At 40.9% G+C, this 72,089-nt stretch overlaps 1 long non-coding RNA gene across 1 annotated transcript; it reads right to left on the bottom strand.

Moving 5' to 3' along the window:
* Positions 1-49,431: 49,431 nt before the first annotated feature.
* On the bottom strand, positions 49,432-56,319 carry LOC114026541. The gene is made up of 4 exons (XR_003567132.1): positions 56,177-56,319; positions 52,967-53,216; positions 51,262-51,371; positions 49,432-49,634 (listed from the first exon to the last, which is right to left on the bottom strand). It is a non-coding gene; the product is annotated as an uncharacterized LOC114026541 (long non-coding RNA).
* Positions 56,320-72,089: the final 15,770 nt, after the last annotated feature.

The following is a 72,089-nucleotide window of genomic DNA, read 5'->3' as shown; positions in this document are numbered from 1 at the left end:
GTAGGAATTTCGTTCCTTTTTATATTTTTGCACCTCCCCACTCTTGACCCCCCAGCACTCTGGTGCAGTGCCTGGTACATAGTCCTCAATGAATGTTTTTAATTCATTCATTTATTCATTCTAGTTTCATCTTCAGTGTCCAGCATTATTTCAGATTTCTCCCATTCATGCATTCCATGTTCTACCCCAACTGAAGCTCTGCCCAATCTCTTTCTGCCCTTTCTTAACTTTTCCTTCCTCTCTGCATCCCAAATAACCATCACCCACAGTTAGGATGTACTCCCTCCACATCCCTGCCCATTGAACTCCTCCTCTTCCCTCAGGACCGGACTCAGGCATGACCTTCCATACAACCTTCCCTGATGCTTCTTTCCCCATTTTCCCCTACCCCGCAGCTGAAAGGGATTTCTGTCTCCTTAAATTTGCGTAGTACTTCTCACACAAAACCTTGTGCCATATTTATGTCTGTATATTTTGTATTCATCTCTCTTCCCTCCCCATTAGAGTTTAGACTCCTTAAGAGAAGGAATAGTGTCAATTTTTGTGGTTTTTTTTTATTTTTGTATCCTTAGCTCCTAGCACTATGTCTGATATATAGTAAGTATTCCATAACTATTTATTTAGTTAAATACATGGTTCACTTGTCAAGAAGCTCTGTGATTTTCAATTTGTTCATTTTCACAATGACCCTGAAAACTAGATTGGCCTTGCTCCCATTTTACGTGTGAGAAAACTGAAATTTTAATTCAGGGAACTAGTTGATCCTTCAGCAAAATGCACTCCTCCTCAGTTGGATGAATTCCTGACTTGGTGTCCCCAGTTAGCACTCATTCATTCAGTCAATTAATAAACAGTTATCAAGTCCCTACTGTGTGTAAGACATTGTGCTAGATCCTGGGAATGCAAGAAGAAAAAGAGAACTGCCCTCAGAGAGCTTATATTCTCTTAGGGGATGTGACCTGTGGACAGAGAAGGTGATTTGAGGGTGGAGAAACATTAACACCCATGAATATCAGAGAAAGCTTCCTGGAGGAGGTGGTACCTGAGATGAGCCTTGGAGCAAGGAAGTACTACTAGAGGTGGACTGAGGAAAGAATGCAATCCAGGCATAGGGATAGTAGCCCTTACTGGTCATTTCTGCCACCGTTTTCCTCTTTTATCTTGCTATAGTGACTAAATTCCAAGATGGGGAAGGCCCAGATACGTCTTCCAAATCCTTCTCTGCCATCTGGCTGTTTACTAAAATTCAGAGCTTCAGCCTTTGGGCTTAAGGCTCCCTTCCCAATTAAAGGTTAAATGTTTGTTGAATTTAATTGAATTGGAAACATAAAATCTTAAGGTACTGCCAGTCATTCACAACTTAGAGTGAATTAGTTTATTAGTTCTTGGCAGTGGGGGATGGGAAGGAGGGGGGTCAGATTCCATCAGGGAAACGGAGGAGAGAGAATGAGGGTTCAAAATGGAGAGGCTGGAGGTTTTAAACAGGTTCACAGTTTCACCTCATGTGGAAATGAGGGTGTTCAACAAAATGACTCTATCTCCATGATTCTGGCTCTATTCCAGAAGTAACAAAAGTTCATCAGTCTTTGTCACTATAAGCAAGGTAGCTAACACCCAAGACAGCCCCAGTAAGTCTTCGGGAACCAGAGACTGAAGGAGTATCAAGGTATCAGCCTGTGGATGACAGGCTAGAGAAGTACTCCACCCCACCCCCAGCGGAAAAATGCTGTCATTGGAACAAAGATCTACAACCTAAGGTTCTCCAGGTGCCATACAAGGTATCTCAAAAGGCTTAGTGCCACTTTAAGATTTAATAGTTTAAAATTAATGTTATTGACTGACTGGCTACACTAAGGGAAGATCCATTTAAAAGCTCTGCTCTAGGATGTACTCAGGGTTTTAGCAGGGGTGTCCTGGTAACTGTTTAACAACTTGCTCTCAAGAAATGGCATGACACACTTTTATACCTCATTTTCTCCATCACTCTATTAAGTCTAGACAATCAACAAAACAATTCAATAATTCAAGCCCTGATTTATAATATTTGTCAGTTTCAAAGACATAGATGCTCACACTGAAAATTTGAAAACCAGCTCTTAATAGCAGGTATTAATCAACTTCAACACACCTTTGGTTTCTGGTTTACAATCCCAGCCAGAAAAAGAGATAAATACAGAAAACAAATAATCCCAGGGGAAAAAAAAACAAAAACAAAACAAAACCCAATAGCAATTTAAGAACTCATTAGCCTAAGGAACAATTAGTCAGTGAAGCTGGAAGGCTTCTAAAGTCCCTTCAAGCTCCAAAACTATGATGCTGCCCTCACTTTACGGGTGAAGAAATTGAAACTTGGAGATGTTAAGCAATTGTTCAGTCACACATCCGGACAGTATCAAAGCAAACACCCAAGCCAGGGTCTCTTGACTCCTAGCCTAAGATTCTTCAGGGCTTAAAAATTAATTTGGACACAAATTTATTCCTATTGTAGGGACTGAATCCTAGGCTGTGCAGCTTACTTCAGAATGGAAGCCTCCGCTAAAGCTCTGCATAGTTTTCTAAAAGTCTTCACTGGCCCCATCCACATTTACCAATGATGCTTCTGACACTCTTGACTTTCCATTAAATAAAAATAATAATAACAATAATAGTAATGATATTTATATAGCACTTTAAAGTTTCCAGTGTACTTTATAAGCATCATGCCATTTCAGCCTTCTAATAACTACGTTAAGTCAATCTTGGAGATATTATTATCCCCATTTAACAAAGGAGAAAATAGAGGCTTGAAGAGATTAGATGCTTGCTCAGAGGGCCACCTAGCTATTTGAGCTAGGGGCAAGAATTGTACTTCCTGTCTCCAGTGGTATCTATCATGCCACACTGCCTCTTCCCTACTAAACGAGCTTAATAACAAAAATCCAGTCTGAGCACCAACAGAATTGTCTGTGAAAACCAAACCAAAATGGACTAAAAAAGAGAGGCAGTGTTTCTCCAATGCTGTTTAGATGCCTGAATGATTCTCATTCCACTCTTGATTTCTTCTAGGCCCTGAAATAATGGAGCAATGCTTATTTTGTGATTCTGTTAAGAACAGCTATTCTCTCTCACTTGTCCTCCTCAACATACACATACGTAGGAAACATACTGCCCTTAATAAAAGAAGATATTGTGTGAATTAATAGGGCAACTGCTTTGAGTTGTTGTTGGTTTTCCAGTAGTGGTGCTGGGTTTCACAGAGCCATCCCTATGCTTTAGTCTGGTTCCTTCTAGAGCCACAAGCAGATAATAATGAAACAGCTAGTTGGAACTAGGCATTCAGTGATTGCTCAGAGAATAGCTTTTTTTACTTTGTGAAGCAAATGATTCAAAGTAGTAACAGAGCCCAGAAACTTGGTTTCATAAGCATTTGATTGTAGCCTGTTGAGCTAACTGGTTACACAAAGACTCATACCTATCCCCTCATACACGTAAGACATAGTTACAGTTACTCAACAAAGTAGGTGACTAGATGCATCCATCAGTATGGGCAAGAGCTTTCAACCAATCCCTTAGCATAGGGGAAACTCCCTTTACCAACAGATGGCAACCCCAGTTATGATCTTAGATCTAGAGTTGGAAAGAATTCCAGGAACCATTTTGTCTAACCCCCTCATTTTTTAGGAAAGGAAACAGAGCCAGTGCGTTTCAGTGATGTGCCCAAGATCACATAGGAAGCAAGTGTCAGAGCTGGGACTTCAACCTAGGTCCTATGAATGAATCCAAAGTAAATGTTCTTTCCACCTGACTGTGATGACTTAAGAGATGGGTCCAAGGTTGGTGCCCAAGGTACAGAGAAGAGACTTGCTGAGACAGGTGGAGATTTGAACCTTGGTCTTCCAAATTCCAAGTTGACAATTTGCTTGGCTATCTAGTAATAATAATTCATGACTTCATAGCATTTAATATAGTTTCTTAATTACTTGCCTCAGAACCCAAGTCGGGTAGAACAAATTTTATTCCTTTTCCTCATTTTACAGATGAAGAAACCAGGACCAAGAAGGGGTAATGTGGCTTGTCCATAGTCACACAGTTGACAGGTGGGTCTTTTAACTCCAGGGCCAGAACTCTATTTCCACTATCTCTACTTTCTGCCTCTGATAGCTGGGATAGTTAACTGGGAGAAGGAGAGAGAGAGAGAGAGAGAGAGAGAGAGAGAGAGAGAGAGAGAGGAGCTATAGAGGCCTTAGGATGCTAGTACACACAAAATCACAGGCACAGGCAAGACTAAGCATGCTTCCAGCCATCAGGGCTATTATTGGTTCCTGTTGATTTCTGCCTCTGCCAATTTACTTGTGAATTCATCCTTTCCAGGACACCAGAGTCAACACTCAAAGCTTGAGTCCCTGGCCAGGCTAGCCTCTTGCAGGCATGGGGAGAGCTGGCATCTATAGCCAGGCAGGAAGTTTCAGAAGGGACAAATATCCAGACCGGACTGGGCTTATCTGCTGGATCCCTTGTTATTTCCTGAGTGGCCAGCCATTATAAAGCTTAGCTCTTTATTTTTTTATTCCCCATCTTGGCAACCTCAGCCCTCCTGAAAGTGAACAGCCATCCCAGTGCCAACAGAAAATTGTTCCATTCCTCCTAAAGCATCTTAGGGAGGACTGAGGGTACTGGAGACTGGGGCTCAGACAGGGGCTGTAAGATTCTAGCCCTGGTGAAAGGGAACTGAGCATATTTCCTCTGCCTCTCCTTACCCACAAACTTGGCCTCAACCTGAACTTGATGGTTTGGTCTCAGTGAAAGAAAAGGGGCCTCAAATAATATATACAGTAATAGATGACTCATAGAAGACTCATTTCCAGGGTTTTCTCAGCAACCCTCTGAAGTAGTCAGGGCAGGTATTATCACCCTGATTTTATAGATGAGAAAACTGAGCAAGGTTAATTGATTTATCCAAGGTCAAGTAACCCGTAAGTGACAGAAGTGGGACTGGAATCCCAATGTCTTGAATTTAATTCAATGTTACTTACTGCTATTCTAGGTTGTCAGAATATGGCCTCTTATACTTAGATCTGTATTTCATAAATTTTTCTCTCTCCCTGCCCTGCTCTGTACCACAAAGATGCCCTATGATTCCTCTCATCCCTTGTCTTCTCTATTTTCAACCTTATTTTTATTAATAACTTTTTACGTCACTTTCATTGCAGAATATATCCCTTCCCCTAACCAACCCAGTGAGTCATCCTTTTTAATAAGGATTAAAAGAAAAAAAAAAGAGAATAACAAGAGTTCAGTAAAGCCAACCAGAATATCATCTAGATCTGAAAGCATATACAACATCCCACACCCATAGTTCTGCATCTCCACAAAGAAAAAAAATAAATTTGGCCATATTTTTGTTTTCTAAATCTCTTTTTTAATCACCGGGCTGCCACCACCAGCTGATAACTGTTCAGAATGCCACAGCTTCACTTGGGGTCACAATAGATCTCAAAGGAGCAAGGGGGAAGGTCAACAAGATAAAGAAAGTTGGCTCAGTCTGTTCTTGGAATGCTCCCAGCCACCATCATACCTTGTCTTTGGAATTCCTGCCTGGTCCCCTTTATGACTGAGTACAAATGTTTTCTTCTCCATGAAACCTCCTTCAATTTCCTTCCTCACACTACACATAAGAAACTCCCAATCTTTTCTTAGGCTCTTACCATGCTCTATTTTGGTTTCGAGTTACTTGTGTTTCTTTCTACTCCTGCTTTTTTCCTTCCTTCTACTAGAGGGTTAACTCAGTGGAGAAAGATACCTGTTTATCTCTCTGCCATCATTACCACCACCCAGTGCTGAGCACAGTGCTCTCTCCGCGTGTATTTTTATACACTTCTTCATCCATACAAGTGGTTCTTCCTCGATACAAATCACATATCCCCTTCCCAGCCCAACTCCTCTGCCTCCACTCTATAGCTCGGTATAATAAGTAGATAGACCCCGAGCTAGAGTCAGAAAGACCTAAGTCCAAATCTTACCTCAGACACTTAATAACTGCGAAACCCTAGACAAGTCTCTTAACCTTTCTCAGGCTCAATTTTCTCATCTGTTAAATGAAGAAGATGGACTTTATGCCAAGATGGCTATCCAAACAGTGGCAAACTGACTATCTCCCACATACCTACTCCCCCCAAATCCCTGAAGTTTACACCAACCCAAATAATAATAAATGCAATGAGAAATTACAGTAAGTTTCTTCTTGCCCCAGAATTGTTTCCTAAGTCAGCAAAGAAGTTCATAGGAAATAGGAAATGAAGCCCCTTCCAGCAAAGGGAACACCAGAATGATCAGATGTAGCACTCCTGTATAATCTGTAACTCTCAGTGTCTGGGGGCAGCAAGAATGAAAGAGTCCCCTGAGAAATTCCCAGGGTATTCAGAAAGCCTGAGGGTAGGGACCTTGGAAACCATGGGGAGCAGCAGTTGGCAGCAACCAATGTGGTGCCACAGAGCTCAGATCGTGTCAGGCAAAGGGGATCTGAGGTCCCTAACACTGTATCCTGAGATGCCAGCATAAGCCCTGCTGATCCACTATTCTGAACCTCAGTGATCAAGTGGGACCTAACCCAGGAGGTAGAAATCAATTCAAGAGCCCAGGTCCAAGAGCAAGACCTAAAGTACTGCAGGGGATGAAAACTGGCCCTGGAACAAAGCCCCAGTTCAGGAACTAAAGCTGGAAGGACAAATAAATATAGAAAACACTGACCAGGATCAATTTTTTTTTTCAGATCTAACTCCATAACAACTACAAGCAGAGACTCAAAGAGAAAAAAAAAATGGATTCTCCATAAGGACTACATGAATACCTAAGAAGAAATGAAAAGACAGCTAAAAAAAAAAAGAAAAAAGAATGAATGAAAAAGAAAAAAAAGAAATAAAAGCTTTTGAGGAAAGAATTAGAAGGAAAACGATTTTCATAAGAAAAAGTAGCAAACCTTTCCCAGAAATGGACTGCCTAAAAACTAGAATAGATCAAACACAAATCAATGACTCCATGAGACAGTAAGAACAATCTCATGTTAGAACAAAATCAAAACATTGAAGAAGTAGAAGAAAATGTAAGCTATATGTTATCAAAAACAACTGATCTGCAAAACAAACCAAAGAGAACTAATTTAAGAATAATTGGATCTCCTGAAAAAGCATGATTAAAAGAGGGAAAAAAAGTCTGGACACCACATTTCAAGAAATCAAAAATGAAAACTGAAAGATCTATTAGAACAAGAGGGCAAAGTAAAGATAGAAAGAATCTAATCATCACCTTCTAAAAGGAATCCCAAAAGGAAAAGTCCTAGGAATGTCTTAGTCAAAATCCAGAGCTCCCACATGAAAGAAAAAAATACTACAAGCATCCAGAAAGAAGCAGTTCAAGTGCCAAGAAACTACAGTCAGGAACACACAAGACCTGGCAACTTCCACTAAAAATGAAAGGAGATCTTGTAATATTCTCTTTTAGAAACATCTCAATATTTTAAAACTAGATAGGCCTCTCCTCTGTGTACGAAAAGAAGCATGTAGTCAGATGAAGGTTTAATTGTTGAAAGAAAAATCAAATAGAGTGAATGTTTTACAGGGACCTACAATAAAAACCTACTTATACGAAAAAATAAAATAAAATGAGAGAGTTGGACTTGATGGGCTCTACGTTCCCTCTTAACTCTAAGTCTATCTACACACACACACACACACACACAGACACGCACGCGCGCACACACGCACACAACCTGTTCTAGGCTGTTCTTATCCATTCCATTTAAAAATTCCTTCATAGACAGCAATGGTATAACAGATAGATGTTGTACTCAGAGCCAAGAGAGATCCTGCCTGAAATGTCTATTTCCTATGTGATTATGGAAAAGTAACTTAGAAGCAGTGTGGACAGGATACCTGATTTCGTGTCAGGAAGACCTGGGGGTTAGAATCTGACTTCAGACATTTACTGTGTGACCCTGTGCAAGTCTCTTAATGTCTCTGGCCTCAATTTTCTCATCTGTAAAAAAGCCAGTGTAAAATGAGGGGGCATGGACTTCATGATATCCAACTTCCCTTCCAGCCTCAGTTTCTTCATTTGCAAAATTGAAATAGTAATATCTATACTACTTATTTCACTCTGTGGTTGTGAGGAAAAGTACTTTATAAACCATAAAATGCTTTATAAATGTATTAGAACAGTGGTGTCAAAAATACCACCCACAACCCTCCAGAGTATGGCCTAAACCAGATCAAAATATAATGGGGAAATATTTAACAAAATAAATCAAAATACAACAGAATATAGATAATGTTAGTATGTGGTTTTCTAAGTCAACATGAAGACTACCTAATCCTCATGTATGGTTTAGTGGTTCTGTTTCTATTTAGTGTGACACCAATTTCATTAGAGGATCAATACAACAAACTAGTTCCTTCCTCTAGTCCTTTTACTAATTCTATGCGGATAGAGAGGAATATGGGTCTTGAAATATTTCATACAATAGTAAACATGGCTAATTTGTTGGTTAGCTTTGTTGAACTGTTGGTTAGTTTGTTGAATTCTTTCTTTTTAAATCTTTATTACAAGGCATGACTTGTGGGTAGGGGAAAAGAGAGAGATTTATTTGGATTTGAAGGCGATATAAAAGATATCAATAACAATAAATAAAAAATGGCAGAAAGGTGGGGCTACTAATGTACCTGGACTATCTTGTTTTATTGTCAATGCATCTTTAATGATGTCTTTAATACTGCTTAATTTAATTCAACAAACTGCTTAAGTGCTTACTATGTGAAAGGTCATGGGGATACAAAAACAATTCCCATCCTCAAATAGTTTATTTTTTACTTTATTTCTTATACACAAATGGTGATTGGTAATATGCCTCAGACTATTTATACCCACTATAATAATAATTATTATTATAGTTGACATTTATATAGAGTTCTATGATTTTCAAAACACTTTACATGTATTATCTCATTTGACATATTTCATTTGCCATTTCGGTCACCTGTAATTTTGATTCTTCCAAGATTGTAGTGTTCAATAATTCATAACCACATACCATTTCTAGGAAAATTTTGTTGTTAAAGAGACAGGCTTTTATGAAGGGATAATTGAAAGCACTACACAAAAACAATTCAGCCTGATGTTCTCCTACTACTCATTTCTGGCACCAGCTCATGGTCCATGTGCTATGTCTGAGCAAGATATCTGTACCTCATGGACTAACTCAAGCAGCCACCCATCGAACTGCACATCATAGTCTGGATAATGTATATTTTTGATCCACTTTGTTTTTCTACAATAGATAGTACAATCTCTTTTGCATTGCTGTGGATTATACAGAAGAGACTTTGTATATAGTATCCTGAGGCTCAATGTAGTAGTACAATGTCAATTGTAAACAGGGGAATGTGCTAAACCTTTCCATAAATAAAGAATCCTTCTTGTGGGCCTTCTCTAGGCCCAGTTCTATACCACTAACAAACACCTTAGTCCAGCATTCGCCTCTACGGCTATACCTCACCTGATGCTAACACTCAGCACATTGTTGAACAAAGTTATCTCTATAGTCAGATCAGTTACAGAGTCAGAGTCTGGCACAACTTTAATGTGTGAGTGGGAAACATTTGTCCAAGGAGAGCCTTCAAAGCAGCAGTTAGTTCTATTGAGCCAAATGTTCCTTAAAAACTCAACAAGAAAAGACACATTGGGATCTCACATTCCCTATCCTCAGCCAGTTGTGTGTCCATAAAAATGTGCTTTGTGCATTATAAGAACTTGGCAAATATTTATTGAATTAAATTCCTTTGCTGTTCCCCAGCTGTCACCAATAAATAGCTGTTTGGAACCCTGCATTTGACCTTCAAAATCCCTTCGGAATTCCTCTTTAACTCAATAAAATTCAACAAACACTTACTCTGCTAAGCAGTGGATACCTAGAGACAAAAAAGGGACAAAAATGAAACAGTTCTTCAAGGTGCTTTCCTTTTAATAAGAGGATACAACCTATACAACATAAATAAATACAGATGAATGTCAATCAACAAGTATTTATGGAGCACCTCCCATGTTCCAGGCACTATGCTAAGCACCAAGGATATAAACAAAGGCAACCAAAAAAAAATTCCTCTTCTCAAGGAGCTCACAGTCTAATAGGAGAGGTAACACGCAAACAAGTATACATATACAAGATGCATGCAGGATAAATTGGAGGCTATCTCAGAGGGAAGGCACCAAGATTAAGGACTGAGAAAGGCTTCTTGCAGAAAGTGGAACTTCAACTGAGATTTAAAGGAAGCCAAGGAGGCGGAGATGAGGAGGGAGAGAATTCCAGGCATGGGAGACTGGACAGCCAGTGAAAATGCACAGTCAGAAGAGGGAGTGCCTTGTGTGAGGAGCAATAAGGAAGCCAGTGTCAGTGTATCACAGAGTAGGTGTAAGAAGGAATGGTCGCTATAAAAGAGTATGTGTAAGAATTACTCTAAGATGGAAGGTGGGAAAAGGGCCAGGTTATAAAGCAAAAGGACATTAAGGTCTGCTGGCAGACACATTCCCCAATGTGTTACTCTCTGCTCAAACCCTTAAAGAGTCATGAGATTGTGACTGAAAGATTAACTTCTAGGCTTTCGCAAGGATAGATGAAGAAATAATCTTTAGGTAGAAATGTGACCTGATAGAGTAGAGTAAGGATGATCTAAGGATGACTGCTGCCACCCCAGCCACTAGCACAACCATTGGGAGAAAATTGTCAGGGGAGCAAAACCTGGGTCACTAACACAAAAGATAAGTAAGTCACATGAACAGACACAACATGGCTGGAACTGTGCTGATGTGAACAGAACTGATGAATCTGCATGGGGGTGGGGGGATGAGCTTGTTTCCCAATTGCTTTTTCTTTAGAGTCTGTTTTGCTTTCAATTTTGAGGTTTCTCTGGGACAAAATGGTCAGCCACTGAATTGCTAATTTCTCTGTGTGTTTGCTAAATGTTGGCCAAAGGAGAGGCAATAGTAGTAAAGAATCCAGGAGAGAGTTTTTGTTTTTGTTTTTTTTTTAATAATCTCTAGGACCTTCTCAGCATGGGGGCTCAGAACTATACAGAAGAGAAAATGATTGATTCATATTTTTACCGCTTCCCAAAGAGAACTCTAGACCAGTTATACAACATGGGCTTATCAGTATTGGCGGGGAAAGGTTTCTAAGTGAGCTGATAATTAGCTTCACTGAAATTATTATTTCAGTCATTTCCCCTTTCCCACAGTTTCTTTCCAAGTAAGGTTTGAAAAGAAACTCTTCCTCAAGGGATCACACCCAAAAGGAGGCCAGAGGGAATAACTGAGGGAGATTAGTACCAATCACACTAAGGTGGGGCCAGAGAGGAGTAACTATTCCCCTCTTTTCACCAGCACAGTTCCACCTCCCTATCCCTACACAATAGATACACATCTATGTACGTATATGTATATATATATACATATATATATATACATATATATACATATATATCAACATATACACACACTATGTGTGTGTATAATAATCCCTATGAGAGGCAATAAAGGCCTGAACTAGGCTAGAGGCCATGTGAATGAAGAGCATGGGACTGATGCAAAGAGATGTACTTAGAACTATTTGGTCTATTTGAAGAATATGGAAACTGAGGCTACTAAGACCTCTAAACCATACATAAGGCTCCCTGCAACCTGCATATTGACTTAGAAAATTACATATTAATATTATCTATGTTCTTTGTCATTCAGTCATTTTAGTCATGTCCAACTCTTTGTGATCACATTTGGAGTTTTCTTGGCAAAAATACTAGAGTGGTTTGCCATTTCCTTCTCCAGCTCATTTTACAGTTGTAGAAACTAGGCCAAACAGGGTTAAGTGACTTGTCCAGGGTCACACAGCTAGTATGTGTCTGAGGTCAGATTTGAACTCAGGTCTTCCTGACTCCAGCCTGGTGCTCTATCCACTGTGCCACCCAGCTGGCCCAATCTACGTTCAATTGTATTTTTATTTATTTTGTTAAATATTTCCCTATTGTGTTTCATTTTAATCTGGTTTAGGTCACACTCAGGAATGTTGCTAGCCAATGCAGGCCACACACATGACACTTCTGATTTAGGAGAGAAAAATAATAGCCAGTTTATCTATTTCTTTGTAGTCACTCAATTATCACAATGACCCTTTGAGTGACATTACTATTGCCATTTTCTAGATGAAGCTCAAATTGCTTAAATGACTTGCCCATACAGCTAATGTCAAAGGCAAGAAATGAACACAGGTCTTCCTAATTCCAGTGTCAGCATTCTATGTACACCATGCTGCCTCATTTCCCACCTGGCCATACTACTTTCTATCCACTCAGTGATTAAGGTTGCCTCAGTCAAACTGAGACTTGTTAAAGACCTTAGCTTGAAAAGCCCAAGGTCTCCCACTGCTTCCTGGGCCTTCTCCAGTCCTCTTGATTGATATCTGGCCACTGGACCCAGATGGCTCCAGAGAAGAAAGTGAGGCTGGTGACTTCACACAGCCCTCCCTCACTTAAATCCAATTCACTTGTAAGTGATGGCATCACCTCTTTAATGTCATGGGTCCTCTTTGAGAAAGAAGGACAAACTACAACAGCAATGACAACTATTCCACCATGCCTTGGAAGCTCATCATTGGGAAAACCACCATTCTGCAAGGTCCCATCAGCCTTAGTATTCATACCTCATCACTACCCTTTGCCCCTCTAATTAAAGAGCAAAGCCAAGAATTTCAAAATCTCCATTTAAGGAAGAGCTCAGCACAGACATCTGTCTCCTCAATCCCCACCTTCACTACTTCAATACTGAGACTTCTCTGATTTCCCCACCATGAGCTCACATTGGGGACCTTCCTCTCCTTACAAGTTCCTTGTGTATGTCATTTTTCCCCATTAGATTGTAAGCTTGCTGAGGACAGGGGCTGCCTTCTTTTTTCATATTTGTATCCCCAGTGCTGAGCACAGTGCCTGACAAATAGGCACTTAATAAATGTTTATTAACTATTTATTGAGAATAAAAACACCAAGCTAGACTCCCCGCACCCCCCAAACTGGAGTAGAGATAGAATTGAGGGCAAAATTTTCAATGCTTAGCTCACTTCAATCACCAGGTTTAATTCCATTCAAATCAACTTAATAAGCATTTGTTAAGCATCTACTCGCAAAAAAAAAATACTGAGCTAGTTACTGGAAGTATAAAGACAAAAATAAAACAGCTTCTGCCTTCTATGAGCTTACTTTTCAACTAAGCATTCACTTTTATCAGTCAGTCAGATTCTAAAGACTCAGCTGCAAAGAAACAAAAATGGTATTATACTACCTGCCATTTCTATAGAGCTTTAAAGTTTACAAATTACTTTCCTCACAATGCTTCTTTCAGACAGGTATAATGAGCATTATTATGTCCATTTTTGCAGATGAGCAAACTGAGGCTAAGAGAAGTTAAACAGGAAGTGTTCAAACCCAGATCTCTTTCTGAACTCTAACCCCAGTCCTCTTTTTACTATATCTCACTGCTCTCCTAAATAGTTGAAGGAATGCTGGAATGGGTTCTAGACCCACTCTAGCTCACTATCTGTGTGGCCTTGGACTTTATTTACGTCAAGGAAAAATATTAATACTATTTTCTGTGTTTAAAATACATCCCATAGAAACAATTTTTATCAATTTAACATTTATATTCAGGCATTTCTATCAGAGAGATATATACAAACTGGTAGAATATGATCTCCCCCCATGCCTTCTGACATATCTCTCCCTCAAGACAATTTGAGGTAAGGCAATATTTGTAAGAATCTTGAATAAGGGAAATATCATAACATGTTAAAATATTATTTGGGGTTAACACTATAGAGCAATAGTCACTCAATCTTCAACTGTTGTTATGTTGTTCTTCAATTACTTCAGTTGTGTCCAACTCTTTATGACTCTATTTGGGGTTTTCTTAGCAAAGATACTACAGTGGTCTGCCATTTCCTTCTTCAACTCATTTTACAGATGAGCAAAGTGACTTACCCAGGGTCACACAGACAGTAAGTGTCTGAGGTCAGATTTGAACTCAGGAATATGAGTCTTCCTGACTCTAGGTCCTGTTTTCAACCACTGAACCACTTAGCTGCCCCCAATCTTTAACTAGAACTGCTTGATTCCTTCTCTGAGCACTCCCCTCAAGGATTGAAAGGGCTTTCTCCCTAGGATTGATATCTTAATTCTTTCTGAATTATTAAGTGTGGATCATAAGATCTATGTTGCTTCAAACGATGGGGAAGGCAATGATCTTAACTAGGCAAGAGATATTTCTCCTATCTTAGCCTTTGTTCTTGATCTCTTACACAATTTTTTGAGATTTCACATTCTTTTTATTGTCTTTATTTTACCATCTACAAAAATAATAAGCTGAGCTAAAATGTTAACCCCATTTTTAGAGTCTGATTTTGGTTTAAAAATAACATGAAAAATGACTGGTTGCCTAAAAGTTATAACAATGTACTCCCAGAGATTGGAAGGAACCTTGGAGGGCATTTAGTCCAACCAAATGAAAAAGCTTGGAATAAAGGTTCAAGCTGACAATGAGCATATTCATTCATAGGTCCAAGTAACAATGGTTATAATTATTAAAGGGTGTTGTAGTAATTGTTGGATTTGCATGTTCTGGGCTATTATTCTATCTTTTTCTTTGTGATGCCAGGGAGTTTTGCTTGGTTCTCTGCACTGACTTGGTCTGTGAACAGTGCCAGCATAGTGGCCAATCTATGTCATATTTTTCATAGACAATTGGAACACTGAAGACAAGCAGTTCGCTAAGAATCCAAATGGTAATCCCATTGAAAATTTCAGTGACACAACAACTACACACATTCTCAATCAGACTCTGTTACAGGGAAATTATTGCACTTTAATGACCTGGATCAGGGTTATTCATGGTAGCTTTTCAGGAAGAATTCCACTGTGTGGGGGGTTGATGTGGGGATCACAAGCTACATTAGCTCCCACATCAGTCAGCAAGCAGATGAAGCTCTCCATTTAGACTATCTCATGGGATCTACAGAATTCTGGGGATCTTTCACAGATCCCTGACCTAAATGGAGAAATCTACATGTTATTCTTATTTCTTTTTAGATTGGTGCATTCTAAGCTCTAAGGATATTTACAGAGGATCTGGGCTCCTCTAGCTCTTAGCACACTACCATCTTTCTACAATCCCTCCAAAAGAATATCCTCTGTGACAGTTTCCCTTAGGGAACTTCAAGGGTTTTTGTCTGGAGAAAATACTAATTCTTAATAGTTTCAATTGTATCAAAAGGAGGTTGTTAATATGCTTCCACACCTCTCCTAGCTTCAGTTTTCCCAGCTGTAAAGTTGCATGAGATGTTTCCTAATTAGTTTCCTGATTTAGTGATATAGACCTTATGAGTGACACAGACTAATTGTTCTCTGAGTGATCTGAAACAAGAGAGATCACAGTGGGTCAGAAATGGTGAGGGAAGGCTTCAAAGTGGAAGTAGGGCTTATGGATAATATGGATTTAAATAAGGGGAGAAGATAGAGAGGGCCTTCTAGGTGGGAGGAAGGGGGAGGGCAAAGATGCAGAGGCCACTCTTCTTAGCAATGCAAGGATTTAAGACAATTCCAAAAGACTCATGATGGAAAATACTGTCCATATCCAGAAAAAGAATCATGGAGTCTGAATGCAGATTGAAGCATTTGCTCTTTCTCTCTTTTTTTTTTTTGTTTCTTCTTTCTCGTGGTTCCTCCCATTGGTTCTAATTCTTCTTTACAACATGACTAATGTGAAAATAGGTTTAATATGAATGTATGTGTTGAGCCTATATCAATTTACATGCTGTGGTGTGGGGAGGGGAGAGATAGGGAGAAAATTTGGAATTCAAAATCTTACGGAAGTGAATGTTGAAAACTAAAAATAAGTAAATTTATTGTTTAAAAAAAAAAAAAGATGCAGAGGCTGGAAGGGGCAGGGACATTTGAAGGACCCTGAGTAAGCCTGTCTGGCTAGAGCTGATTTCTCAGCTTGGCCGTGAATGAGTCAGCAGTCCAGCTATAGGATAGGCCATGACTAGTTAAGCTGAAGGTAGGGCCTTCCACCATTTTCCTTCCCATAATCTTAGGCTTCATTCTAGTAGAAAACTCTCCCTCAAGGAGAGCTGAGAATGGGGAGAAATATCCCCAACCCACATAGACAGAGGTGAGAGCGACAGCCCTGACAGCCTCAACACTACACACTTGTGTTGCCTATTTGTATATTTTATCCCTCTCTAGAACATAAACTCCTTAAAGGCAGGGACTGTTTCACGTGGTCTTTGTAACTCTAGTACCTAGCACAATGCGTTGCTCATTGTCATAATAATAATAACAGCTATCATTTCTATAATACTTTAAGTTTTACAAAGTACTTCATGTGTTTTCTCATTTGATCCTCACAACAATCCCAAAGTAAGTACTATTATTTCCCCATTTTACAGATGAGGAAACTGAGGCTGAGAGATGTGGCTTATCCAAAGTCATACATCCAATCAGCATCTGAGGGAGAATTTGAACTCAGGTCTTCCAAACTCCAAATCCAGTACTCTGTCCTGTATGCCATTTAATAAAATGCTTGTTGAATTGAGTTGGAACAGGTGTTTTTGGAGGAATGACAAATTCCTCAAGAAATGTAGAAGGCCTGAACTTTAATCCTGTAAAAGATGAGTAAACTTTTAAGAGTTTTGAACTGGAGTATGACATGCTGGAAATAATTTGAGGAAGATTGATCTAGTGACAACCTGCAGGATTCACTGTAGTGGGATATTGGTGTTGAGGTTTAGGGGTACTGGGACCCCAAAATCACTACACGCAGGTCCTGCCCAAATGAATTCGACCCAAGCCTCCTTTCAGCCAAAGGCAAGGTTTATTAGCCGCCACATTGGCCAAACTCTTAAGGAATCTGAACATTTATGAGCTATTGGCTAGATCATAAAAATCTAAGCCCTAGGCTAAACTCTTAAAGAATCTGAGCCCTTTAATGGAGACAAGATGGACCTTATATAGAGAAAGACTGTGGGAGGGCTCTAGGGAGGATCTTGATGGGAGTTACTGGGAGGTTGAGAATGGAGTCTAGATAGGGAAAAGTAGCTAGGGGACAGGGGAGGTAATAGATAATGGAGAGCTAGGCAAGGTTAAGAGTAACGAAAATATGGAGATTGAGCATAGGCGATAATGAAAGGTCAGTTGATAGGATTACAGACTCAGGGGGAACGCCAGAGATTTGGCCATGTGGCAAAGGCCAGGGTTTTTCCTTTCTGGGGTCCAGATCCCAAAGACATGGTATTTTCGGTTCAGATCCCATTCCTATCATCGGGAGACCAAAATACCATCAGTTCAGCAGAGGACCACAGTAGTTTTGGAGTAACGAGGCAGCAGAATGTGTAACAGCACACTGAGCTGAGGAAGAGGTACCTGCTGGCTACAGGTTGAAAGTCTTAGCTAGAGAACCAGAAGAATCCAAGAGCCTCATGTTCTAGCTTGACTCTGAGACTGGTTGGTTGTGTGACTCTGGACAAGTTACTTGACCTTGGTTTTTTCCCAAGATATTTTTCAACTCTAAAAATTCTAATCACCCACTTAGTTCACATAAAACGAGGTGGTTGGACTAGACAATCTCTAAGGTCCCTTTGAGTTCTGATATTATGATCCTAATTATCAGTCCCAGTCAACCCTGTTTTATTTATGGGGAAACCAAAATCTGGAGAATCATGAATGAATGAATGCAGTAGGGTACTAGACAGAGAGATGATCTTGAGACCAGGAAAACTTGGGTTTAAGTCCTGCCCCTGATACATGCTGGCTCTATGACCCTGGGCAAGTCATTTAACGCATCAGTACTTTAGGCAACTCTCTAAGATTATAAATTACAGACAAGGTGCTGCCTGTATTAATAAGAAGAGTTTCCTCACCTGGGAGTTCCCTATACCGATGAAATTACAGGTCCATACAAATTATAGGCCTATCCCAGGCCTGGAATCAAAATGACCTGAGTTCAAATCTAGCCTCAGACATTTACTGGCTGTGTATCCCTGGGTTAAGTCACTTCCCTTCTCTCTGCCTTAGTTTCCTCAACTGTAAAATAAGGATAATAATAGGACCTATCTCACAAGATTATTGTGAGGATCAAATGAGATAATATTTGTAAAACACAGTACATGACACACAGTACATGACATTTGTAAAACACAGTACATGCTTACTAAATTGTTGCCTCCCTCTAAACCTATTTCGCACTATCCCTCTTGACTAAGCACCTACTATCTGTCAAGCACCCCAAGCTAAGTGCTAAGGTTACAAAAAGAAAAAAGCATGCTGTCAAGAAACTCACACTCTAATGGGGAAAATAGCAAATAGAGGAGGGGTCAGCTACAGGGTAGATGAAAAGGCCTGGAGGAAATCTTAAGGGTTAAGTGGCAGGGAGGAAAGTAATGCTTAGGGATCTATAGATGCATCAGCAGGTCACATGGCAGTGTCATAAAGGCAGAGCGTAATGGCAGGTCAAATGGAATGACCTGGAGGACTTTAGAATGTAGAGTCAGACCTGGGGAGGTCTCACCAGAAGGACTGGAATTGGTGACTCCCAGCTCAAACTAGTGGTGTGGGCAGCCATGTTGATCTTCCCACCAGTCCACTAGGATGGAGTCAGTAGGCAAGAAGGAGGACTAAGTTGGGGCAGGGAAGAACACCATTTTAGAGCTGATCATCCAGGGTTTACTTAAAGACCATCAGGAAGGAAGCAGTCCAAACCCATTATTTGATATTTTTTAAGTTGTATAGCTAACCAGTTGGAGACAAGAACTAGACACCAATTCTCCTAGTTCTCAGTCCAATGTTCTTTCCACATTCAAGGGAGCTATTTAAAAATACAATCTAGAGTTTATTGGGTTGGCTTTGGCGAATTGTAGCCTAGAAGCAGTATGTTAGACTAGACAATTTTTTTACATCCTTTATCATTCAATGACGGTGAAGCAACTCTGCCCAAGAGGAGTGAAGGGAGGGGATGTATTGTTAACTATGCTAGAAAGAGGCAAGGAGGGGATAAAATTTATTCTCATTAATAACACTGGAAGCTATTGAATGGACAAAGTGAGAAAGAGAAATGGGAAGAAAAGAGAGAAAGGATGGTTGGGGAGGGAATGATGGGTGAATGGGGGTGGGGGAAGGAGTGAAAGTCAGTTGGAGGGGAGTGGATATGAGGGATAGATAAAAAAAGGCAAGAGAGAATGGCTAGATGGGGAGAGGAGGAAGAAGAGGTAGAAGAAGGAAGAAGGAAAAGAGTTAAAGGATAGAATAAAGGGAGAAAGGAAGAAAAAGGAGAAGAAGAAAGGTCATTTGTTTTATCATCATTTTCTCTTCAAATCCATTTCTCCACTCTTTCCTTTCCCCCACAACATTCCTCATAATAATGAGTTATTGGCTGCTACATCTTCAGTTGGCCCAGAAATATGGTTTGGGATGCCAAAAGCAAACATCTCATCCCAGAAAAATAGAGAGTGAGAGCAAAATGGTGCCTATAGGAACAGAGAAGAGCAATCCAGCTGGGCACAAGAAACTCTCCAAGCTGCTCCAAAGTGGTTCCAGCGGCTGAGAAAGAAAGCCAAGAATGCTTGCAATCCAGCGTGAGCCAGGGTGGGAGGAGGCATGCAAGGCTAGAGCTGAGGGCAACACCTAAGAAAACCCATTCCAGATTTCAGCCCATGGTCCCGCAGCTGTACGGAGACTACTCTGCTCCTGTCCTAACTGATCAATCCCTGAGAAGGAAGGAGAAGGAGGATCAGTAAGGAGGCAGTGAAACTTCCAATGGGAGAAGCCACAGGGGAAAGCAAAAGCCCAAATGTTGAGTGAGTCATGCAGTCCTTCTACTGGGAAAGGCAGAACAATGTCTAAGAATGCAGGCATCTGGACTCAGAGCTCACATCTGGATCTAAGGACAAAAAAGCTGACCTTTATTTTCCCCTGAAGGGAGATCCTTAATCAAAACAGCTACATATTTTCCCATATAAGAATGAGCAACTTAGAGAAATGTGCTTGGAGAGTCACAGAAGCAGGAGACTTTGGGAGGTCATCAAGTTCCTCTCCCTGTTCCCAGGAAGGACAACACTTGAGTCATTCAAAACTGCCTCCCCCTAACCCTCTTCCAGTGTCTCTTGACTCTATAATCAGAAAGTTCTTCCAGTCTAACCCACTTGGAAATAAGAAGAGCTAGGCAAGGAAGGGAAGAAAAAAAAAGAAGGTATGAACCTAACAAAGGTCAGGGAAACCCAGTGACTACGAGAAATATGCCATCTGGGTTAATAGTGTTAATTTTTTTTAATGTGATATCAATAAGGTTGAAAGTCAGAGCTGTAATTTGGGATGCTGCCTACCAAAAAGCATGAATTCAATTCTATTCTGGCCAGATTTGTATGCAGAAAAGCTCTGTCCCGTGGTTGCACGCTTTGCTGCAACCAGGTAACTCAAAATGGATTCCAAATGGATTCCAAAGGTCCCCAGGGGGACAAGGTGTAGAAAATATGGACAGTGAAGTGGGATTCATCCCCACCACTAGTAAAAAGCAAATTCAAACTGTCCACCCATCCTTCTGCCAGTGACCTAACGCCATCTTCATATACGCAAAGATGGTACAACCGAAAGTATAGGCAGCAACACCTTCATCATCTAACAACCACCTAACCCAGGCCAAGTCCCATCCCACCGTTTCTTAAACAAAAGGGAAAAAAAAGATCTAGGCTTTCTTTTCTTCCTATAATCTCAATGTACTTTATAAATGTTGATATGATGCAGGCCATCTCTGGGAGGTAGTAATGCATTAGATGTAGCTATATGAGAGGGAGGCCTGCAGGGGTAAGGTGTCTTTGGGGAATTGAAATGAATTGAATTGAATTATTCAAGGCAATGAAGTGAGTCAAAGGAAGAGCTAAGAATAACAACAATCTATAGCATAGATTATAGCAAGGATTTCCTCACAACAACACTATCAGATAAGTAATACAAGTGTTATTGACTTTGATTTCAGATAAAGAAACTAAGGCTCATAGTGGTTAAATAAGGTCACTTAAGGTACCCAAGGTCATAGTGCTTGTAATAATAAAAGCTGACACATATATAGCTCTTTAAAACTTGCAAAGATTTAAAAAAATACAAACTATCAGCAGCTATTTGAAAGAAGTGGCTAAAAATAAACGAAATTCAAATTAAAACAACTCAGATTTCATCTCATAGCCATCAAGTTGGCAAAGATAACAAAAGACAAAAATGGCAAATGTTGGGGGGGCTATACATTAACACTAATCCAGTATTAGTGGAACTATGAGTTTGCCCAGCCCTTCTGGAAGATAATTTGGAATTGACCGAAAAGGAGCTAGTTAGTACAGTGGACAGAATGCTAGACCTGGAGTCGGGAAGACCTGAGTTCAAATCCTGCCTCAGACATTTAATACATGTGTGGCCCTGGGCAAGGCCCTTGGTCTCTGTCTGCCTACCTTCCTCATCTGTAAAATAGGGATAAGAACCCTTCATCCTAGGCTTGTTGTGAGAATAAAATGAGATAATATTCATTAAGCTCTTTGCAAACCTTAAAGCACTATATAAATAAGCACTATCATTATTTAAAATTCATCACTAAACAGAAAATATGTTGCCATCCTGTAATACTACTTTGTTGTTATTGTTCAGTTGTTTCAGTCATGTCTGATTCTTTATGATCCCATTTGGGGTGTTCTTGGCAAAGATACTAGAGCAGTTCGCTATTTTCTTCTCCAGCTCATTTTTGCAGGTGAGGAACTGAGGCAAGCAGGGTCAAATGACTTGCCCAGGATCATACAGCTAGTAAGTGTCTAAGACTAGATTTGAACTCAAGAAGATGAGTCTCCCTGACTCCAGGCCCAGCACTCTATCCACTGTGCCACCTAGCTACCCTTGTAATACCATTAACTAGGTATATATCCCATAGAGGTCAAAGACAGTGAAAGGTCCCATATATACAAAAATATTTAGAGTGATACTTTCATATAACAAGGAACTGGAAATGAAGTGACCATCAGCCGAGGGATGGTTCAACAAACTGTGGTATGTGAACATAATGGAATATTATTATACTGTTAAAAATGACAAATATGAAGAGGTCAGAGAAACTTGGGCAGACTTGTATGAACCAATGCAGAACAAAGTAAGCAGAAGCAAGAGAATAATTTACAAAATGACCACTATAATGTAAAGGCAAGCAACCTAGGAAAACTCCAGAAGTCTGATCATTTCAGTAACCAGTCACGATTTTAGAAGATTGATGGTAAAGCGTACCTCCTATCTCCTGGGAAAAAGATGGTAGACTAAAGGTGCAGAACAAGGAATACATTTTTCAGTTGAGGTAAATGTATTAATTTGTCTTGCTTCACTATACTTATTTGTTGCAAAACTCTGTGGGACAAAAGAGTCAGTGGAATGTGACATTGGGGATTGGGAGGCGCAAACATTTTTAGGAAAAAGAAAATTTACAAAGGGCTCTGCATACATTCTCCTCTAAGCCTCTCAGTAAGAGAATGTATATAAAGTTCTTTGAAAGGCACAAACTACAGGTATTATTAACCCCATTTTACAGATGAGGAAACTGAGGTTCAGAGGAGTTAAGTGGAATGTTCGTAGTCACAAAAGTAGTTGTATCAGATGGTGGAATTCTCTCTTTAAAGCCAGCACCTAGGTCACATTGCCTCTAAATTTCAGAATCAACTCAAATTCTTGGCTCCTAACTCACCATCCAAAGCTTGTCCACCTATGTCATGGGCACCTCTTTAGAACATGGTCCAGAATAGCCTGTGCTCTAGACTAGAGTGGAAATTCCATGAGTTATTTCTGAAATTATCTTTCCATTTCCAAAAGAACCAGCTTGCTCCCCTCTCTCTTTAGCTGTGTAGAAATAGTTAACATCTGAGCAGTTGCTTCAACTCCCTATGTCTCATTATTCTCATAAGTAAAATGAAAGGAAAGGTTCAACCACATCAGAAGTTCTTAATCTGGGGTTCATACACACACACACACACACACACACACACACACACACACACACGGAGATTGTGAATAGATTTCAGAATGTCCATGAACTTGAATGAAGGAAAAACTTTCATCATTGTTTCCACTAACCTCTCACTGAAATTTATCATTTTCTCCAATTACAAATTCAAAAAAAAAATTATTCTGAGCAGAAATCCAAAAGGGGTCTATGACACAGACAAGGTTAAGAATCCCTGGGATTAGATGACTAGGATCTCTCCTAGATCTATCAAATATTCTATGAGTCTGGTTTAAGGATAGACCTGCCTGAAAGCAGGAACATGGGCTCCTTGGGGCCCTTTCTGTCCCAAGGAAACTATGATTGGGTGAGCTAAGCTCTGACCTTTTACCTCCCTGAGGACAAAACCCTTGACTTCTCTTAACTTAAAGATTCTATGAAAAATTGAGACAATAAAGAGATTTACCTTGGAAAGACATTTCCAGTTTTTCAAAGGAATGAAATTGTTCAAAGAAGGTCAACTTTCAAAATGCTTCGCTGATAAGCGTAATATGGAAAGAAACATTCTATGAGGCACACTCTGGCACAGCTTTAAACAGAGTCTGAATTGTGGGCTGGACTGGAATAAAATTGTGTAATAAGAAAAATTTGCCTTGGATGCCCATGGATTTCCCATTTCTGGGCCTCCTTCAGTACTCTTCTGGAAGCTCTACATTCCCTGAATCCAGGCACCTAGTGACTTCATGCTGTCTACTCAGTGCCCAGACACTCTTTCTACCTTTCCCTCCCCACTCCACTTCCCTTTTCCACCAGCTTACCAGGATCATAAAACCAACAGATTTAGATTCGGAAAGGCTTACAATCCCTCCCTTATTTTACTATTGAGTAAACTGAAGGAGGCACATCCATATGGACTGACACAGTCACATATGTCACATATAGGGACATATGTCACACAGCCACATCCTTTGAATTGTTTTGTCAGTAGAAGAGATGGATTTTTTATGAACCATCCATATTCTCTCATTCAATGTGAATGACTCATACCGGTATTCAATTAATTCATTAATAAGTACTTATTAAGCACCTTCTATGTGCCAGTGACTGCACTACAGGTGTCAGAATACAAAGACAAAAGTGTGTCTCCATGTTCAAGAAACTTGCAATCTATCAGACAAATACTGGCCAGGGTTAGAGGCAAGGTTCAGGCAGCAAAGCTGACTCCCCCTCTCTCACACTCCCCTATGAGACAGGGAATCTTTAAAGAGCCTCACCCTATGTCCCTCATGGCCTGTTCCAACAACCCAGCTGTGCTTGTAACTCTAACCTTAAAGTTAATGTTTCAGCTGTAACATTTGTTTTAGGATATGTGCAAACTCACCCCAACTCCCCAAACCCAGGTCCTGTTTTTGTTAAAGCAAATATTTGCAATGCTTTAATGCCCGTAAATTAAGCTGATATTTAAAAGATCGTAGAAGTTCCTGTCCTTTGTCCAAACTCAGAGAAGGATTGGAGAGGTCAGAATGCTTTTTTTTTTTTTTTTTTGCCAGCATGATCCCTCATGAAAACCCTCTCACTTCCTCCCTAAACATAGTCTGGAAATGGATGTAACTATATTAGTGTCCCAACATTCTCTCTTGAAAACAATGACAATTCCTCACCAAGGTCTGCCTGTACAAATAGTTGTTGCTGTTTGTCCTTCATTCTCAAAGAGGACCATGATAAACACAGGCAGTTTGGAGGACCTCTCTGAGATTCTGTGATCATATCATGGAGTTTCTTGAAAGTCAGATGGACAATTGAGACTCGAGCCAATATATCCAATGTCCTGCTATACTTACGGGTCCAAACCGCTGTTGTTTCCTTGAAGCTGAAACAAAGTTGGTGGAAGCATACAGAAAGAGCATTGGACCAGCGGTGAAGAGATGTAAATTTCAGTTTTACCTTTGCCTCTAACTGTCCCACCATTGTCAAGACACTGCTTTTCTCTATTAAATGAGGGGGCTGGGATTAAGGTCATTCCTGCCTCTAGCATTCTAGGTATCTTGGACTGGTACTGATCAAAAGAAAGTTAGATACGTTTTCTTATAATTAAGAGACCTGATAGAGGATAGGGTGCTAGACTTGTAGACTGAAAGAGTTGAGTTTAAATTCTGACTCAGACAATTGCCAGCTCTGTAGCACTGATCAAGTAATTTAATCTCTCTGGGCCTCAGTTTTCTCATCCGTAAAATGACAGGGTTGAATTCATTGACCTTCAGAGCCCCTTCCAACTCTAAATCTATGATTCCATGAGTCCACTCCTAAAGAGGTGAGAAAATACTTCCAGTGACCTAGTTTCCAAGCCACTTGGCTGAGGGGAAACACTGTATAATGGAACCTTGCTGTAATTGTTCTTTATGGAGCAGAATTTGGTCTAAGACCAGTCCATCTTGGACTCAATCAAAGAAAGTTTAGTTGCTGAATTACTGGAAGAAACCCATAATAGGGTAATGTACTCTAATAAAGATCCAAGGTCCGGGCCATTCTAGGATGAAATTAGGTGTCTCAGGTATCAGACCCAGAGATCATAGGATCATAAGTTTGGGAGCTAGAAGGGATTCTAGATGCAGGAGTTCTTAACCTAGGATTCAAGAACCTTTTAAAAAATGGTGATGACTGTATTTCTCTTTTTCTGCTTTTTTTTTTACTTTTTAATTTTTCCCCAATTACACATAAAAACAATTTTGACATTCTTTTTTTTTTCATTTTGAGTTCCAAATTCTCTTCTTTCCTTCCTGCCCTGACCCTGATTGAGAAGGCAAGTAATCTGATATAGGTTATACATGTGTGGTCATGCAAAACATATTTCCATAGTAGTAATGTTGTAAAAGAAAACATAGCCCAAAATCAAATAAGAAAAATCAAATTTTAAAAAGTATGTTTTGATCTGCATTCAGACTCCATCAATTCTTTCTCTGGAGATAGATAATATTTTTCATCATAAGTCCTTTGGATCATTGTATTGCTGAGAATAGCTAAGTCATTCACAGTTGATCACCACACGACATTGTTGTTACTGTGTACACTGTTCTGGTTCTGCTCACTTTACTTTGCATCAGTTCATGTAAATCTTTCCAGGTTTTTCTGTGAGAATCCTGCTTGTTATTTCTTATAGCACAATGGCATTCCATCACAATCATAGATAACTATATTTCCATTCAATTGGCTTCCTTTATAATGTCCTGTTTTTATTTTATGCATTTAAAAACTGTGTTCTGAGGAGTCCATAGGCTTCACCAGAACACTGCCTGAGGGACCCATGACATAAAACAGTGTAAGAACTTCTGTACTAGAAGTTCAGAAAAGTGGCCACTTCTGAGGCTCTCCTCATGTAAGAATATAGCGTATTAAGATAACACAGGATCCAGGTTTACAGCTGGAAAGAACCATTGAGGTCATTTAGTCTGACTACTACCTCCTGTTTTGCAGATGAGGAAACTAAGTGACTTTCCCAAGGTCACCTAGGAAGCAAGGAGCAAAGGGAGAAGAAATTATAGAGATCCAAAGAATTACTTAAGTATAATTTCAAGAAGGTATTCAAGGGGCAGGTAGGTGGTGCAATGGACAGAACATCAGCCCTGGAGTCAGGAGGACCTAAGTACAAATCCAGCCTCAGATAATTCCTAACTGTGGCAAGTGACTTATCCTCCGCCTGCTTCAGCTACCATCAGCAGAATGGGGAAAATAATAGCACCTACCACCAGGGTTGCTGTGAGGATCAAATAAGTTAATGTTTGTAAAGTGCTTTGCAAACCTTAAAACACTATATAAATGCTAACTGTTATTATTATTATTAGCTGTCGTTGTTGTTATTAATTATCCGCTGCTTAGAGGGTGGATTCAGCATTTCAGCAGCCCTGGCTTCCCACTGCAGAAAGCTGGTGGGTTTGCTTACTCCATCTTAAAAGATACTCCATCAGGTTCTATTAAAGTATTGTTTCCCTCCCCCTACACACACACACACACACACACACACACACACACACACACACACACACACAATTATCTGGCACCTCACTACTAACAACATCTTCCTAGTCACTCAGGTTCAACACCTTAACATCATCCTTAACTCTTCCTTCTTCCTCAACCCCCACATCCAATCAGTTGCCAAATCTTGTTGGCTCGGCCTCTACCACATCTCTTAAATTAATTCCTTCCTCTGCACTCACATGGCCTTCACCCTCATCACTTCTCACCTAGATTATTATAAGAGCTTCACAACTAGATTAGCCCTTTCCATTCTCTCCCCACTTCTATCCATCCTCCACAGAACTGCCAAAATAATCTTCCTAAAGCATTGATCTGAGCATGTTACTTCTCTCACCTAAAATCTCTAGTGGACTCCTCATTCCCTCTAGGAAAAAAATACAATTTCCTTTGTTTGTCATTGAAAGCATTCGAAGTCTTGATTCTGCCTCACTTTTTATGCTCATACATTATTCCCCCTCTGGTAATCTCCTTTGAAGCCAAACCAGCTACTTCCTGGGCCCCAAATTCCATGTTCCACCTCCTAACTCCATGTCTTTGTCCAGGTCTCCCCTCATCTGCAGGATGCATTCCCTCCTTTCCTCACCTCTACTTCTTAGAATCAAGTAGCTTCCTTTAAGAATCAATTAGCTCATGTCCTACCTCCTACAGAAAGCCTTGAACAGCTTTGAGTATTCCCTTTCTCCTCAAATTCTATTTTATTTACTTATCTGTTTAAATGTCATATCATCCTACCTGAACGTAAACTCCTTGAGGGCAAGGATGGATTTTTGGTATTCCCAGAGCCTAGAATAGTGCATTGTACATATATAGTTAGTACTTAATAAATACCTGTTGAATTGGCTGTACCTCTAACCCAATTTCTGCCTGGGCCCACTGGTTCTCATGGACAGGGAGAGAACCCATCGTCTCTTAGCAAGAGGAGAACTTTATAAAGTTTCATTGCTGGCTACATTTTGATTCTTCTGGGAAACTACTCAAAACCAAAGATTTCTGTAATACAAGCTTTAACATCTGTAAACGCTAATAATAGTTCCAAAGACTGGGTCCTCTTGCTTTCTGCAGTGGTAGCATTCAAAGATTTTCTCTTTTAGTAACCAAATTGTTATGTCTGAAACCTGGTTTATTTTTCCAGATGGCCTACAGAGCTCCTTTCACTGTGGTGACACCCACAGCCCTGTCAGGAGACAGTCGAGTAAATAGTGCAGATTATCTTTGAACTTGAAAGTCAAGGACAGAACTCCAGACAAGATGTGTTGTGTCTGAGAAAGGGACAGAATGAGTTGTCATGGGAGCATTTCTTGGTTCAATTTTCTCTCTTCCCTAAGTGGCCCAGGATCCCTGGGTTCACTTAGCACAGGAGAAATTGATGTCAGGAATCACATTTTCCATAACTTCTGCTTTTTTCAATTGCTGAATAGCAATGCAGCAGTGCAGATGTGGGGCACAAATACCACAGATTTGGGAGTAGAGCTGCCTGGAAACATAGGATCCAGAAGGGAATTTAGAAATCACCTCATCCAACTCCCACATTAATTTTACAGATAGAGAAACTGAGGCACCAGTAAAGTCAATTCAACAAGCATTCCTCGCTGGGCTGAAATTCTGACTCTTCTTTCAAACTCTCAGTACCCCGGACCTAGATTTGGAGCTGAGCCTGAAGCTGGAAGTGATAGAGACTACTATGCCTAGGGAAGAAGAAGCCCAGGGAGTCCCCTAAACGACCCGTCCAGCAAAATGCCATTCTCTGTAAGGAGCAACCCTCGCCATGGAGCAGTCCCAACCCAGGAGTAGAACCAGTCCAGAATAGACACCACGGCTTAACAAAATCACAAGTAGAGGAAAGACTTTTGTGGTTCAGGTTAGAGTTATCTTGGGCAGATGTCTTCCAAATGAGTGTGCCTCACTACCAATGTACTCTGAGTCTATGCCCTGTCTTCCCCTAGATAATATATGTATTTGTGGGCAAGTAGCCCCAATCAAGGAAGAAAGCACCTACTATGTACCAGACACTGCACTAAGCTAAGTGTTGGGGATACAAAAAGAGGTAAATACAGTCCCTGCCCTAAAGGAGCTTACAATCTTGAAAAGAATGTTTTGCAGATAACTGTTCTCATTCAGTAAATGTCTGCTTTCAGCTAACTGTATCTACAAGCTGGCTGTTAAAACTCATGAGTTTTAGAAGAGTGGCCCCACAGAGTTATACCCTTGAAAACCTGAGAGTAGCAGCTGTCTTTTAGGGAACTCATCTCCTAAGTGTGAGTCTCAACCTGGGGGAGTACCCTAAAGGTAGTGCTACACATGTAAAAACCCACAGTTGGGAGCACTGGGTCATGAATTGCATTAAAGATAGACACTGGCTGGATAATTACCTGTCTGGACTATTACAAAGATAGAGTGCTGGCCTTGAGTATCAGAAAACCTGGCTTTGGATCCCACTTCAGACATTATTATTATTATTATTAATCTGTGTGATTGTAGACGAGTCACTTAACTTATCAAAGACTCAGTTTCTTAATCTGTAAAATGGGGAGAATACTACTTTGGAAATAGATCATTAATATTCTTTTTTTTTAAGCAGGATAGAGAATTCTACCTACCTCACAGGGCTGTCATGAAGAAAGTGTTTTGTCATTCTTAGAGCTGTATAAAAATGAGTTGTTATTCTTGTTCAGCCATGGATTCTAGGAGATGACCTCTCACATCCCTTCCAGTTCTGACTCTGTGGGAGGCTGAAAAGCCACACGAGAACACCAGCCCACTTAACAGGTAAGGTTAATCGGGGAGAGACAGTACTCAGGATAGGCCTGAGAAGACTCCAAAGGGACATTTTGACCATTTCACGTTTTTTCCCAGAGTCGGCCCTGGTTGGGAGTTCTTACCTTGCTTCTCCAAGAATCTGCTGTGTGTGAAATCTGGCCAGCCTGCAAATCTCTGTGCCTCACAGAGCTGATGATGTTTGCAGCCCCCGGTCTCTGTGAGAAAAGGAAGACTAGCACTCCTCAGAGAGCACAGGCACTGAGGACAAAGGCAACAATCGGCTTAGAGCTGTTAATTAGCGATGGAGGCTTCACCTGGCTAATTGCCAGGCCCTTGGGAAAGTCCCTCCCTGTTGTGCTTTTAACAAAAGGATGAACTGAAAGCTCATCTCCTTGGTGTTTTCATACCATAGCCCTGTATTTTATTCTCTCCTAGCATATGCTTTCTTTATCTTTATTCCTGGACCTGGAGCCAGGAAGAGTTAAGTTCAAATCTAGCTTCAGACCCTTGCTGGCTATATGACCCTGATCAAGTCACATAACCTCTACCTCAGTTTCCCCATCTGCAAAATGGAGATGATAATAACAACTACACACACACACCCAGAGTTGTAAAGATCAAATGAGATAATATTTGTAAATTGCTTAGTAAACCTTAAAGTGCTGTCTAAATTATTGTTATTATTATTATTGTTATGTTTTACCTAAGGCTTTTGTTATCCTGCTATTTTGAATCCAGCACAAAATTCCTGTTCCTTTGTCTGTGTAATTTCTTGTACCATTACAGAAAGTGTACATCTGGTACACAGTCTGATATATAATAGCATGCCCTTCTAACTTTAGATGCTAGGAGAGTTGCAGCCAAAGTACTCTGGGAAATCTTGATAAGGAAAAGAACACTTTTAGTTGGGGGTAGGGGGAAGGAAAACCCAGGAATGTGAAGGAGGCCCCTTAGCTGAGCCTTGAAGGAAGAGGAAGATGTTCACAGGTGGAGATGAGGAGGGAGGACACTGTAGGTACTGTCTAGGTATGGTCTATACTATAAGGAGGCGGGAGAGGTGAGTATATTGAATTCACGTGACAGCAATCCAATTTGGCTAGTACATAGGCGTTTAAGTGGGAATAATGTTGTGTAGCTATATTCAGGAGCCTAGAACATCTGTTGTTGTTGTTCAGTCATGTCTGACTCTTTGTGATCCCATTTGGGGTTTTCTTGGTGAAGATACTGCCATTTCCCTCTCCAGCTCATTTTACAGATGAGGAACTGAGGCAAACAGGGTTAAGTGACTCGCCCAGGGTCACACAACTACTAGTAGGAAGCTGGATTTGAACTCCCGATGGATCTTCTTGCCTCCACAATATCCATTGCATCACCTAACTGCCCAGACCGTCTTCTGGCCCCTAATCTATTTGAAACTATTACTAATGAACCCGTATTTTCCTCTAAATATCCCAACCGATCAAAATTAATCACATGGCATTTTAACAATTAAAAAAAGAATACTTAATTAAAATAGAATGCAAGGTAAGTGTTAAGAAATTGAAAGAGACAGCAAGCACAAAAGTGTTGTAGTAGAGGGGAAAGACTTGGGGATTCTGTGTTCAGATCCCAGAGTTTTTGTGATCTTAGGTCAGTCTACCTCTAAGGGCCTCAGTTTTCTTTTCTCTAAAATAAAGAGGTTCCCATTCTCAGTCTATGATCCACTCTCTCATTCATTTTCCGAGGTTACCTTAGACCTCTCAGACCTCCAGGCACAGAGAAAGGTGTATGAATTCATAGTTTTGTGGATTTTGAGCTAGGAGAGACCTTAGATCATTTAGTCCAACAGTCCAAACTCAAATAGAAACAGAAGCCACTAAACTGTATGTAAAAATCCCTGAGGGCCACATATTGACTTAAACAAACACATTAATATTATTTATGTTTTATTGTATTTTGTTAACTATTTCCCAGTTACATTTTAATCTGGTTTGGGCAACCCTTAGGAGTGTTGTGAGCCCCATAAGGCCTCAGGCAGATTGTGTGACACTTCTAATTTAGTCTGACCTTTGCTTTTTACAAATGAGGAGACCAGAAAAGTTGAAAAATCGAGAACCGGAAGGGTTCTTAGAGGCCATCGCACCCAACCCTTTCATTTAATGAGAAACTGAGGCCAAAAGAGGTTACACAAGCAGTAAATATCAGACCTGGGGCTTGAACCTGCGACCTCAAGGTCTTCCTGTGTCGCTGCCCTGCTCCCTGTGGACAATTTTGCCACTTCTCAATTTAACTCTTCTGTCTCCCCAGCACAAAAGAAGGAAGATGCCTCAGTCATTCACTAGAGATAGTGGAGAACCACCTGGAATCGCTAGGACAACTCCCCCTCTTTCCACGGCTTCTCCACTTGTCTGGTTTACTGAACGACTTCGGGTTCAGGGCAGACACCTGGTCATCCACGGCCCCTCCTGACAGTTTGCCTTTCTTCAGATGCTGTTGTCCAGTTGCTTCCCTTCCAAATTCTGACTTTCTCCTATGTCCCTGCTGCAAACTTCCCATGTCCCATCTCTGTCACATCCAGCCTCTCACGGAACACAAGAGTTTCTCCTTGCTGGTCTAACATAAGCTCTGAGGAAACTGTCCCAACTCCCAGTTGGCACCCTTGGGGTCATGGAGGCTACAACTAGTGACTATTCCTGCTCTGAAGCGCTTTGTAGCCAAAGAGGGATGGGAGTAGGGAAGAGACCTAGGCTAAGGCCAAGGCACCTTCCTCCCCCATCTAGATTCCCTCCCCAAACATTTCCTTCTCAGGGGCAGCTCACTTTCCTCTCCATCTCCTATTCTGACTAATTCATGACCTCATATAAGCTCTAGAGGGTATGTCCAAGTCCCTCAGTCAATTAGGACAGATTTCCTGTCACCTTAGGGACATACCCAGAACGTGTTCTCACTAAGTGAACAATCAAGGCACATTCTCACCTGATCAGTGTACCAGGGTATAGGTGGTTGTTGTTCCATCTCGAAGAGGGCCAATGACATCCCAAGGGTGATGTCTTAACTTGTGCCAGAATGAGATTTAAGTGAGGCAGAGCTGTGCAAAGTCATAACCCTCACTCTCTCCTCCAGAATCATCAAAGTCCAGGGGCAAGACAAAAGTCAAGACAGCTGGCAATGGCCCAGGATACAGGGGGATGGCCTTTCTAAATTAAGGTCTTTCCCAGGCCTCAGTTTGTCTAGGTTAGGGTGATTGGATTGATGGACTCTATCACCCTCCCAATTACATTAGGTTAAAAGGAGGGCAGAAGAAATCTCCATTACCCTAGAAAGGTGAAAAGTCTTATTTTCCTATAACCAAAAGGCCTCCTCACCTCTCAGTGGAAAGCTCAGGTGCAAGAAAGGACACAGATGAGTAAGTATTCCTAGTACCCTTTTGGCATTAGGGGAGTGCTTGGACAATCGGAATAACCCCAAATCCAAGCTACAGTCTACATTCTCATCATTACTATCCAAATCTGGTTAATAGGTATGTACTGTTTATTAAACAATGAAGACTTTGGCACACAACAAGCTCTATGTCCCTGAGATTAAGATTTTTATATATGCCAAATGAGCATGCCAGGCAGTCTGATGCTTCATTATGGCACAGAGATCACTGGGGTTTTTGAAAGTTGCACCAGCAGAGCATGAAACTTTGGCAGATTCTGCTGGGCTGGAAGGGCTTCAGGTGTAGAGAGAGCTGTAACTAGGGCAGGGTGACTGGGGTTCTGTCCAAGGACACTGAAATTTAAAAAGGTACCAAAAACATTTAACACATGCACTCCAGCAGCATAGAAACCATTTTAACAAAAATTTTTCCACTCAGTCAACTAAATTTGACTTATTTCTTTTATTTTGTTCACAACATGAATTTCAAAGTTGGTTTGAGGGTGCAAGTAGCTACTTGCCTCAGGCGTGATTCTTTTTGCTTGCCCCAATTGCCAACTAATGGCGCTGAGCACAGACCCAACAATGGATTGTCTATTGTCCCAGAACCAATCCAGCTACCGAACAGAGAATCATTAACAGCAAGTCAGTTACTAGGTGATGAATTCTTTGGCCATGGCAACCCATGAAACTGCTTATTAAGATCTATATGTACAACCTTTTGTGCTGAATGTTATTTTAACAAGTGAAAAAGATGTGACTGCTACTCTATGGAAACAACATAGAGAAACTGTCTCTCACCCACACACACACACACACACACATACACACACAAGACTAATTAGTTTGCAAAACAGTAGGACATAAAAAGTGTGGTATAGTGGAAAGAATGTTAGATTTGGAGAAGTCCTGGGTTCAAATACTAACTGCCATTTACTATGGAGTAAAAACATGATCTTAACTAGCCATTTAACTGTCTGAGTTTTGGTTTTGTTGCTGTTTGGGGCTGGTGGGAACCCCGAAGTGTCAGGGTACAGTGTGGTTTGCAACTGGAATGAATTGATGCACTCAAACCATCTTCCAGTCAGCAGCAAAGTTTATTGTAATGTCAATAGCAGCCAGCAGGATTCCTAGTGAACCTGCAACCTAATGGAGGTGAGACTGATGCTTATACACAAAAAGGACCATGAAAGGATTGTCAAGCAAGCCAATTAAGTGATGTGGGCTGGGGTAGGCCAGTTGCCTCAGGCTGAGGTACCAGTGATCTGGGCTGCTGAAATGTATGGGAAAATTCAAGGACTAGATCGCTTTCAAAGACATGGTCTTTTCCTTTTAAGGGTCCAGATCCCATCACCCCGTCAGCTTCCTTTCTAGCTCCAACGTGCCATTGTAAACTGGGTAGAATCAGTGACTTTTAAGCCTTGTGCCACAGCCCACTCATCACATTATAGAAATTGGCTGAATTCAACTTAACAAAAATTGTTAAACACATCTAGAGCACTGGGAACTGAGAAGATTGTCTTCTTGACAAAAACCCTTCGGAATACTCCGTGGCCAGGCCAACTGTCTGTGTGTCTGTGTAATAGGCAGAGACCCCAGAGGTAGCTGATAATAAGAATGACAACAATAACAATTGGAGTTTATCTAAGCATTTAAGGTTTGCAAAGCATTTTATATAATCTCATTGTATTCTCCCAACAACCTATAAATATTATTATCCCTATTTTATAGGTAAGGAAATGAGGCCTAGACAGGTCAAATGACTTTTCCAGGGTCACAGTTAATATTTATCAGAAGTGGTTTTCTGTAAAAAGAATTGCAATAGAGGCAGCTAGGTGGCATAGTGGATAGAGCAACTGCCCTGGAGTCAGAAGAACCTGAGTTCAAATCCAGCCTCAGATGCTTCCTAGCTATGTGACCCTGGGCAAGTCACGTAACCTTAATTGTTCCCCCCCCCAAAAAAAACAACTATAATGATAGTTAGCTTTTATATAGTACTTTAAAGTTTGCAGAGAACCTTACAAGTAATATCTCATTTGATCCTCACAACAACCCTGGGAGGTGGGTGCTATTATTATCCCCATTTTTACAGATGAGGAAACTGAAGTAGGCAGTGGTTAAGTGACTTGCCCAAGGTCACATAGCTAGTAAAAGGGACTGGATTTGAACTCAGGTCTTCCTGACTTCAGGCCCAGAGTTCTATCTACTGAGCCACCCAGCTGCCAAGGTCTCTTTCCAGATTTCAAGGCCAATACAAAATCACATCGCAGCCTCTAATTTAAACCCACAGAATATTATTTTTAAAATTGTTAAAAGTATAGTTTCAACCTTGAGATACCATGATAGAAGACGTGGTTTTTAGTCCTGAGTTCTGTAACTAACTAGCTCTGTGACCCTGGGCGAGGGATTTCACCTCTCCAAAAAGGAGGTTGGGCTACCTCAACTCTCATGTTGCCTTCCACCTACTCCGTGTACATCTTATATTTGCATAGTTACTCAGATGTTGTCTCTCTCATAAGAATGTAAGACCCTTGAGGACAGGAACAGCAGCTTTTGCCCTTCTTTGTATCACTAATACTTAGCACAGTGCCTTAGAAAGAGCTTGATAAATGTTTGTTGACTGATCAACGGACTCAAAAATTCTGAGTTTCACCGATTTTCCCTCCACCCTTCTACTTTCCAGTGGCGTTTCCCTAAACAGCAAAGCGTGGGTAGCGAAATAGAGAATGAGGAGTGACCCTAGATAATATCTAGATGGCAGAGTTCCTGCCCCACCCCGCCCTTAGCCCTGGAGAAGTTAGCTGGTGTACAAAGGAGAAAAATAGAGGCAGCTAGCATGCAAAGGGAGTAGAAAGTTGGGCTTGGAGTTGGGAAGATCTGAGTTTGAATTCTGCCTCACACACTTAATTGTGTGACCCTGAACAAGTGACTTAACCTTTCTCAGCCTCTGTTTCACCATCTGCAAATCAGGGGTGATAATAGCATCTATGCTACTAGGTTATTGTGAGGATAAAATGAGGTACTATTTGTAAAGTGCTTTGCAAACCTTAAAGTTCTATATAAATGCTAGCTATTGCTATATCTATTATCTATTAATATTGTATATTACCTATTGGATGTTAGGCTATTAATTTATTATTGTTATTGTATACCTTCCTCAAGGGAAGGAATCCAGGTGGTATGGAGCCAGTTCCCAGCTTTGAGCCAATTATTCCTAATCCCAAGAGATGTCACTATCTCTACCTGTGCTCAAGGAGTTATGAAAATACTGTCTTCCTTTCAAGGCTTCAGAAAAAATAAAAGAGACAGTTTTTGTCTCTTTTATCAGAATAGTATCTTCCTTAGAAATTCTAGGTGCCAACACATTAGCCCTGATTCCTAGGGCTGATTCTTAGTGAGCAACTCATGGCCCCCAGAGCTGAACCACTCCTTCTTACAATCTGCCCTGTGAGAGAAGTCCCCTCTTGCCCTGGGCTAGATTATGTGGGCATCAAGTCTCGCAGCCTAACAGGAAAGGTTTCTGGATCTATACTGAAAAACACAAGGGTTGCTTTGTCTAGTGAATCAGAACCTGGAAGGGAGACTTCCCCCCTTCAAGTCAAACTGAGGCAGAATTCTTTTATCACCGAGACCGAAAAACACAGCCTGTAGGAAATCGGGGCTGCACTTCTTTGGCCTACTTATATAATTGGCTCTCCTTGAAAAAAAAAATCCTCTTGTAATGGAGGTAAAGACAGACGGGGACCAGGAAACCAGTCCCCCCTAAACTCAATAAAGTAGCTTCTTTGCTGAAGTCTTAGAGCAAGAGTTTTTAACTGGGGTCCACAGACCCAGGTAATCCATGAGTATGGTTGAGGAAAAAAATTACAACTTCATTTTCACTAACCTCTAACTAAAATTTGATTAAAATTTCCCTCCTCTTATGAATTTTTAGAAAAGTATTTTGAAAAGGGTCAATGGGCTTCACTAGTCTGCAAAAGGGGGTTATGACACAAAATTGTTAAGAATTTCTGCCCTATAGGCATAGATCAAAATCTCACACCATATACCAAAATAAAGTCAAAATAGGTTCATGATTTAGATATAAAGGCTGATACTATAAGCAAACTGGGAGAGCAAGGAATAGTTTACCTATCAGATCTATGGAGAACAGAAGAATTCATGACCAAACAGGAGATAGAGAACATTACGAAAAGCAAAATGGATAACTGATTACATTAACTGGAAAAGTTTTTTTTTCTTTTTTTTTCTTTTAACATGTGTTTTTAAAACTTTGGGTTACAAATTTTCTCCCTTCCTTCCTCCCCATCCACCCTCATTGAAAAGGCAAGCATCTTGATACAGACTATAGATGTGTAGTCATGCAAAACACTTCCATGTGAAAAACTAAGTATATTTCCCTTCATCCTATCCTACCCCCCATTTATTCTATCTTTTGACCCTGTCCCTCCTCAGAAGTATTTGCTTTTGATTATCCCCTCCCTCAATCTGCCCTTCCCTCTATTGACCCCCTGCTCTCTTATCCCCTTCCCCCTTTATTTTCCCGTAGGGTAAGATAGATTTCCATATGCCATTGTGTATGTTATTCCCTCCTTAAGCCAAATCCTATAAGAATAAGATTCACTCATTCCCTCTCACCTTCCCCCACTTCCCCTCTACTGTAAAAGCCTTTTCTTGTCTGTTTTATGTGAGACAATTTACCCCATTCTACCTCTTCCTTTCTCCTTATCCCAGTATAATCCTCTCTTACCCCTTAATTTTATTTTCCAGATATCACCCCTTCATCTTCAACTCACCCTGTGCCCTCTATCTATCTATCTATACATATATATAATTTTTTCCCTCCCACTACCCTAATACTGACAAAGGACTCATGAGTTACAAGTATCATCTTTCCCTGCAGGAATGTAAACAGTTCAACTTTAATAAGTCTCTTATGATTTCTCTTTTCTGTTTACCTCTTCCATATTTCACTTGAGTCTTTTATTTGAAGGTCAAATTTTCTATTCAGCTCTGGTCTTTTCCACAGGAATGCTTGAAAGTCCCCTATTTCATTGAATGACCACTTTTTACCCTGAAGGATTATACTCAGTTTTGCTGCGTAGGTGATTCTAGGTTGTAGTCCTAGCTCCTTTGCCCTCTGGAATATCATACTCCATGCCTTCCTGATCCTTAATGTAGAAGCTGCTAAATCTTGTGTTATCCTGATTGTGTTTCCACAATACTTGAATTGTTTCCTTCTGGCTGCTTGCAATATTTCCTCCTTGACCTGGGAATTCTGGAATTTGGCTACAATATTCCTAGGAGTTTTACTTTGGGGATCTCTTTCAGGAGGAGATTGGTGGATTCTTTCCATTTCTGTTTTGCCCTCTGGTTCTAAAATATCAGGGCAGTTTTCCTTGATAATTTCTTGAAAGATGATGTCTAGGCTCTTTTTTTTGGTCATGGCTTTCAGATAGTCCAATAATTTTTAAGTTCTGTCTTCTGGATCTATTTTCCAGGTTAGTTGTTTCTACAATGAGATATTTCACATTCTCTCCTATTTTTTCATTCCTTTGGATTAGTGTTACAGTGCCTTGATTTCTCAAATTGTTACTAGCTTCCAATTTCTCCATTCTAGTTTTTAAGGAAGTATTTTCTTCAGTAAGCTTTTGGACTTCCTTTTCCATTTGACCAATTTTGCTTTTTAGGGCATTCTTCTCCTCATTGGCTTTTTGGACCTCTTTTGCCATTTGGGTTAAGCTATTTTTTTAAGTGTTATTTTCTTCAGTATTTTTTTGGGTCTCCTTTAGCATCACTCTCAGTTTTTCCTCTACTTCTCTTACTTGCTTCTCGAAATCCTTTTTGAGCTCTTCCATGGCCTGGGACCAATTCATATTTTTCTTGGAGGCTTTGCATATAGGAACTTTGGCTTCGTTGTCTTCTTCTGGTTGTATGTTTTGATCTTCTTTGTCAAAGTAAGATAATATAGTCTGACTCTTTTTGCACTGCTTGCTCATGATCTCAACCAATTACTTGAGTTATAAACTCTTGGTTAAGATAGGAGTCTGTTTCCAGTGTGGAGAATGTACTGCCCCAAGCTTCAGGGGTTTCGTGCAGCTGTTTTCAGAGATACTTCTAGGGACCTGTAAATTTTCAGCTCTTCCAAGGTGGTATGATCAAGGGAGAGGTGTTTACTCCTTTCCTGGCCTGTGCTCTAGTCTATGAGAACTCTTTTCTTACTTGGAAGTGTGAGGAGGGTTTCCTCTCCACAGCCACTACAAGCTCCACCACACCAGTGCTCTTCCTCACCATAGGATCGCCACCCAGAACTGTGACCCAGATCCAAGCATGGGCAAAGGAAGAGATTCCTGCCTCAGCACTGGCAAAGAGATCCCTGCAATCCCCCTCTGATCAGCAACTCGGCTCCCCCTCAGTCTGTGGGCCGGAAGCTCAGGAGGCAGCTGCCACGCTCAGGACTTGTGGCTGAGACTTAGCTTCTCTTTCACTGCAGACACAGACTTTTCCCACTGACCTTCCAAATTGTCTTTGGCGTTTGTGGGTTGAGAAGTCTGGAAATTGCCACAGTTGCCGCAATTCAGTCTTCTGAGGCCTGCTCCAGGATCGCTGTTGCCTGCGCGCCCATGCCAAACTGCGTTCCTCTCCCCACCTGGCACAATATACCTTTCTGATCAACCATCTAGGCTGTCTTTGGCGGAAATTTGTTTCACTCTGTCTTTTTGTGGGTTCTGCTGTTTTAGAATTTGTTTAGAGCCATAGGTATTTGGAGGAGTTTGGTGGAGAACTCAAGCAAGCCACTGCTTTTACTGCACCATCTTGGCTCCAACCCCCAAACTGAAAAGTTTTTGCACAAACAAGGCCAATGCAACTAAGATTAGAAGGAAGGTAGAAAATTGGGAAAGAATTTTTACAACCAGTCTCTCTGATAAGGGCCTCATTTCTAAAATATATAGAGAATTAAGTCAAATTTATAAGAATACAAGCCATTCCCCAATTGATAAGTGGTCAAAGGATATGAACAGACAGTTCTCAGATGAAGAAATTAAAGCCATCTATAGTCATATGAAAAAATGCTCTAAATCACTATTGATTAGAGAAATGCAAACCAAAACAACTCTGAGGTACCACATCATACCTATCAGAATGGCCAACATGACAAAACAGGAAAATGATAAATGTTGGAGAAGATGCGGGAAAATTGGAACACTAATTCATTGTTGGTAGAGTTGTGAAATGATCCAACCATTGTGGAGAGCAATTTGGAACTATGCCCAAAGGGCTATAAAAATGTGCATACCCTTTGACCCAGCAATAGCACTCCTAGGGCTATATCCCAAGAGATTATACAGATGGGAAAAGGACCCACATGTACAAAAATATTCATAGCAGCTCTTTTTGTGGTGGCAAAGAATTGGAAATTGAGAGGATGCCCATCAATTGGGGAATGGCTGAGCAAGTTGTGGTATATGAATGTGATGGAATACTATTGTGCTATAAGAAATGATGAACAGGCTGACTTCAGAAAAACCTGGAAAGACTTGTATGGTCTGATGCTGAGTGAAGTGAGCAGAACCAGGAGAACATTGTACACACTCACAGCCATGTTGTGCAATGACTAATATTGATGAAGTTAACCCTTCTCAGCAATACAAGGATCTAAGACATCTCCAAAGGCCTAGAGATGGAAAATGCTATCCACATCCAAAGAAAGAACTATGGAAGTTGAATTTTTTTTTTCTCTGCTGTTGAGTTTTGTTTCCTCTTTCTGGTGGTTCCTCCTATTGGTTCTAATTTTTACTCACATCACTGATGTGAAAATATGTTTAATAGGAATGTATATGTATAGCCTATATCAGATTGTGTGCCGTCTTGCGGAGGGTGGTGGGGAGGAAGGGGGAGAAAAATTTTAAACTCAAAAGCATATAAAAGTAATTGTTGGCAAATCAAAATAAATTAATAAAAAAAATGTTTTTAAATAAAAAAAATTTAAAAAAAAAAGAATTCCTGCCCTAGAGGAAAGGTCATGTTAAAATGTAAGCTTCTAGTGGACAGAGATCCTAGATCTAGAAATGGAAAAGATCTTAGAGGCCATTTAGCCCAGTCCCCTCATATTATGGTTAAGGAAACTGAGGCCCAGGGAAAGTCATGACTTACCTACAGTCACATATCAAAGGTGAGATTTGAACCCAGGTCGTCTGACTCTAGAATCAGTAAGTAGTCTTTCCACTGCTTCCTATTTTCCCTTCTTTGTTATGTGTTGTCAGAAGTAAGTTGGTAGGGTGAATTACAGTGTCTATGATAGTTCTCCTTACATCCAAAGGGCAGAACCAGCAACTGAGAAGGGTAGAAGTAGCAGAGATGCAGACTTTACCTCAATGCATGAAAAAGACTTCCTAAGGTTTAGAGATAGGCAAATGTGAAATGGGCAATCCTCTTGAAGGAAGTAAGTGCCCTGTCACTGGAGGTATTGAAAGAAAGGCTGTGTGATCCCTTTTGTGTTCCAGTAGAGATTTTTGTTCTGGTATGACTTAGATTAAATTGACTCTCAGGTCTCTTCCGACTTTGATATTGTGTTATTCTATCTTTTATTGGCTTTGGTGCCCAGTAAAGCAATAGGGTTGCTTAGTAAATCAAGAAAGGAGAAGCGGAACAAAATTAGAATGCAGAGATTATATCTTGAACAAGGCTATAACTAGCCACTTTGGTGTGAAGTGCCGAAAGTACCAATGCAGCACAAATTAACTTCTAAAGACAAATGTGGTATGGGAGGTGGGGTAGAGAGACTGCAGAGCTCAGATCATAAGATCCAAGATGGGAAGACCTTGGACAAGGGTAGCTTTGGTATGGACAGTTCTTTGGAAGAACTACTGTGAAGGAGGGAGTGTTGAGGTTTAGAGGTTTAGGGGTATTGGGACCCCAAAATCACAACACGCAGGATCTGCCAGAATGAATTCCACCCAAGCCTTCTTTCAGCCAAATACAAGGTTTATTAGAACATATGTTATATTAGTCAGACTCTTTTTTTCTTTTTTAATTTTTTAGGCAATTGGAGTGAAGTGACTTGCCCAGGGTCACACAGCTAGTAAGTGTCAAATGTTGAACTCAGGTCCTCCTGACTTCAGAACCAGTGCTCTATCCATTGGACCACCTAGCTGTCCCTTGGCCAGACTCTTAAGGAATCTAAGCGTCTGTATCCCTATTGCAAGCAGGCCAGATTTTAAGAATCTTTGACTAGATTATAAGAATCTGAGCACTTTAAGGAGGACAAGATTCACCTTATACACAGAAAGACTGTGGGAGGGATCTAGAAGTGGCCAAATAGTTTGGGGGGACTGGAGGAGGGGTCTAAGGAGGATCTGGAGTGGGGAGTGACCAGTAAGCTAGAGTGAACAGAACACCAGGGACCTGGACCACGGGGCCAAGGGAGAACTGAGTCTAGATAGGATTAAGAATGGGAAGTGCCAGGGGCAATCAGGAGGTAACTGAATTGGGAGACTGGGCAAGGTAGTTCAATGAAAGGCCAGTTGAGAGGATTACAGCCTCAGGCAAATGCCAGGGATTTGAGAAAGTCCAAGGATTTTTCTTGTTGGGGTCCAGATCCCAAAGACATGGTCTTTCCCTTTCAGGGGTTCAGATCCCATCCTCATCATTCCCCTCAAACAAATGGGACCCAAATTCTTTTGGGTTAAGGGGGCAAAGGTCTTGGCTTCTGAAACTGCTTATTGCTGGCAAGAGGCATAGAGCTGTCTCTGCCTTGAGAGGGTCCCAAAGAGGTTGACTGGAACTGAGCACAGGCTGCATCCAGGGGTCAATGGGGGGGACATTGGCTGTGCCTGATGTTTGCTAGCAACTGTAGGTGAATGGCCTGCAGTCTGGAAGACACAAAGCTGACAGAAAGACTGCAGGGCTCAAATATAGGGAGAAGTAAAAGTGTAAGAGCCCCATTAAAATCATTTACGTTTGACCAGCAGGATTATCTGATATTGTTACTTTTTCAAAAGTTTAAGTAACACTTTTGCAGTTACAAGTTTTCTACCCCCAGGTTCAATAGGTACACAAATGAATTTGCCAAGAGACTGACTTTCACTTCAATTATCGCTGAAATTCTCTTTCCCAAACCAAACTGAAGATGTTTCTGATTTAATTTCAGTTGTTTGGGGTTATTGAATGACTACACATTCAGGTCAAAACAGGCAGATCTCACACACTTGCATTGATCTTTTACTGACCACTTGCTCTCATTATAGAAATTTGCTATAAAAGGATAAAGCAAGGACAAGATTTAGGGCTCAAATATGACAGGATAAAATATCCTTAGCTCTGTTTGGATTCAGGTAATTCAGTTTCACAACCATGCGGAATCAAATCCACCTCATAGCCAGACTCAGGAATAGTCAGGTGGGTAACATTCCCTTTCAGAGGAACATAATGGGGAAACTGAGCCGGGAGGATTCCATCCTAGACTGAGGCTAAAATTGTCCTCTCAGCTTTTCCCAATGCTGACTTCTCACTAGTATCCCATTCTGAGTAGCTTGTGGCATTTCTCTCAGATGGTAGATTATTGATTATTGATGGATTATTATGATCCATCAGACAACTCAAAATAAAACCCTATGAGCTTTTACCTCAAACAACAAGTTTCACTAATCACAGCTTAGGAAAACCTTTTCCAGGATTTACATCTCAAATTTAAATTTGTCCTAGTGTAAAAAGCCAATTGTTAGAGATTATTTCTATATACTTGCAAATTCTCAGGAAGCCATAACCCAAACAAGTTTTTTGGCAAGTTTACGCATTAAAATAACCAACAATAACCAAATTGCTTTAGTGGCAATCAAATTATGAAAAGTTGCTTGACATAACTGATACAAAAAGTTTACCAATTTGAAACTTGAAACAAAACCATTATCAATCAGGTGACTTCAATTTTGTTAAATGCATTTCCAAATTACTTTACACAGAAAATCAATATCTCATTATTAACAGTTAAACTTTAAAAGAGGCAGGACTGCATGTTTAAAAGAGCATGCTTACCCAAGTTCAGAGGCTAGTTTCTTTACCTAGAGCCACCTCGTTCCCTCTCTCCCTACTGCTGCTGGGGGTTGAGGTGGGGGTGGGGGTGGAGCAGGATGTGCTGAACCTGGGTGATGCTTCCAGGCAAAGGTTGCCCCAGGGCCCAAGGCCATTGCCAATGGGGCCCATGCTGTAGCTGCTACCCCTCCTCCCTCCTTCCTTTCACCAAGTGGGGGAGGGTGAATTCGAAGGAGAGAGGGAAAGGGTGAAACTCTCTTCTCCTATGAGAGGGGTGAACAAAGATACCATCTTGAACTCAAGGGAAGGGAGTGGGAGAAGGGAGTGACCAGAGCTGTAAGGAGATGTTTCAAAACTCCTTAATGATTGATCACAAAACCTCCAGAATCTCCTAAGACGTTTTCAACTGTTATAACTTTTTCCTGTAGCCTCCCATGAAGGAGGATCCAGGGGTGTAGAGGGAAGGGAGTAAGTAAGCCTCAGGGAACCAAAAAGCACCGGCAGTTTTCCCAATTCCCTAGCACCGAGAGAATTAACAGAATTGGGCATACACCTCCAGATAGGGCATCTGTCCTTGTCCTCTATGCTGCAGAAGGTATATTCAGGTCCATGGCCTTCAGTTGAACTGGAGGACCGACAGTGTGAAAGCGTCAGGCTGAATGCGAGACAGCCTCGTAACTGTTTACCCAAAAAGCACCTCCAAGCCTTCCTAGGTGCTTGGAGAGTGACCCCCAACTGCAGGACAAGAAAGAAGAGGGGGAAGGCTTACATACCTTTCAGTCTTGGCTGAAGAAGAGCTTGGGGTTAGGCAGCTTCCCCATACAGGCCACCAAAATGTTGAGATTTAGGGGTACTGACACCCCAAAATCACAACATTCAGTCCTGCCTCAATGAATTCGACTCAAGCCTTCTTTCAGCCAAAGACAAGGTTTATCAAAGATCTACCATATTGGCCAGACTCTTGAGGAATCTGAACATTTGTGAGCTATTGGCTAGGTTCTTAAGGAATCTGAGCACCTTAATGGAGACAAGATGGACCTCATATACAGAAAGCCTATGGGAGGGATTTAGGAAGGATCTTGACAGAAGTGACTAGGAGGGAGAGAATGGAGTCTAGATAGGGTCAAGGGTGAGAAGTAGCCAGAGGCCATCGGGAGGTAATAGACAATGAAGAGCTGGGCCAGGTTAAGGGTAACAGAGTTGATAGGGGATATAATCTCAGAGGACCACTAGAGATTTCCTTGATCAAGTGGGAGAATTCAAGGAGAATCTCATAGACAAATGCGACCAAAACTCTTTTTGGGGTAAGGAGCAAAGGTCTCAGCTTGAGCTTGTACCCCATCATTAGCAGGGTGAGATGGGCCAGAAGGCATTCATCTGGAATCTAGATTGGGGATGAATAGAACACAGCAACTCATAGCTGTCTATTTTAATTCATTACCTAGCTGACTTAATCCAAAATTCAGTTGTTTTTAATCTGCTGAAAAAGTACAAATGCTGTCAGCACCCTTTCAGTTTTGGTGCTCTGAGGCAAAGCTCCAGTTCCCCGATCTTAGTTACAACCCTGGTCTTGGCTATCCCTCAGTATCTAGCCTGATGTCATGGTCCTCTTCGAGACTGAAGGACAAAGAATAACCACAGCAGTCAAGTGATAGATTCATGCTCATTGGAAGGGAGGAGGTGGGAAAGAATAGGCAGAAACATACTTTAGAGGAGAGGAGATGTGAATATTGCCCTGATGAAACTTTATCTAATAGGTGCCCCCATATGCTAGGAATGTAGACACCATATCTTCAAGGGTTAGCTGCTGAATGGAAAAATGTCAAACTTGTGACATTTAATCCTGCCTTCATCTTTTAAGCCGTTTCTGAGTGTTTCAGTTTCCTTCTCTCTACAGTCAGAATGAATGATGGAATGTGATGAACTCCTCAAGAATGTGGACTTGACCTCAATGAATGACAGACTCTTTTCCCCTCCTCAGAGAATTGGAATGTCTTGGGGGGATGGGGGGATGGGGAGAGAGGTCATTGTCCTTTCATCTGACTGGTTTTCTTGGATAAAAAAAGCTAGGGTGACTGGGAAGGATGAAAAGAGGAGTGAGGGAGGATTAGATTAAAAACCAAGTTAAAAATTAATTTGGTAAAAATAAGCTACAGCTAACACTTGCTCTCCATCCTTGTACTTCATTTCACTTCTGAAGGCAGAGGTATGTCCCTCCCCAAACTTACCTATTTCACCCTCACTCTAAATTCACAACTTCAAGTGATCCTTGCAACCTTCCTCTCGTCCGACATATACAATCAGTTGCCAAGTTTTGTTGATTTTACCTTCGCATCTTTCATTTTGATCTCCTCTTTGATGGGGTTGGAATCTGAGCCCCAGAAAGGAAAAACTCTGGCCCCAGAACATTTCCCACCCTTGGTAATTCTATTACCTCATGGACTCTGTACTTTCCCACATGGCCAAATCTCTGGTGGCTATGGTCCCATCAACTGGTCTTTCATTGTGGCTACACCCAATCTCCCCGCTATTGTCTTGCCTCCCTATGGCCCCAGGCCACTTCCCACCCTTGGTCCCACCTAGGCTCCATTTCCCACCCTTGGGATTTCTATTACCTCATGGACTACTTGGCCACTCTCCCATGGTCTTTCTGTATATAAGGTCTATCTTGTCTCCATTAAGATGCTCAGATTTTTACAATCTAGCCAAGGCTTAGATTCTTATAATCTAAACACTACTTACCCATGTTCAGACTACTTAAGAGTCTGCCCAATATGACGAATGTTCTAATAAACCTTGTCTTTGGCTGAAAGAAGGCTTGGGTCGAATTTTTTCAGGCAGGACCCATGTGTTGTGATTTTGGGGTCCCAGCACCCTGGAACCCCTAAACCGCATCACTCTTCACTCCCTGGGCCACCAAGTGTAAGTCCTCATCACCTCTCACCTGGACTATTGCAGTCACCTCTTCATTCTCTAAGTTTCCAGTTTCAACCTTCTCCAAACTAGCCTCCACATAACACAAAATAATCTAGATAAGACTTAAGTATGACTTTGTGACTACCCTCCTTAAATAAAAAATCTTCAGTGGCTCCCTATTCCCTATAAAATAAAAGACAATATCCTCGGTCTAGTATTTAAGGCACTTGATAATCTTGCTCTAACCTCCTTTTCAACACACACATACAACAACAACACATTACTCTACTTTTCAGCCAAACGAGGCTACCAGTTATCCACCAGACTTTATGTCCATCTACCACCTCTGAGCATTTGCCCAAGTCTTTCCTAGGATATACTCCTCTATCATCTCAGCCCTTCATAAGTTTCCTACTAGATTCAGCTCAGCTACAATCCCAAAGCCTTCCCTGATCCTTCATTTGTTAAATTTCTCCTCCTCCCCAAATTACTTTGTATATAATTTTCTGGGTTTTTATTTTATTCTTCTGCTATAATATAAGCTCTTTGAGGTCAAGAAATATTTTTTCTTTTTTCTTTTTGTACTTCCAGCACCTAATATGATGCCTTTTATTTGGTCACCACTTAATGTTTGTTGCACTGAATTGAATTGAATTGAACTTTCCAGTATTTCTAATAATGTTTTTACTAGTCTCCATATAGACCTGCATAGCTTGAAGCCCCTTCTCTGACTCCTAGCTTGCTGTCCCATCTTAGCCACTTGGATTTATCATTTCTATAAGTGAATTTAGTGTCTGACTTAGCACAGTCTTTGGTTAAACACACTGAAATTTTAGAGGTGTGCTAAAAAATGTTTAACAATTGGCTTTCTGAGAAAAAATGTAGGGGGCAACTAGGTAGCATAGTGGATAAAGTGCCAGCCCTAGAGTCAAGAGGACCTGAGTTCGAATTTGGCCTTAGACACTTACTAGCTAGCTGTGTGACCCTAGGCAAGTCACTTAACCCCCATTGCCTCCAAAATTAAAATTAAAAAAAGAAAAATGTAGGGGGACACACTTTAAAATTTAATCTACATTAACATTTTTCCCCATCACTTTTTTAAGTCAATAATCAACGAAACAATGAATCAAACTCTGATTTGTAGCTTTTGCCAATTTCCAGGGTATAAATGCTTATGCTGAAAATTGAACAATCAGCAGTCTGGAGATGATTCAAGCAAGCTTCAGCTCACATCTGCTTTAGACTCCTTTTTCCTGAAAAGAGATTTCCCTTTAGGCCCACTAATTAATTGCTTTAATCACCTTATAGGTCACAAGTATATAACCTAGAATCATCAAGTAACAGATGTATCTTGCACATGGTTCTTTGGTAAACAGGTGTAGAACCCTGTTTCTAGGTCTCAGGTTCTTGAAAACGCTCCAGCCTGATCCCTGCAGAATTAAACTTTAAACTTCTAGTCAAATCTTCCTGGCTAATCACAGCTCCAAACCTTCTAAGTCCAAAGAAACTCTAGAGACCCAAAAAAACTCTAAAGAGACTGGAGTTCTCCTATATTTTGCTCTCACCAATTCCACCTTGCCCCTTATGCAGGCACAGGGCATTGATATCCACCAATGAGGAAAGAGTCTCATAGACCTGAGTCACATTAAGAAATAATAGTCCTCTGGGTCTAAAAACTTCTTCCCAGACTTCTCAGTCTGTTTTGTGGGATTTTCATCTGGATCACACCTCCTAACTATGGGTGTCCTCCAAGGCTCTGTCTTGGGCTCTCTTCTCTTATCTCTCCATACTATTTTGCTTGGTGATCTAATCCAGGGCTTCTTAAACTATGGGTCACAACCCCATATGGGGTTGCAAAAAATTTGGCAACAGTAAAAGGTTTCTGAAGGCACAACAACCAAAAATTAATTCAAAATCAAACACATAATGAATCTAAGGCTGTGCTTGCCAGCTTTTAGAAAAAAATCTAACCCCACCCAACCCTTAAATATCTTACAAAACATAAGCAACCAAAAATTATATAAAGCCGTTATTAACCACTTTGACTTTGATCATTGCCAATAAATAATAATAATAATAATGATAATAAAACAGGGACTCCCAACCGATCCATGCAGAGATTTCAAGATGGTGGTGTGAACTTAGATGGGAAAAAAATTTTCATCTTTATTTCAATATAATTGATTTCCTTTGTATGTATTCCTGTGTGTTTTATTTTATATTACATTTTACATTCAAAAACATTATTCAGAGAAGGGGTACAAAACTTCATCAAACTTCAAAAGGGATTCATGACACAGAAAGGGTTAAGAAACCCAGCTCTAAAGACTCAGAAAGCATGGGAGCAGGCACTGGGAAATGCAAAACTGGGCGGAAGTTCCTGGGTATGGGTGGCAGGGTACTTGTATGGAAGTCTCCTGTATTGGAAAAAAAAAAAAAAAAGGTCTGTGCTTACCATTACTTAAGGGGAAAAAACCCTCTAGTTCCCAGGAAGTTTTCCAAAACCATTTTCTTGGAAACTGCTTTATTCTTCCTTATATTTCAGAATCTGAAAACTATTTCCAGTGTATTTGAGATGCTAGGTTACAATGAGCCCTTCTCTTTATTTCAGTCTCTCTAGACCTCCCTTTGGCTGGTCAGAAGGGGGTAGAAAATATTTCCTGAAACCTATTTCAGATCTTTTTTTTCCCCCCTCTTTTAAAAGGGAATTATGAGAGCATGCATGGGGTCTTGGAGAAAAGGAATTTCTGGAGTGGAATTTGCAGATCTATGGCTTGCCTAGGCTGGGTAAGGTTCCAAAAGGAGGCTCCTGGGGTGGTATCAGGCTCTGATTCTTCATGAATGGAAGAATAACATTTGGATAATGCTTTGAATTGATTCTTTTTTTTTAGTCTTCCTCATAAATGTCAGCTTAGAATCTGAATCAGGTTTTGGAGGTGATAGGGAGAATTAAAAAAAATAAAATTAATAAAATTATATAAATTCATAGACTATATTTATATATTTAATTATAAAAAAATTATAAAGAATTTCAATCTTAGCTCAGTCACTTATATCCTGTATAAACTTGGGAAAAGTCACTCAACTATTCTGGGCCTCAGTTTCCTCTTCTGTAAAATGAGAGAGTTGGACTAGATCAGGCCTTCTTAACCTGAGATCCATGAACTTCAAAAATACGTAATTATATTTCAATGTAATTGGTTGCCTTTGTAATCCTATGTATTTTATTGAATGCATTTATAAACAGTATTCTGAGGAAAGGTCCATAGGCTTCACCAAACTGCCCAAGGGGTCTGCCATAGAAAAAAAGGTTAAGAATCACTGGGCTAGATGATCTCTTCAGACCCTAAGTCTGTGATCCTATGAGGCCTTCTCTGAATTGAGAATCCACAGAGAGAACAAGAACAACTTTAGGAGTTATTTTAGTGCGCAGGACAAATTCAGAATGAGGAGGGAGTCGTATGCAGGGAGAGACTCCAGAACAGTGGGGATGGAGACGGGGGTGGAGGAGCGCTCCTGGGGAAGCTGCTGCCAGAGGAGGGGAGTAGGGAGGGCTGGTCAGCAGGGATACAGGGAGGGGTTGTTTTTTTTGCCAGTTGATCCAGATTATGTATAGGTAGTCAAACTGGGCAAGGGGGGCATATCCCCTGGAAAATTCTGCCCTACCCTGGGGTTCCAGCTGACAACTCTTAGGCCCAATCCCTAGCATAGAGGCCAGAAGGGGAGGTGAGGCAGCAGGGAGGGTGGGTTGCAGAGATGCAAAGGGCAGCTGAAGTCTCCCTTCACCATCCAATTCTGCAAGTTAGAGCCTGCAGTCTGTTAGACTAGTCAATGGACCCGTTTCTCATTAAAACATCTGGAGTGGCAGCCCAGGGACAGTCCAGGAGGCAGAGGCAGTCAATCTATAGATACAGTTGGACAGTTGGTGCAGACAACAGAGCTTCATAAAGTGTTAAAGGATCATTAGGGGAAGAAATATGTCCTCCTTATGCAGGACATATTTTATGCCTTTAAGCAACTTCCTAGTTGCCTCTCCCTACTTACAGCTCTGGGCAGTGATGACATCAGTGTTGATGTAGCCATCCAGCTTCAGCTTCTCTGCCAAGGTCCAATTTCTAGCTTCAAGAAGTTTGGCACAAATATAAAAACCAGGCCTGAGACGAAGAAAAGACTGGGCTTAGAAGGTTTGGAGCTACAATTATTTGTAATATCCCAGTAAGCTAGCAATGGAAGCCACAGTCATGGAAGAGGTCCCAAATCAATCAGGTGAGCACTTGCCTTAGGAAATGCCACCCACTTGGTCATTTTGCATCCCTTTCTCTTGTAGTAGAGTCTTCTCTCTCTATTGAATCTTCAACCTTTTCCTCTTTCCTAGTTCCCTCCCTACTGCCTCCAAATATGTCCATTTCCCCCATCCTTAAAAAAATCTTCACTAAATCCCACCATCCTCTCAAGCTACCATCCTTTATCTCCTCCTTTTCTCCTGGAAAACTCATAGGAAAAGCTGTCTAGACTCACTGTCTCCATTTTTTTCTCATTCATTCCTCAACCCTTTGCAATCTGGCTCCCAACCTCATTTGGAAATGAAACTGCTATCTCTAAAGTTATTGGAGATTTCTTAATTGTCAAATCTGATGGTCTTTCCTTCTTGCTGGTGTTTAGTCATTTGCAGTCATGTCTGATTCTGTGACCCCATTTGAGATTTTCTTGACAGAAATCCTGGAGTGGTTTTGCCATCGCCTTCTCTAGCTCATTTTACAGATGAGGAAACTGAGGCAAACAGTGGTAAGTGACTTGCCCAGGGTCACAAAGCTAGCAAGTTTCTGAGGCTAGATTTGAACAACCTCGCCTGTCCTCATAACACTACTTTCAAAACACTCCTTTCTCTTAGTTCTCCTATGTGTCTAACCACTTCTTTTCAATCTCCTTTGCTGGTATACCATCCTAGATTGTACCTCTAACTGGATGTCCCCTAAGGCTTTGTTCTAGTTCTGCTACTCTTCTCTCTCTACACTTTTTCTCAACTACCTCATTAGTTCCCACTAATTTAATTATCTTCTCTATGAATGACTCACAATATCTTTGTATCTAACTCCAGTCTCTCCTGTGAGCTTCATTATTACAACACTAAATGCCTCTTGGACATTTCAAACTGGGTGTCCCAGAGACATCTCAAATTCGGCTATCTAAAACTAAACTCATTATCATTCTCCCCAAATTCCTCTCCCAAACTTGCCTATTTCTGTCAAAGGCAAAACCATTCTTTCAGTCTCCTAGTTTCACAATCTTAGGGTTATCCTCAACTCCCTCACCCCACATATCCAATTAATTAACAAATCTTGCCATTTCTACCTCCATAGCAATTCTCACATCTGAACTCTTCTGTCTACTCATTGAGCTACCACCACCTTGGTTCAGGAACTCATCACCTCTCCCCAAGATTACTGTAACAGCCTCATTCTTGTTCTCCCTGCCTCAGTCGTCCCACTATTCTGTCTTCTACACTACTGCCAAAATGATTTTCTTCCAGATAGACATACCTTAGAGATATTGTGAGTTCCATTCCACACCACGGCAATAAAGCAAATATTTCATTAAAGCCAGTCAAGATTTTTTTGGCTTCCCAGTGCATATAAAAGTTATGTTTATACTGTACTGTAACCTATTAAGGGTACAATAGTATTATGTCTAAAAAAAAAAAAGTACATACCTTAATTTAAAAATACTTCATTGCTAAAAAAATGCTAACCTTCAGTGAGCCTTCAGTGAGTGGTAATCTTTTTGCTGTAGACGGTCATGCCTCGATGTTGATGGCTGCTGACTGATCAGGATGGTGGTTGCTGAAGGTTGGGGTGACTGTGGCAATTTCTTAAAACAAGACAACAATGAAGGTTGCCTCATCAAATGACTCTTCCTTTCATCTGAACACATAGAGGCCATTGTAAGGGTTATTAACTGGCCTAATTTCAATATTGTTATATCTCAGGGAATAGGAAGGCCTGAGGAGAGGGAGAGAGAAGGAGAATGAATGGCTGGTGGATGGAAGAGTCAGAACACACACAATGTTCATTGATTAAGTTTGTCGTCCTATATGGGTGCGGTTCTCAGTGCCCCAAAGCAATGACAATAGTAAGATCAAAGATCACTGATCCCAGATCACCGCATCACATATAATAATAATGAAAAAGTTTGAAATATTATGAGAATGCGACACAGAGACACAGTGTAAGCTGTTGGAAAAGTGACACCCAAAGACTTGCTCAATGCAGGGTTACCACAAACTTTCAATTGGTTAAACCCCACCCCCACCCCGGCAGTATTTGTGAAGTACATTCAATCAAAGCACAATAAAATGAGGTATGCCGTATAGATCTGACCATGTCTCTCCTGTATTCTCTCATAATGGCTTCCATTTTACCTCTAGGATAAAATGTATAATTTCTTTGTGTATCTTTAAAAGCCCTACACAGTCTGTTCCCTACCTATTTTTCCAGGCTCATTAACTGTCCTCCCACATTCTGCAATCCAGCCAAAGTAGCCTTTTCTCTGGCATTCATACACAGCACTCTATGTCCCATTCCTGTGACTTTGCAAAGGCCCATCCTCCATTCCTGGAATGCACCCCTCCTCGCCTCTGCCTCATTACATCCCTCTCTTCCTTCAAGAAGACCTCAGTCTTCTACAGGGAGCCTCTCCTGATCCTTCCAACAGCTATTGCTCTTCCTCCCAAACTAACTTGTATTTAACTTCTCTGTATGTATTTATACTTATTCACTTTATATTTATTCTCTATATGAACCTGTCTCCTCCATTAGAATGAAGCTCTGTGAACAGAGATAGTTTCGTTCTTTGTGTTCTTATCCTCAGGGCCTAGCACAGCGACTAATACACAGTCAGTGCTTAATAATTACTTGGTGATTGACTTTTACTGATTATATAGAAGGAGAGACACGTTGGAACTAGCTTGAGAGTTAGTTGTGTTAAATCTTCAATGTGAAAATTTACACCTTGGAAAACAGCAAATGCTACAAATAAAGGATTGATTTATTGCTTTGTTTATTATCTAGACTTAAAGTGCTGAAGAAAATGTTAATAATGAAGATTAAACTTTAAAATGTGTTATGAATACCTTTTTTTTCCCCAGAGATCTGATTATTAAACATTTACCAGCACACCCCAACCCAGAAAATCCTGATTTTAACCCGAGTCCTGTTATGTGGTTAAAGTTGATACCATGCAGATCTACCCTTGGCTTTGACCCTGCACTCCCTATTCCAACAAGATTAGCACCACCAATGGGGAGAAAGCCTGATGTTTTCTCGGGTTATCGGGTACAGCTGCTGCCTTTCCACTGCCAGGCTCAGCTGTGCTAACATACTTGAAGGGGGTTGTGTGTTGCTGGTTTGATGGTTTGCCTTATTTCCGACCTATCACCTTATCTTGACCTCTGATTTCTGAGCTTGCCTGGGATTCTTAGTGCTTGCTTGGTTTCTGACCTCCAGTTTATACCCACCACATGGCTCTCTCCCATTCCCAATTCCCCAAATTTTATCCAAGTTCCACTGTCACCTAAATCCCTGATAATGGTCAGTCTCACAGGAGCCCTTAAGGAATTTTAACATTTTAACATATCTGGGTTGATATATGTCCTAATGCTCTGTATTATATACAATGGGTATTTAACAAATGTAATGAAAAAAAATTTTTAAATTAACAATATGGTCATTTCAATCACCATTTTTATATAGCTAAGGCTTCCTTCCATAAATCTCACTTTCTGTAAGAGCCTTTCCTGCCCCATCCCCCTATACATACATTGCTAGTATCTTCCCTCTGAGATTACTTTCCATTTGCCTTATATATAAGGAAATGTGCAGTGCACATTCAAATGTGATAATTTTACAGAATTCATTATTCACACTAATTGGAACCTACCTGTAATAATAACTAGCATTTATAAAGTGCCTTATGAATTATTCTCACAACAACCCTAGGAAGACAAGGCTATTATTATCCCCATTTTACACAAGAGAAAACTGAGCAGGCAGTGGTTAAGTGACTTGCCCAGAGTGGACAGCCAATAAATGTCTAAGGCCAAATATGAATTCAAATGTACCTCAATCCAGTCCCAGCATTCTATCTACTGTACCATCTACCTGTCATGATAAAACTTCCTAGATAAAACATTTATTGAACATCTACTATGTACCAGGCTCTGTGCTAAGCACTAGGTGTACTAAGGGCCAGAAGGAGTCTGGAAATCATGGACTGACCAAACTCTAGAGTAAGCATGACAGGCATGGGGGCAGCTGCAGTGGATAGAGTGCCAAGCCTGGAGTCAGGAAGACTCATGTTCCTGAATTCAAATCTGGCCTCAGACACTTACTAGTAGTGTGACCCTGGGCAAGCCACTTAATCCTATTTGCCTCAGTTTCCTCATCTGTAAAATGAGCTGGAGAAAGAAATATCAAACCACTCCAGAATCTCTGCCAAGAAAACTCCAAATGGGGTCACGAAGAATTGGACACAACTGAAAGGACTGGCAGGCAGGGGTGCTTCCTCAAAAGAGTGTTTGGGGTTGAACTCACCACTCAGAGCTAGAGAGTATAGAGATAGAGGCTTTGCCAGCATCGAGATGGTCTTTAGATTCTATACCCCTAATCAAAAGGTATAGACAAATAAGCCTGTTATTTAGAACGTTTTTAACTGCAAGTGCCAGTATTTCCCCAAGTGAAAAGGAATTTGTATTACTTGCTAGAGAATGTATACCTTTCTAAGTAGTAAATTAAGGCCTTTTCTGAAATCTCACTACCATCCCAATCTAGGTTATCATTTATATGTAGAATCCCAAAGGAAAATTATAATTCCTTACAGCAGCGAGTGTATTGTTCTCCCTTGAGGAGCAAACCTCAAAGGCCTTAGCACTCGTCAAGCTAGTTAGAGACAAAATGGCACTTACCTTGGCTTTGCCAAAAACTGGGAGCTCGAGGCATCCTTCAGGCTAGAAACCACAACATTGACGACAACCCAGAAGGGAGTTTGACCTTTGATATAGGAAGCAACTGAGAATCTGTTTCTCCAGTGACAGAATGAATAGCTTGCTGGATTTTAAGTCAAGGAAAACTGGATTTTCTTCCTGCCTCTGACTTTTATTAGCCACGTCATCACAGGCAGCTAGGTGGCCAACTGAACAGAGTACCAGGCCCAGAGTCAGGAAGACCTGACGTTCAAATCCAACTTCTAACAAGTCTTACCTTCTTTGCCTCTGTTTCCTCATCCGTAAAATGAGCTGGAGGAGGAAATGGCCAACCATTGGCTCTGGTATCTTTGCCAAGAAAACTCCAAATGGGGTCATGAAGGGTCAGATAGGACTGAAACAACTGAACAACAACATGGGCAAGTCACTAAAAGTGACTCTTTGAGTCTTTAAAATTAGACTCTTTGAACCTTGATTTCCTCATCTGTAAAATGGAAGTAATAAAGCCTGCCATACCTATGTACTATAGGCAGCCTTGTATAGTGGAAAACAAGCTGACCTCAGAGTAAGGAAGAGCCAGATTCAAGTGCTACTTCTCATATATACTGATTGTGTGGCCCTGGGCAGGCCACTTACTTCTCAGTGCCCCGAGACAGCTCTCCCAGGCCACAAAATGCCAAACATTTGCTGATCTTGTGGAAGGAATTTCTTCAAGGGGAGTTCCCTATATTGATGAAATCACAAATCTGGACCAGAAAAAGTACCTCCTTCTCAGGGCTGTTGTGAGGATCAGATGAGATAACATGGCCAACTTTTGATGGATTTACAAATGTCATTAATCAGTGATTGGAAGGAGTTGATATTCTTCAGACAAGCTCCAGAGAAAGATGATACTTGCCCAAATAGAAATGGTTAGAAAGAAACCACTTAGAAAGGAGAGCATGGCTTGGAGCCACCTCCGCATGGTGGGCTGAGAAGGCAATTATCAATCCAGTGCAGATTGGCCCAAAGCCTAGAGGATGAAGTTTTAGGGGTCAGATAAAGAAATGTCTTTCTGAATTAAGAAGTGGAGGGAACAGTCACTGCCTGGGGCTCGAGGAAAGAACCAGGAAGGAGGTTCTGGAAAGGGACTAAGAATGCATCAGACCCAGAATCATTGCCAAGATTAATTTACCTCTAGCTAGAAGCTTGAGAAAAAGGAACTGAGGGTTGGATGGATGCTCCATAAAAGATGTTAGTAAAACTAATCATTAAGTGAATATTAAAAGTTCTGTTCTGAAATCTGTACTAAGTACTTATTTGTTTCTCGGCTTTTGTGGGATTTCTGGTTTTCCCTTAACTTCCAAGTAAAAATTTGTTGTAGAAAATAGTCTAAACTTGACTTAGCTGAACTAAGGAGAAGAGAGATGTTATTTCAGGTCCTTGATCAAGGATAAATAAGGGGATTAACAAGCCCCTAGCAGGTGGTATGGTATTAACAGCAGACCAGACCCCCATGAAGATAGAGCAGGTAGAGATGGACCCAGATGCTGTGGCCATTCTTTCCCAACACAAAACCTGCATTTCATTATAATGGTTTGTATTATTCCCTAATTGTTTTGTGTGTGTTGGTTTTGTATTCCCAAATAAATTATATTTTTCTTGAAGACAAGGGTGATCCCTTATTACCTTACTATTCCCCATCATGCCTAGTGCTAGGCACTCAATAAATGTATGCTGAGTCTGCCCTTGACATGTCCCTCTCCATGCCTTAACTAACAACCTTGGATAACTCATATATTACTGAGAAATAAATGTAGCACTTCATAGAACATAAATAAATTTTAAGACAATATTAATGGAAATAAATTCTAAGCTTGGTCATTCCTAACATATAATAGTAATAATAATGGCATTTGTATAGCACTTTAAGAATTACAAAGCAATTTACATAAATTTTCTCCTTTGATCCTCACAATAATCCTGGGGGGTTGGTATTATTGTCATTCCCATTTTGCAGTTGAGGAAACTGAGGTTAAGGGAGGTTAAATGACTTGCCAAGGATCACATTGTTTGTAAGTGTCTAAGGCAGGATTCCGACTCAGGTCTTCCTCATTCTAAGTTCAGGACTCTATTCACTACTCAATGTTACCAACTTTTAAAGACAAATTCAGTTGTTGGGGAAAGGGAAACCTTAGACACTCTTCCCCCAAATATGGCACCATAGAGGGGAGGTAGAGAAAAAAACACTGGGATAACCTTAGGACCCTGCTGGAGAGACGGCAGGGTGGAGCTAAGCTGCAGAACTCGTTTGGACTATTGTTGCTAACTAGATACCTTCGGGGCAAGGAAACTGGGGCTTCAAGGCCACGTGTGGCCCTCTAGGTCCTCAAGCGCAGCCTTTTGACTTTGACAGATGTGAAGTTTGGATTCAGTCAAAGGGCCATATGTGACTTCAAGGCCACAAATTCCCCACCCCTAACACCTAACAGAGGTGGTTGTTTTTACCTGCCTATTAGAGTCACATTTGTTTCCTGCATACTGGATTAGTTTTTCTTTAAAGGAAATCATCCTTGAATCTTGATTGGATTGAGGGATTGGGATTCCAGATATTAACATGGATTCCTGGTCACCTAGAGTGTAATAAGTCCAGATTACAAGGATGTGGTTGGAACTCCTAGGGCTTAATGGAATCCTCGATGCAGTGAAAGTCAACGTTATCTTTCTGACGTTCATTTGCCACCATGACAAATGCAGAGGCAGAAAAGCTGTGTCCCCCTGAATCAGTGTTCTATCCTTATTGAATCTCCCTTTTATTATTAAGCAAACCTTTTATTGAATGTGAAATGGTCTACAAGCTCATTCTAATTGCATTCTGATCCTGAGTCTTAAGAACTGGACTGGCCTGAGTTAGACCTGGACTAGAGAACACTGCGGAAGCAGTGCAGATATCATTAGCCCCTCTAAACTTCAGCATCCTAAGGAAAAGCTCTCATCACCCCACCATAGTTTCAGCTCTGATCTCCATGACCATCTGTAACCCTGTTAGTTTATTCTCCAACTATTGTCCGTCAATCCCATGCTGATCAATGCCAGGAAGAAGAAATTCCAGGGCAAAGAAAGAGCTCCATGAGATCCATTTCTAGTGAATGTTGTTAAGAGCAAAAAAAAAAAAAAACCCAAGAGACTGAATGGATTTCCCAGGACGCTGATACCATCCTCATCTATCCCATCCCAGACAGGACTCCCGTGGTTCCTCTGCCACCCTCACCTCCAGATCCAGCAACCTGCCTGCTTCTAACTGATCTGCTCTCTCAGAGATTTTTTTCTTCATTCTATTTCACACCGATATCCTACCAGCGCAGTTTCCCCTCCTGGACACAGTAGGAAAAGACAAATCCAATTATCAAACAATATGCTGGAAGTAAAAGCCCAGCTGCATTTTCATAAGAAGCATTCAGCAGAAGGAGAAGTAGCTGGGCTGTGACTGAGAGAATCTCCAGGGACAGCAGGAAAGGCTGCTGCCAATTAGAGCTATTCCCAAGGGCCAGGATGGGTAAGTGATAGCCCAGGGCAGGCATTGTTCCCACCCAACCACCCACACACCCTCACCTCAACTTCTCCATCTGTAAACGTGAGGAAGGCTGCTTCAGGTAGCTGATTAAACACTCGGAGATCCTTTCATGAACGGTGAAATAAGAATTACAAACCCTGTCTAATGATCCATAAGGAACAGCCCCAGTATCATTCTGTCACTCCATCCTCATTGCCGAACTCCAGCTGTTCTGGAACCAAGGTTACTTCCCAGCAGTCCAACAGTGATGCCTAAGACCCTAAGACCGAACACCTAAGATCTTCCCAGAACCTAGAGGGCAATGCTGAAGACACGGAGACCAGCAAAGAGTTCAGTGGGGCTCTTGAGCCATGATAATGGGAGGGGTTAGGTCTGCTTGGGAGGCAACCTGTAACTAGCCCCAGGCACCCTGCCCCCATCTTCCTAGGTCTTAATCCCAGCCACTCACTTTGAGGGCCTTCTTCTGCCTTGGCAAAGAGATCTTAGCCCCTTAGATGCCATCAAGGTCCACCTTAGCAAGAAGATGGTCAGGGCCAGTATGAAAGGTGAGCAAAATGGGATTTTCTGTTGTTATTATATTTTCCTTTTCTTCTTCCAGGCATAGCAAAAGAGCTAGGCTTCTCAGAAATGACTGACATGTGAAGGGATTCTTCTACAGGTGTAACAACAAGATTCTTATCCTGGTGAAAAAAAAATCATCTAGACCATGGGTTAACTTTTTTTGCAAGCTAGGCCCCTTCAGCAGAGTGATGATGCCTATGTACCTTCTGAGAAGGCTCAGAACATTGTTGTAAATACATAATTGAAGAAAATGCTAAATTTCAGTTAGAGGTCACATAGAAATGTGACTTCTTTTTTCCCCCTTCAAGTTTCTTCACTGAAATCACGGACCTGAGGTTAAGAACCCCTGATCTAAAGGGATCTCCAACAATACTAAAATCAACTTGAATGGATCTGTGATCTCATCAGCTTAGTAGCTCCCTCCACCCTTTCGGATCCTATCCTATCCAACCTCTGTGACTCTTTTTTTTTTTTTTTTTTGGTGAGGCAATCGGGGTTAAATGACTTGCCCAGGGTCACACAGCTGGTAAGTGTCCAGCGTCTGAGGTCGGATTTGAACTCAGCTCCTCCTGACTCCAAAGCCGGAGCTCTATCCATTGTGCCACCTAGCTGTCCCTTACGTCTGTGACTCTTGACCAAATTCTTCCATGAGGAATCTACAGGTAGTCCAACCAGCATGTTAGAGGCCTTCCTCACTTTCTCCTGGCATCATGAGAATACTAGAAGAGAGTACTTGGACTGTCCACCTGTCATCCTTTCCCTTTGTCAGGTGACTCATGACTTTTTTCTTGTCATTCATTCTCCTGATGACATCTCCTACACCTGGTTTCTATCATAGTCCTCACCTGCTCACTCCCACCATGCATCCGCTATTGCCCTCTGGGTGATATTCATTTTTAAGTCTTTGGAGACTGCAATGTTCCATTTCTCACAGTCACATAATCATACACCAGAAGACTGTTGGTATTAGTCAGTTACCAAGCATTTATTAAATGCTTATCATGTGCCAGGCACTGTGCTAAGTTCTAGGGGGTACAAAGAAAGGCAAAAACAGCCCCTGCCCTCAATAAGTGTACATTCCAATGGGGTAAGACAACACGTAAATAACTATTAAAAAGAAGGCCCTTAGTTTCCAGGACAAGCTGGGGTCATGTCTTTTAAATTCCTCATTTTCTTCAGAAATTCACTGGCCAGTTTTTCTCTGCACCCAGGGAGGGGTAGGAGAAGGTGAGGGCAGAGAAGTTGTGTGTTCTTCAGACATAGTTAATAGCTAATCAATCAATCAGTAAACATTTATTAAGCACCTGCTATGTGGCAGGCCCTGTGCTAAGCCATAGGGATATAGAAAGAGGCAAAAGCAGTCCCTGGCCTCAAGGAGCTCATAATCTAAGGAGGGGAATCCATAAGCAAAGGGTAGCTAGGAAATCATTAAAAGAGAAAAAGCACTAGAATTAAGAGAAGTTGAAAAACTTTCCTATAAAAATTTTGGGGGCAGCTAGGTGGCGCAGTGGATAGAGCACTGGCCTTGAAGTCAGGAGGACCTGAGTTCAAATCCAGCCTCAGACCAAACACTTGACACTTACTAGCTGTGTGACGCTTGGCAAGTCACTTAACCCCAATTACCTTAAATTTAAAAAAAAAAATTTATTGGGACTTAAAGGAAGCCAGGGAAGCTGGGAGACAAAGATGAGGAAGGAGAGCGATCTAGACACGAGCTGAGCAAGAGATGGAGTGTCTTGCTCATGGAACATGGAGGATGCATTCAGTGTCAGAGCATGCATTAGGGAGTAAGGTGTAAGAAGAGGAAAGGAAGGAGGGGCCTCAGTTGTGAAGGGTGATATGACAAAGGAATGACAGAGCACTTTGTATTGAACCCTGCAAGCAATAGGGACCCTTCTTCTCTTAAAAAGAAAAATCATGGTGGAAAACTCCCAGTGTGGGAATGCCCTATGTTGGGTGGTAGAGAGAGAGAGCATGGAAGGGTCAGAGGTCCTACCAGTCTATGATTTAATAGGCACTCCTAGGGAGTTGCTTGATGATCAGAGAATTTAAGTGATTTGCCCAAGAGAACACTGCCATATAGTGTTTGAGGTGGGACTAGAACCCAGGTCTTCCTGACCCCAAGCCTTGAACTCTACTATACTACTCCGACTTCATTTCTAGGTAAACTTGACTGTCATAAATTTTGGATCTGATTTTACTCTTCCCATGAATTCTTTAGCAAACCTTTTAATCCAACATTTTTGTTGTCATTCAGTCATTTCTGTCATGCCTGACTTTTTGTGACCCCATTTGGGGTTTTCTTGGCAAAGATACTGGAATGGTATGCCATTTCTTTCTCCAGCTCATTTTACAGATGAGAAACTAAGGCAAACAGGATTAAGTGACTTTCCCAGGGTCACACAGCTAGAAAGTGTCTGAGGGCGGATTTGAACTCATGAAGATGAGCCTTCCTGTCTCTAGGCCTGGCACTCTATCCACTATGCCTGCCACCTAGCTACCCATAATAATAATAATAACAATAGTAATAATAATAATAATAAATGATAACTGTCATTTATCTAGCACTTTAAGGTTTGCAAAGCCCTTTACAAGTATTATCTCATTGGATCCTCACAACAGCCCTGGAAGGGATGTGCTAGTATTTTCTCCATTTTACAAGTAAGAAAACCGAAAACTAAAGAGGGAAAGTGGCTTGGCCATAGTGATACAGCTAGTAAGTAACAGCTAAGATTTTAACTCAGATCCTCTGACTCCAAATTCTTCCAGCACATGGATCCTGGGAGTTTGAGGCAGCCAGATAGTACAGTAGATAGAGCAAAGGGCCTGGAGTTAGGAAGACTCCTCTTCCTGAGTTCAAATCTGACTTCAGAAACTTACTAGATGTGTGACCCTGGGCAAGTCACTTAACCTTGTTTGTCTCAGTTCCCTCATCTGTAAAATGAGCTGGAGAAGAGAATGGTAGCAATGTCCTTGGCAAGAAAATCCCAAATGGGGTCAATGAAGAAGAACACAACTAAACAACTGGGAATTTAGAGCTTAGTAATTAACACTTGGCTTTCCACAAGGTAGACAACTGCTTATGAGGCCCGATTTCAGGGGCACTGGGAAGCCCCACCCCCTCCAACTCAAATACAAGCTTTCAGTTTTTTCTAGCTGAAATCTAAAATTCCTTTTATAAAGGTCAAGGTCCTTACAAAGGTCAAAGGTCACTTCACAGTAAGCAATAGGAGTTAAAAATTCAAAAAACCCTTGGGATGTAAAGACTTCAACCTTAATTCATACTAAGATGTAAATTACTTAGCAACCACTTTCTTCTGAGCAGGTTTCATAGGGAAAGGCTCTGGGGTCTGAAGCACTGGGACAGTGGAGAGGAACCTGGCGATGAGGAAAAAGAACAAAAAAAAAGGCAACTTTGAATCCCTTCTCCATCTGTAAATGTGGAGATGCCAGGCAGGCCCCAAAAGCATTCTCCCTCTCACTCTATCCGCCTCCCTTTTCTTAGCCATCTCTTCAACCATTCCACGGTGCCATCAATTAAAGACCAGTCCTCCCAGACTAGAAATTGCAGCCTTCAAGATGGTCATTTAGAGACTCAATGAGAAACTAAATGCTTATCCCTCTTGGCCCAGCTCCTTTCTCCACTGCTTTTCCCAGGCTCTAAAATAGCTAAGTGCTGGGTTAGAATCACCCTCTTGGATTTCTCACAACAGCACTCCTCCTTAATTGTCTGTGGCTAATTCCCTTCTGATCTCATGTATTTCCTGAGGCTCAGTTTCCTTTCATGTGGGCCCTTCATGGCTGAGTTGAAAAAGCAGGGAGAAAGGGATATCAGATGCCAGCCGAAGGAGAGCCAGAGAAGTCAGTAATCCTGGCAGGCAACCCCTGGGCCCCACAGCTAGAACTAGGGCTAGTCAAGGAAGGAGGTGGCCTAGGGCAAAACAATAGGGGAAGGGGCAATAAGGGACACTTTTTAATATAACACATTTTTTAAAAATATATTTTATTTTTTCCCCTAATCATATGTTTAAAATAATTTGGTAAAATTATTCTAATTACATGTTAAAATAATTTGTAACATTTGGATTTTTTGAAGTTTTGAGTTTCAAATTCTATCCCTCTCTCTGCCCTTCTCCCCCCTCCCAGAGACGGTAAGCAATCACATGTAGGTTATACATGTGCAATCGTGTAAAACATTTCTGTATTAGTCATTTTGTACAAGACTTGAACTTAGAAAAAAAAAAAGAGGATGAAAGAAAAAAAGTGAAAAATAGCTTGCCTCAGTCTCTATTCAAAGAATATCAGTTCTCTCTCTGGAGGCAGATAGTATGCAATCATTGTATTGCTGAGAATAGTTAAGTCATTCACAATTCTTTAACTAACAATATTGCTGTTACTGTGTATACCATTTTCCTGGTTCTCTTCACTTCACTTTGTATCAGTTCATGTAAGTCTTTCCAGGTTTTTCTGAAATCATCCTGCTTATAATTTCTTATAGCACAATAATGTTCCATTACATTACATCACAGCTTGTTTAGCCATTCCTCAATTGATGGACATCCCTTTGATTTCCAATTCTTAGCCACCACAAAAAAAAAAATTGCTCCTAAATATTTTTGTACAAATAGGTCCTCTTCCCTTTTCCCTTTTTTCTTTTTCTTTTCTTTTCTTTTTTTATGTCTTTGGGAAATAGACCTAACAGGGTATTGCTGAATTAAAGGGTAATCACAGTTTTATAGCCCTTTGGGCATAGCTCCAAATTGTTCTCCAGAATGGTTGAATCAGTTCACAACTCCACCAACAGATGACACATTTTTAATATCAAAAAATTCCATTCTCCCTGGTCCATAGGTATTTGTTTTATGATGAAGCAAGGCACAAGTGCTATAGCCAAGACTCAAATTCTGTGTGGGCAACCCTTCTTCTATGAATTAAAATTGAAGAATTAAGAATTCTCAGAATTAAAATCAGTGTGTTTTGATGCTTTCATGAGGAGCAGGGAAAACAAATCCTCATCTAGAGCACATCAGTGCCTTGTCCCTGCTTTACCGATCATTTGGTATGTGCAAAATTCATACTACATAATATTAGCACCTGTCTTCCACAGTTGTTGTGAGGATCAAATAAGTAAAGTGCTTAGAACAGTGTCTGGCACATAGTAGGCACTATATAAATGTTAACTATTACTATTATCATTACTGTCAACTGTGGACAAGTGCTAAAGAAATAGCTTTCTTCCCTCAAGGATCTCAAGGATGGAGGGAGTATGAATTTGGAGTCAACTACTATCATCTTCTTGTAATTTAATCAGCAGAATTATCCCCTAAATAATCCCCCAACGTGCTTATAAATCTCTGCTTAAGCATCTCTAGTAATTACCTCAAGGTAGTCCATTATTATTATTTTTTTTTTTTGAAAACTCTGTCAGGAAGCTCTTCCTTATGTTTAGTGGAAATCTCTTTGCCTATAATTTCTACCCATTGATAGAGTTGCGCTCTCTGGAATCCTCTCCCTCACTTGGAGCTATCCACAATGGGTACACATGACCTTAAGAGATAGAATTTCCTCATCAAGAAGAGGCTCGATGACCTCTGTTTGGATGGTTAAAATGAGATTCCTACTCAGATATGAGCTAGACAAGATGGACTAAGATTCTGTAAAATACTCAACAAAATTACAAAATTTCCTCCATTCTTAGTCCTCTCAAATGCCTCTATGGCTTCCAGTTCAGCTGATCTCCTACAGACCAAGGCTGTTCAAAGATAGATTCTCAACGGTATAGTTTCAGAGCCTCTCATCTTAGGAGCCCATCCGCAGGAGAGACTACAAAGTTCTTTTCACTTGGTTAGGATAGGGGATAGAGATGACAGTATACTCATAAACAGTTCAGCTGATTAATTTATGACAAGGTAACCTATTCACCAACCAAATATTTGCTTCAATAAACATATCTTAGCAGAGTACATATTCTAAGGAGGAGGATGATAAAAAGAGAGGTTATTTTAGATACTAAAATATTTATAGCATACCTTTTTGTAGTAGCAGAAGAACTGGAAACAAAGCAGACATCTACCAACTGGGGAATGGTTTAACAAGTCACCGCACATGATTGTAATGGAATATTACTGTGTGGTAAGAAATTATAAATATAATGGATATAGAGAAGCATGACCTGATGCAAAGTGAAGTAAACAGAACCAGGAAAACAATATACAAGAGGGGAGACTAGGAAAAGGAGTGGAACAGGAGGAAATAGCACAGTCAAGTTCTCCCCACACCTACCCCAACAGAGAAATCTAAGGAGATGACAGTGGGTCATGTTTCCAGCCCAAGATCACAAATTTGACTTGTAGGTAATTGACTGGGGCAGGAATGGTGAATCTGCAGCCTCAAGGCCACTTGTGGCCCTCTAGGTCCTCGTGTGGGCCTTTGACTGAATCCAAACTTCACAGAACAAATCCCCTCAATAAAAGGATTTGTTTTGTAAAACTTGGACTCAATCAATAGGCTGCACCCAAGGACCTAGAGGACCACACGTGGCCTCAAGGCCACAGGTTCCCCACCCCTAAACTGGGGCAAGAACTATGGAGCAGAGTTAGACTGGGTTCATGAACTTAGCCACCAGGCTTCAAACAGAGCCATAGTTCTATTTCTCTGACCCCAGAGTAAATCTCAGACTCAACCCCTAGACTCAAAGCAGGGGTGGGCATAGAATGGCTGCACAGCTTTTTGACCTCAAAGAGAATCCCAGAGTTAGGCCCCAGGTCCAGAACAGAGGTAGGCCAATAATGCTATCACTCTGATCCCAGAGTAGATAATAGACTCAGGCACCTGGACTCAGAACAGGGGTAAGCAGGCAAGCACTGTCACTCTGAACATGCAGAGCCTTCTTACTAGCTGACAGAGGCTTGAGCCAGCAGCTGTTTACTGGAGCTTAACCCTGGGGCAAGTCTATAACTGTGTTGCCTAGACCCAAATTGGGGTCTGGAACCTGGAAAGCCAAAGAGAGCATCAACCAGACTTTGGTGAGATTACACAGGGCCTGTTGAAAGGCTGCAATTGCCTGGCCTGAGCCACTCCTATGATTCTTAAAGAACATAGCAATCAATTACCCAGAGAATATAGTGGCACAATACAGATGAGACAAGCCAGGACCATTCAAAGCCAGGAAAGTCCTATCAGAAGTGCACAGAATCTGGCCCCAACACAAAGTCTCAATTGAGGAAGAATGAGTAAACAAACAAAAAAAAAAGATGAAGAGTGATTATGACACCAGAGATGCCCAAGATACCAATCCAAAAGAAGAGAATCACTCTAAAACACCCACAAGTAAAGCTTCAAACAGAGAGAAAAAGAGAGATCACAAGATCAGTTAGAATTCTTGGCATAAGTGAAGTAGAGATTTTAAAATTGTATTATAAATGAAATGAGAATGAGGAAAGAATTGAAAAAGAAATGAAAGCATTGGAGGAAAGATTTAGAAAGAGAATTAATAGCTTAGCACAAGGGTCCAAAACCTTATCCAAGTAACAGATGCCTTGAAAATTTGAAGGACCAAACAGAAGACTGAGGACAGTAACCACCAGATAGTGGTCAAAGCTGGTTACTGTCTTCAAAGAATATTTAATTTAATTTAATTTAGTTGGGGATATGAGACATATACACATAACAAATCAAACAGTACAAGAGATATCAGAAAGCATTCTTACAGCATCATATAGCAGATTAAGCACTGGGTTTGAAATCAGAGAACCTGTGTTGAAATCTGAGTGCTACCACCTTCCTATGTAAATTTGTACAATACTGCTCCAGACCTCAACTTCCTTATCTATAAAATTAAGAAGTTAGACTAGATGGCTTTTTCTTAGCCTTAATTTTTTTCATCCATAGAATGAGGTGATTGAACTCAATGATTTCTAAGGTCCTTTCTAACTTTAAATATGGATTTATATAGATCCTGAGATAAGTGTCTAATGAATGATGCAGTGAATGCTAAGAGTCCTGGATAGATTTCACAGAAGAGGAAGAATTTGACTTGGGTCTTAAAAGATGGAAGGATGCTGCCACCCGACTTTCCCCAGAATGCTCAAGCCATCTGTTTCCTGCTATTTGGGAAGGGAGGGGTGGTCCTAAACTCTCTGTTTGTGGGTCTTAATTTACAAGTCTTCAGAATAGAGATGAAGTTTGACTCTGTGCTGTACGTCATTGGGGTGCATTAAATGTTGTGAGTCATCTATAAAAAGAGGGGCTGAGACAAGAAGATTTCTTAATAGCCCTTTCAGTTTCACAGGTCTTAGTTTATGAATAAGGACAACTCAGGACAAGCTAAAGTTCACTCGGAAAACTTTGCTAATGGTTTAGCAAAACCTGTCCAGCTGGAGGTAAATTATTAACTGCTTAGGGGTGCAACATCTGGTGATGGGAAAAGGATGAACTTTCCACCTTAACTAGAACTTTTGATCCCACAATGCTGAGTTAGACTCATAATCTTCCCTCCACATTTTTTTAAAGGAAAAAAAACCCTAGACATATTTTTGGAAGTTTAATTTCCTTTTAATGTCCAAAAGGAAACTCCCAAGGAAGCATATAAAAGCTTAACCCAGTCCACAGTAATAACTTCAAGGAGTTAGAAAAACAGATCAGCAGAAGCTTAATTTAAATAAATAAGCCCAGTGGAGGGGGGAAATGAAAAGAAGTATGTGTCCAAAGAACGACTAAATCTCCATGACTCAGAGGAGGGGGCAAAGAAAGATGACTCCGACAGAGAAGTCACAAGAGTTAAAAAGGTAAGAGGAAGAGAGAGGAGGGAGAGGAAGGAGAATGCATGACCAACTGGCCTTGACCAAGGCCTGTCTTCCCTTTCTGGTCTTTATAGATAACAAAAGAAGTCTTGGGTAGGACTATGATCAAATGGAAAGAGTACTACATTTAGAATCAGAAGACCCAGATCTTCCACTTCTGTCTCTTAATAACTGTGTGACATTGGACATTATCTTTCTGAGATCCTGTTAACTCATAAATGGAGTGGAGGCATCCTGGTTTGATGAATGTAGTCCTGGGTTACACTGCTGAAATATAACCCTCCATTAGAACTGGATAGAGCTCTAGACCTGGAATCTGGACCTGGAAGATAGAAGTACAAATCTCACCTAGGACACTTACCTATGGGACCTTGGGCGTGTAGCTTAACTTCTTTCAGTCTCAGTTTTGTCACTGGTAAAATAAGGAGATTGTTCTCAGTAGCCTCTAAGGTCCCTTTAGATCTTAATCTATGATTCTATGATTCTCTGAAGGTCTGAGTCCATAGTCCTTCCTAGACCAATGACCTGGCACAAGTCACTTTAACTCTGACAAGCCTCTAACTTGGGACAAATCTACCAGAACAGAGATGCCTTGTGATTGGCATTGGTTGGGGGAATTCTCACATTGGGAATTAAATCAAAGAGCTTTTGCCTGACCTCAGGGTTAACGTGGACTCTTCACTCTCTCTCACCCCCTATATCTAACCAGTTGCTAAATCTCATCATTTCTACCTCCACATTTCTCCCATCTGATCCCTTCTCATTACTCACACAGGCACCGCCTTAGCTCAGGCCCTCATTTCCTCTCCTCTGGTCTTTTGTAATGACCTCCTAATTAATTTCCTTGCCTCATCTCTCCTAATCTAATTCATCCTCCATACAGCTGCCAAAGTAAGCTTCCTTCAGTCCAGGATTGTCCCTGCTACTCCCCTATTCAATAAACCCTGGTGGTTCTCTATTACCTCTAGAATAAACTACTAACTCCTCTGTTTGGCTTTTCACAGACTGACACCTACCTGTCTTTCCAGCCTCATTATCATTGCTCTCATTTCTGTACTCTACAATCCAACCAAACTAGCTTTCTTGTTGTTCTTCACACACTGCACCCCATCTCCCATGTTCTTGTCTTTGCACTAGCCATCCCCCATGAATCTATCAGAGTAATCCGTTCCCTCCTTACCCCTGCTGCATAAAACGTTTGTCTTCCTTAAAACTCAGCTCAACCACCACCTCTTTCACTGAGCTTTTCCTAATCTTCCCAGTTGGTAGTGCCCAGCATTCTTAATTACTTCTAATTTATTTTATATTTACTATCTATATACTGATCTATGTACTTGTTGAATCCCCTAAAAGAATGAAAGCCCCTTGATGGGAGGCTCATTCTAATTAGAAAAGAGAACACATAAAGGAGGGTCCAACTTCATTCATTCAGTCCATCAGTCAATTAGTAATTATTAAGTACCTACTAGCACTTTGCTAAACACTGATTAAAAAGAAAAGTAAAAGACAGTCCCCTGCCCTCTTCTTTCAAGAGTTCCCAATCTAATAGGGGAGACAACAAGCAAATGGCCATGTTGTTGTTGTTTGTCCTTCATACTCATACTAGAAGAGGACCAGTGGCAACAGGATATTGGGGTCACGGTACAGTGTGTTCGACTGTGGCTAATCAGTCCAATACAAGCTTGGAGGTTCTACCACAGGTTGGGCACAAATGGTTCTTTTGAACATTTGGGATGGAGATGTCTCTAGATTTGCACATCTCATATTTCTTTTGAGCTACTGCAATTCTGCTTTGATCATAGAGCACAGCACCTTCTTTGATGAAGGCACGCCATGTTAGACAGTCCTGTGCCAGCATCTCCCATATCTCACAATCCGTACTAAAGTTCTTCAGCACAAACAAAATAGAGACAACACAAAATGGAAATATTCAACAGAGGGAGAAGGCATTAGAATTCAGAGGGATCAAGAAAGGCTTCCTGTAAGAAGAAACTTGAAGGAAGCCAGAAGGCAGAGATGAGGAAAGAGAGTACCCCAGACATGGGGGACAGCCAGTGAAAAGGTTTGGAGTCAGGAGATAGAAAGATCAGGTGTTAGTTGGGGTCCAGCCAGCAAAGTGCCAGGGAAGAAGGTAAGAACTCATGTCCTTTGGGGAGCAGTGGCAAGGTAGATTATAATATGCTGACACATTGTTCTACCTCTGACATATACTGGCACTGCGACCCAGGGCAAAGCACTTAACCAACCTCTGAGTGCCACAGACAACTTGTTAAAAAAAAAAAAAAAAACAGGCAGTCTGCACAGCTAGAGGGAATTCAAGTTCCTCATCCAGAGCTTGAAGAACTCACAGGTCCAGTTTAAAAAAAAACAAAACTATAAAACTGGTGTCTTGGAGCCAGAGTAATGTCCAGCTTACAAGGTATCTTTTGGAAGAAAGTGTGAGCCATGGAGTCAGGAAGACCTGTGCTCAACTTCTGACACATACAGGCTATGTGGCATCTAGCAAATTAATCTATCAGTGCCCCCAGTAATCTCTCTAAGATTCAAAGTTAGGGACAGTTTCCAATCTGATTGGTGAAGGGAATTTCCATATCAGGAATGTATATATGAGATTTCAGATCTGGATACCTCCCTGCCAAATCCACTTTTTTTTTCATGATTCATAGCTTTAATAAAGTAGTAGAACACAAACAAGATCCACTAAAATAATTTGTAAAGAGTTATTTCATAGTTGTATTTCTAAAAATCCTTTGTATCTTGGTAGGTTAAATCCCAAATATTTTTTTTCATTTTGTACTTGAATATTGAATGAAATTTGTCTATCATTTCTTTACCCAAATCCACTTCTACATCAGATGTTTCTGACTATATTTCAAATCAGGTTTTTTCTGCATTGCATATATTTCTGTATATCCCTAACCTCCCTTCTTCATGATTTTCTTGCATCACTCTCATTTCTCTTCCCAGTTTTTCCTCTACT

Source organism: Vombatus ursinus, unplaced genomic scaffold (assembly GCF_900497805.2).
Source record: "Vombatus ursinus unplaced genomic scaffold, bare-nosed wombat genome assembly UNPS02014841.1, whole genome shotgun sequence".
Taxonomy (NCBI): Eukaryota; Metazoa; Chordata; class Mammalia; order Diprotodontia; family Vombatidae; genus Vombatus; species Vombatus ursinus.
Note: the sequence above shows the minus strand (reverse complement) of the source record. Positions and strands in the feature narration are given on the sequence as shown.